The sequence below is a fragment of the Heteronotia binoei genome, chromosome 7 (assembly GCF_032191835.1).
Source record: "Heteronotia binoei isolate CCM8104 ecotype False Entrance Well chromosome 7, APGP_CSIRO_Hbin_v1, whole genome shotgun sequence".
Taxonomy (NCBI): Eukaryota; Metazoa; Chordata; class Lepidosauria; order Squamata; family Gekkonidae; genus Heteronotia; species Heteronotia binoei.
The window spans coordinates 114080801-114152889 of NC_083229.1; positions in this window are offsets into that span (position 1 = coordinate 114080801).

Consider the following 72089-nt stretch of genomic DNA (forward strand, 5'->3'; position numbering starts at 1 on the left):
AGTTCTGGCTGGCATGGTGTCAGGGGGTGTGGCCTAATATGCAAATGAGTATCTGCCTTGCTTTTTCTACAAAAAACCTTGCGCAGAACAATGGTGATGTCAGGGGTGTGTGGCCTAATATGCAAATGAGTTCCTGCTGGGCTTTTTGCACCCAAAGCCCTATATATATGTGTGTGTGCGTGTGGGGGTGTGTGTGTGAACTTCTCTCTCCAGTTTCACTCTTCCTATCCCATTCCATCTTATACCTTTCAGTCTGTCTTCCCCTCCCCCAGTATTGGCACTAACCAAGCCTGAGAATTCTCAGCAATGTTGGAAAATAACACTTTCGTTGCTTAAACTTTAAGCTAGGTCTTTTCTCTACTTGTGTACTAAATTGAGATGTTCAGGATCTTAAATGTTTATGTATAATTTTAGTTGGCTTTTTCTTTTATAATATAATTGTATTGCCTCTTACTTATTATTATGTAGATTCCTATGAACTGGTCTGTGATTGTTAAATAATAATATGTATGTAGGTAATTGGGCTCACCCAAGTCGTTCTATTACCTTCTGTAGATCATTTGAATTGAATTGGTGGTTTAAAGTACAGTCGTAAACTGAGTTACACCCTACTAATCCCATGAGATATTAACAACCAAATAGATCTTTTTTTTGTTGGTGCTGCTGCTATCTATGTTAAGCACACTTGAAAACTTAACAGCTGTGGCCTTTAGTTGACTGTGCAGGAGCATTTGTAGCACTTATTTGCTGTCTTTTGTAAAATGTAGTTACCTGATATTGTGGTGAATGTTTACAATATTTTTGTGTAGTAGTTTTTACTGAAACTAGTACTGCAGGTTTGTGTGGTAAATTATTATTTTTTTGCCTCTTCATGGAAGATATTAGTGCCCCCTGCTGTCTATTTGAGAGCAATATCTGTCTTCCTTAGGAACAGTTATATCTTTTACTTTGCATATATAAATGACCTGAAGGAGAAGTGTGAAAACAAATTTGAGAGAATTTTATTGAACTTGAGGAACCAAGAGAATGAATTCATTTGTCTTCAGTGTAATTAGCTAGTAATTAGAAAACACATTAGATTTCTGTAAATTGCATGTATAGGATTGAAGTAGAAGAGTAAATTTAATCATCTTGGAAATGAGGAACTGACAGACCTAACTGGTAGATCACTGATATTGTAATGCTGTATTAAAAAAAATAATGAACTCCTAAAATCATGATTTGTTTAACTAACATGATATTTTGAAAGGGTTATCTTAATTTTATGAGTTCTCATCTTGTAGACTACCTTTGGTTTGTGTATGGGCCCCCCTATCCAATAATTCTGGAAAGTGAAATTAATCTACTTAGAAAAGTAAGTTTAGATTTTCAAACAATTATATTTTTATCTGCACTTGAATTTTTTTTATTTAAATCATTACTGATTCCTAAAATATCACTGACATTCTGCCTTTTCAGCGCTTTGGTTAAAATAGAACCAGAAGTGACGACATTCTTCTCTAGGAATTGTCATACAATTGATGGAGATTCCTAGAATGCCATGATGTCACTTGTGGGTTTCATGGAAGTGACATCACACTGCCACTGACAATAATTTTTAAAAAAATCCTTTCTGCTGCTGGCCAGTGGAGTGCCAGGTGGGAACATGGCAACCCGACCCTAAATTAAATGACTGTGTATGTGCTATAAACGTACACATGCAAATTGAATAGCGGTTTTGAAGTCATTTAATGAGAAGTAGAATCCTAATTGTGTTGGAAATCAATCATGGTATTATCATTAAGGGGCTGGATTCAACTCAAAACATTTTTGGAACATGGACACATCTTAGTTGCAAGTTGTTAGAGGTTCAGCCCAACGATAGTAAACTGCTTTGAAATACTAGTGATTTCAGTGGCATATTTCCTTGAGATTTAATTGTTTACTTTTGAGTAGATTGTGTGCGGTATGGACTTATAGCTCATTCCAGGAATCAAACAAAGGTTCCAGAAAGTGGTTGTAATGTTTTTCATTCTTTCATTGGGTGACATTTTTCATTCTTTCCTGAGTAACCTCTGTAGTGTTCTGAACTGATGTCTGTAATGCTGTCTCCTTGCCTTCCATATTTTTTCACTGTCGCTCTTGTCTTAGCCTTCTTAGTTGGACCCAAAGAACAGAGTGGCGTAGCTGCATTTGGTCAGTGTGTAAGGGTGGCTCTGAATTAAATGGGGATTGTTTACTCTAAAATCAACAGTTGTTGTGGAACAACAAACTTGCTTAATGTAAGAGCCACATAGATGTTTGAGAGCTGCACAGCAGGCAGGCAAGCGAATAGATGGGGAGGGAGGGAGAGATGAAAAGAAAGCAACTTTAATTTTAAAAGCCTTCTCCAAGCTGTCTGATGGGGCAGTGGGGGTTTCAGGAGCCACACAATATGTATGAAAGAGCCACATGTGTTTACATGGCAAAACACCTCACTGGTGTTTGCTCAGTAGTGCTTCTTCTCAGAGGCGTCACTAGGGTGGGTTGCACCCTGGGGTGTAACTGATTCAAGTCACCCCCCCCATTGGGCATCACCCCTTTTGGAGGGCTGCGTCACCCCCTCCGCACACAACCCCGCCCACTTCACATGGCCCCTCCCTCATCCACCCTCTGGTCACATAACCAGCCCCCGTAATCCAAGATACCAGTTTTGCAGCATTTAAGTTTCCCCCACTCACCCACACGCTTTTAGCTGAGCCGGCGGCAGCGCGGCCCGGGTTTCAGAATCCTGGCCAGCCTACACACAGCAGCAGCGTTCTAGTCCCAGGCCAGCCCCTTCCTGTTGGGGGGGGGGGTCATGGGTCAGTGCCTGGGGCCAATGAGAATGCTCTGGGGGAGGGCCGATGGCCCCCTTGGCCCCGCCCTAGTGACGCCGCTGCTTCTTCTGTCTCTTCTCTTGTAAATAGTCCTCAGTAGTGTAATTCCAATGTTTTGCTGTAGGCAGTTCCACAAGTAGTCCTTTAGAGAAAGAAGGAGCAAATTCCTTACATTTTTCTTGTGCTCCAAATTCTGGTGATAAAAGGCCTGTTTGCCCCGCAGTTATAGGGTAAATTTTCCTTATGTTCAAACATTGTGTTGCCATTGCCTGCCACAGTGATATATCAGTGTATGTCGGGCCCTGTTGCGATGTCACTGTTCTAGCCCTAATTAATCCCACCTTTCTGACTCCCATATTGAACTGCTCTCTGTTGACTCTAGGTATGTGTTTGGGTTATGGGTAGGGTTGGTGGCCTCCAGGTGGGGCATGGAGACCTCCCGCAGTGACAGCTGATCTCCAGTTGACAGAGATCAGTTCCCCTGGAGAAAATGGCTTCTTTGGAGGGAGAACTCTGTGGCATTATACCTTGCTGAGCTCCCATTCCTATCCAAAGCCTTCTCAGACTTCATCCCCAAATCTCCAGGAATTTCTCAACCCAGAGTCACCAACCCCTAGTTGTGGATTATTTCTGTGTAATCTAAATCCGTTGTGACATAACTCCGTTCTGCAGAGTTTTAATCCATGAGAGAAATAGTAGCACAAACTGAAAACAACACTACTGGTTTCCCCAGGCATATCTGGTGTTAGTCTTTTGTTGTATATGTAGTTGGATTTGTATCTATTATATGGAGTTCTTGCCTGGCTCACTGGAGCCTATAGAACTGAGCTTGGGGACTCATGAACAATAGACAGTAGGATCCAAATTCCTGCTGCCCTGCTCCAATCATGAGCCCCCTGCTGGTTTGAATGGTCCAATAGCATGTTAGCACGGGAACTTTGTGTGTATATATAGTTGGCCCAGTTTTCAGTCTTATGAGCAGGGGTCATTTTGTAGAAAAATAGTTGGTGGAGCTCATCCAGGGGTTGTTATGCAGCTTCACCTACTATTCAGTGGACAAGGAGGTGGAACTCTCAGGAGGAGGAGGAGGAGGAACTCTCAGAAAGGTTCAGGAGCTATGATCCTGAGAGCTCCCACTGAATCTGGGGCCTGCTTATGAGGCAGCCATATATACTATGCTCTATTCAGTAAAAGAGCTATGATGACTACCACCTCGCCTCATCATTGCATAGAATCCACTATATTATATCTTTGATCCCAGATCACTGAGGGCCATTCATGCCACTAGATAGGTCCTTAATGTCTCCAGTGAATTATGGATCCTGATCTGATTGACATCCTGGAATGTGGGTGATTGTGTGAAATGGAGGTTGTATGGCTGGTTCCTTATATTTGGATTTGAAGGTTTCTACAGTCAAAAGAGGCCTGAAACTCGTGTGTTATAAGCACAGTTCCCACTGTATGACTGCGATCACACACACTAAAAAATGCACTTTCAGCCCACTTTTGAACTGGATTTTACTGTGCGATTTACTGTGTGTGTGATCACAGCCTATGTTTTACTTTTTACTGTGTTATATTCATGAATGAAACTTTCAGCAGGAAAGAAATGCAGCCCAATTTTTTTTTTGGGGGGGGGGGGTCGGGGAGAAAATATAGAAAGGAACGGTGAGGAGTGTTGTATTATTTATAAAACTTAATTTTAGGATTACTGTCAGTGTGCCACTTGTAGTTCAAATGTTACTGATATAATCATATGCAACATTTTATTTACAGAGTGTAAATCTCTAGTTCTGACATATGTCTAAGAGGGAGCCCCTCCTTGTAGCTGTTTTATGTCATCTGCTTCAGACAAATAATTACTTGGCAATTCCTATTTGATAATTTCTTCTTCATTTGCTGATGAGTTAATTTAACAGTGATGGAGTTGTTGAGCAGACTTCACTTCATCTGAGCTTCAGAAGCTACTGTGTGGGACTACAGATATTGTAATATGGGTTTCTTTTAATGCTCTTTCCAACACAGAACTGTTGGGGGGGGGGGGGAAGTGAACAGTTGACGACCAGGAATAGCAACTTTAAATTAGTAATATCTTTCTCAAATCAAACTGAGATATTTTTTTTAAAATGCGCTATTCAGCATGCATATTAAATATATCACATAAAGTATAAATAACTGCCCGGCAGGATGTAAAAAGAAATCATGCTTTTCCAGGCTGATAGGTAAATTTAAAAATAACATTCCATGGACTACTAGTGTATGAATAAGTATAGTATTCTTTTTCTTTGAAGAATAACTGCCACCCTGGAAAAATTTGCAGTACAGTCTTGTCATATTTTGGAAGTTAGGCAGGACCGGGCCTAGTTAGTATTTGGATGGGAGACCACCAAGGAAGAAGAAGAAGATATTGGATTTATATCCCACCCTCCACTCTGAATCTCGGAGTCTCAGAGCAATCTCCTTTATCTCCCTCCCCCATAACAGACACCCTGTGAGGTGTGTGGGGCTGAGAGGACTCTCACAGCAGCTGCCCTTTCAAGGACAACTCCTATGAGAGCTATGGCTAACCCAAGGCCGTTCCAGTAGGTGCAAGTGGAGGAGTGGGGAATCAAACCCGGTTCTCCCAGATAAGAGTCCGCACACTTAACCACTACGCCAAACTGGCTCAGTGTAGGGTTGGGTTGCAGAGGCAGACAATGGCAAACCATCTCTGAACTTCACCTGTCATGGAAAGCCCACAGGTTCTTACAATAAGTTGAGCTGTGACTTAACTTCAAAAGAAAAAGGTCAGAGTTGATCTTGTTATATCATTATAAAAGATTGTTTCTGTTTGACCATTAGCATTTTTGTGTTGTTCCTTGACACTTTTATTCTGTGCCATCCTTTGCCCCGTTATTTAGCTGTAATGGTTATTCAGGTTCCTTTTTATTTATTTATTTATTACTTTCCATTTTTGAGAAGTGTGTGTCTTGGTTCTCAGGGTATCTCATTCTAGAGAGCTCAAATTCAGTGTTGTTGGGGTTTTTTACACATTCTACAGTGACTATTTTGATGGGGGGGATACTTGATTATTTTTGCATTGCATTTTGGTGACAAGAATTATGAGTAGTGATAGGAGATATTAACTGATCCCCCTCCTCTGCCCCAATTTCAGAAATGGATGGACTACTACTATTTGATTAGTACAGAATTAAATGTTTCATTTTATTTCATTTTCGTTTTATTTAGTTTATATCCCGCCCTTCCCACCAAAGCGGCTCAGGGCAGCTCACAACACGAAAGTTCTAACATAGTTTTAAAATACATCAATTTACAACATTTAAACAATAAACCAGTAAAAACAGTAAAACAAAGCCATTTACCAAAATACCATACTACAGCCTTCTATTCGAAATATTGTATTCTTTGGGCCAAAATAGGCCTGGAAATGGTCCTGCCACTTCTCCTGACAGAATACTGTGGTTGCCTAGCTACAGCCACTGAGATAATCTGTTGCATAAAGTTACAAGTGATCCTTTTTATCAATTAAAAAAAAAACTCCCCCCCCCCCTGTATAGTTTTAATTTAATATTTTTCTGCAAACCAAGGGCATTTTTCACATTTGTAGAAAGATTGGTTTTGCATGTTTACTTTATTTATGTATCCTTAAATTTAGCCAGTTTGGCTGTTAGTATATAAAGATAAGGACTGTGATACTTGCGGGGGTGGGGGAATTCTCCCCCCCCCCCCCGCATTGCTGCTAATTTTGGCTCAGTGGAGTGTGGAGGGGGAGACTCATGGGGGGGAAGTACATAAACAGTTATAGAATGATATCTGAAAACCTGAACCGATTAATCCACTTTTGATCTAAGAAGTGCCCTTTCCACCCCAACGTGAGAGAATTATGCTGATCTACAGAATGATAAAGTGATAACCATGGTACATTCCACTTCACTCTAGGAAGAACACTGCTGAAGCGGAAGTAATTTTTGTGTGGTGCTTTTTGCTTGGGTAAATACTTGAGGATTTTCGAATTACGTGGTGTGTACTGCAGTCCTAAACCCAGGTTTAAAATGGTGTAACTCTGTTTAGGGTTTCAGGGTTGTGCTCTTTTAAGCTTCCAGCTGTTGAAATTTTAAAAAAGCTTTGGTACTTAAGGGAGGTTTGATGGTAGAGCCTTATATGTCTGGGTCATAACCCAGCAACTTTTGCTAGCTGTAGGAATGTAAATCAGTACAAAAACAGTATGTTCTTCTAACTTGTTCAGGTTTGGAAAATGGATTGCGGGGAATGAATTGTGGCGTTTTGGTTCTTATTTTTTTTCAAATTCCAGCGTCTTTTCTGAAAGCAAAAATAAAAATTTTGACAAGACACAGGTCAGCACATACAATCTGGAGAGTCAAGTTAGTTAAGTTGTTTGAAGGCCATTGATGATGTCATGAGTTGAAGAGGGGCTTGGTTGGAAGGCCCCTTGGCTGGAATGGATAACTGCTGTTGTTTCAGTACATTTGCTGTTTTTATCACTTGCACATCACTCCAAAGTATTTGTATGTATTATCTCTAGCTCCTTAAAACCATCTCTGCTAAGCTGGATCAGTAGCCCTATGATGCAGATGAAGAGCAGAGCCTAGTAATTAGTTCTTTGCCTAAGGCCCCCTAGGAGTTCATGATAGAGGTGAGATTTGAATCCTTGAATCTAGCAGAGCCCAGAGCCTCCTTCTAGAGCCCTTTGTATTTTTCTTCACAATGGGCCTTGCTTCTAGTAAAATATAATCCCATAGTACTATATCAGGGGGATTTTGTTGATCCCCCCCACCTCCTTGCTGTTTGTGAGAATTGTAAATTTACATGTGGCCGTTTTTGCTACCAAATATTTGAAAATGATTTATTGCTGAAAGTGATTTATCTGACTTTTATGGTTCTATTATTGTTTGGAATGCACATTTGCTTACATTCTGCTTGCTTTATTCTTTGGGAGTTCCCATGAACCCCTTGTTATGGACTGACGGCATCATCTTCGATCCATCCATGGTACCTCTATCTCAATTGTTAGGGAGTACATGAAATGGTTTGGGTAAAGGAATTGAGGTATTGGGGCCAAACCAGAAGTGATGGGGACAGCCACATAAGTTTGTGTGTCTGCTCCATTTATGTATAAAGCAGAGAGTAAGTATTTTTATTTGTGAAGTTGAGTGCTAATGAGGTGAGTTACAGTGTCCCCTTCCCTTCTGTTGCTTTGCTCTTTGCTTTGTACATTTTCCTTTCTAGCCTGGCTTAATATTTGAGATAATGTTGGGACAAAGGTTCTTAAAGTGCACAGGATAGTAAGGAGAGAGTTCCTCTAACATGCACTTTCCTTACATGTAACAAGTAGACCATCTCCATTTTATGGAGCGAACATGGGAGTTAGTACACATGGCTGTCCTTGTCACATCTAGTTTGACCTTTGTTGATAGACAATCAAGTTGTTTAATTAGCTATTCAGTTAATTGGAACAAATATTTTGTAATCTGTATTTGGCTTTATGATAAAAAGAACAGTTGGAATTGTGATTGCCTATTAACCTGTACTTTTTGTTTGTGCTTTTTTGTAATAAAGATTTGTGTTACTAATTTTACTGTTCTTATTGCAACTTCCATACATGGCATGTGTATTCCTGCTCCTTGATTTAAAGTGGCATTAGAATCGAAGATGAAATGCTTTATCTGTTTTGAACATTGTATTGCATATGTATGCAAGTGCGTGAAATAATTTTGTGCATGAAGTCTGTCTGACAACAGAAGACAGAGAGCAAAATGAAGCATGTGGGGGTGGAGGGTTCAGAAAATGTTATTAGATCATGGAGGGCTTGAAGCTCAGCTAGGTCATGGATTCTGGATGCATTTGACCAACGGTAGATTTGCTTTCTGATGTTTGTGTCAGTTGTGTGCTGACGTGTAACTCAGCCAAGGATCTGTGCCACTGCCCAGTGTGGTTACTGTGCCTAAAATAGCTGATTTGAGGTTCATTCCAAATTGGTTCAGGTACTTGCGCTATGCACAACTTGCAAAACAAATGGGCTCGTTTTGGGGGTCGTTTGTGTCATTATTGGCAGGGGATCCTCCCCACATGCTGTGACATGCCTGGCGTGATGATGTCACCCAGAAGTGATGCTGTTGTGGCAGGCATGTTGCCCCAGCAAACATACCCGGTGCGATAGTATCACTTGCAGGTGATGTCATCATGTCAGACACGTTTGCTGCACGCTGGTAGTTTCTAGCCCTCCCAAACCAAATGAACCAACGAACCACGATTCGTTCAGAAAATTTAAAAAAAACAAGCAAGGCAAACCAGCGAACCACAAAACAAAACGAACCACCATTTTTGTGTTTCATGCCCATTCCTAGTCAGTAGTAGCGTTAGTGCAGGGCTGTCCATGATGTTTAGAGATACTGTATACCAGGGGTCCCCACCATGGTGTCCGTGAGGGAACATTTCCTGGTACCTGCCAAGTGTTTATAGAAAGTGGTAAGCCCTTTGCCTAGCTAGGCTTCAGTTGACTGTTCAGATTTTCTTATAAATCTTGCTTTGGCAGCATCTGCCGCAACAACACAGGAGTATTCACCGTGTGATTGAAGGTAAACTATGAGAACCATTTTGTGGCTGCACCCGCCATGCTGTGTCAAAATTCCAGAAGTACCCACAGGGTCAAAAAGGTTTTGGACTCCTGCCACACACATACACATATTGGCAGAATTTTTCTTCAAGGTACCTCTAATATGTAGTTGTGGTAAATGAAGTCACTTTGGTGGCTCTCGATCAACTGGTATCAGTCTCAGTTCTATGCCTGTATGAATCAGAATACTAAAGGATTGTTTCATAGGATTGTTGCGACATTGTAAATGATTTTGTATAAAAGAAGGTGTTATATTGATGAATACTAGATTAATATACTATAGTAATTTGGTGGCGGCTACAAGCATAGACAGCTTCAAGAGGGGATTGGATAAGCATATGGAGTGGAGGTCCATCAGTGGCTATTAGCAACAGCGTATTGTTGGAACTCTCTATCTGGGGCAGTGATGCTCTGTATTCTTGACTCTTGGGGGGGCATAGTGGGAGGGTTTCTAGCTCCACTGGTGAACCTCCTGATGGCACTTGGGTTTTTTGGCCACTGTATGACACAGTGTTGTACTGGATGGACCATTGGCCTGATCCAACATGGCTCCTCTCATGTTCTTAATATTTCCCTTTCTGCTTTAAAATATTCTGTTGTAACCCAAATGGAAATTATTATATTTTCTGCAAGTCCTTTAAAAGAATCTAAACTACTGCCCAGAAACACAGTTATTTTAGCAAACTAAACTGAAACCCAATTATCAGTGTCCCCATGAACAATTTCTGTTCATTGAGCAACTAGATGATATGCCCAGAAGCCTAGATGCATAAGCATACCAGGTATTCATGTTCATTTCTTCATTGTTGCAGCCATGCCTTATGAAGAATCCATGGTCCAATGGGCATAAGCAGTTATAAGTAGTGGTTAGGGAACAGCACCTGTGGTATTTTGTTTTTCATTAACTGAATGCATGATATTCGTGGAACAAATTAGGAGAGAGAATTCTGGGTGCTGTAGTGTGTAAGAACAGTTTGGGACTGTGTTGTTTATAAATCATGTAGTAGCTTTAGAAATAAAAATAATGAATATGAGACATGTGTTGCAAAATGCTTAACCAGAAGCGGTTGCTAAAACAAGGAAGTGTGTGTGTGTGGGGGTTGTTTGTTTGTTTGTTTGACTTAACAGATATAGTTGATATTGAAATGAGTTGTGTGGCTTTCTGTCAGTCAGAATTCTTTGTTCTGGGGACCAAAAGTGGACCAAACACGTTTATGGGAGCTTGGTATGTCAGTGGTTTATAGCCAGTCATCTGTTTCCATCAGAGCCACGTATGAAATTCTGAAATACATTGCTGAATGTTGATTGAAAAATAATTGGGAAGTTCCTTATTGGAAAGGATATCTACACTGAAGAACAACTTTGAATTGGAACTCTACACACCGCAGTCCACAGGAGCGGTGAGACAACATTTTGATTTTGGGAACCATAGAAGGTCTTTCTGGGACAGACTTTGAATGAATTTATTTCGAATATAGGATGAGAATGTTGATGTAATTAACATTGTAATATCTTTTGTGTAACTTAATTTATATACTTAGGAAAACTATAGTATTTTTGCAGTGTTTAAAATGTATTTGTCAGTGTGAATATTATTCGTTATTATTTCGTGGTTTGATGTTTTTACTATATTACTAGTTTCTGTGAAACTCTTGGGTTGCTTATCGTGGCTGGAGTGGCAAGGCAACATCAGAAGTAGTATGTGGCCTTCATGCTCTGATTGTGGGATCCCTTTGGGCTTTTGATTACCACTGTGAGAAACAGGATGCTGGTTTCAAGGGTGTTCTTTAATTCTTACAGGCTTCTAGATTAGGCCAAGCAACTAAATTATGGCATAAGGTTATAAAGATTTGATGTAGAAAAAATGCAATGTAAGTCAATTAAGATGGATAGCTGGTGTGACTTTTTTTTGGTCTGATAATACAGTACATACTACCTTGAATCAGTAATAGACCCAGACTTAGGAGAAACCTCCCACATTTTTTTCTTGTGTTAAAACAGAATCAAGCAGTATACTCCCATGTTGGAGTTTTCAGTTTGAGTGGACTGTTATTTAGGAGAAAATGAATGTAAATCAAGTGACACTTCACCGACATTTATAACAGCCAGGAACACTGGAAAGTTCTTGATACTGTCTCTCTCTCTCTCTGTCTCTTTAACAGAAAGCTTTTACTTTGAGAAAAGTATCCTAAGAAAAAGTTGAGTGCTGAATACATTATACTTAATCAGAGCCTTATGTTCCTTATTTTGCTTAACGTGGGCTGCTGTGTTTTGTATATTTTTTAAGATAATAAACTCAGAGATAGTAGTTAAAGTGCAGGAAGTGATTTCATTACTGTAGGCTTTATTGTGATGGTTTATATGGACCTATGCTAGAGAACAGGGGCTTGCCGAAACTCTGTGCTTGTTTTGTAGGAAGTAAAATCAACTGCAGTTCTACTTGGGGAGAATGAAAAGAATAATTCTGTGGTCACAGCCATATTTCCCTTTTCTTGTTCTGTAACTGGCATGGATGATGTTTCTGTTTAATTTGATTAAACACGGTGGTTTTTTTTTTTAGAGACTATTCCCCCCCCCCCCCCAATGATTTTTTTCCAAACTTGGTGTCTCAATCCTAACATTTATTCACTTTCCTTTTCTCAGTTTTCTTTCTGCAGAGGTCCGTTGCTATGTATCGTGATTAATTTTTTTTTTTCAAAAGGTCATTTCTTGTGTGATGCACCCTTTTTTTCTTCCTTCTGGACTGGTGTTTGTTAAAGGATTTGCAAAGCTCTCAGCATTTCTGCAGAATTGTACGCAATCTTCTTTTTTTTTGTAACCGCCTTCCTTCCTTATTAGTCATAAATGAGTCTTAAGTCTCTGCAGTTCATATGATTTGTGTGAAGCAGCTTTTCATTCCAGGAACCCTCCCTCCCCCCCCCCCCCACTCGCTCATGGGAAAATCTTTATATATACACACACATTCCTCTGAAACTTGCTGGGATTTTTTAAACGCTACATGTTCTGGCCAGCCTGTTTTTGGTTCCAGTTGCAGCGTTTCTGTGGCAATCTTTTTTTCCACTTATGCTAGTTTTTAATACCAGTCCATAAAATGCAACCTTTTTTTGGCACTGTATTTGTTTATTTCTTGCAATACACCCTATTCTTTGCTTAAACAGTTAACATTAATTTAACTGTTTTTTCCATATTTATGCTGCATCTGGAAGCCATGCATTTGGTTTATAATCTTAAGAATGTGTTAAATGTTCAAAGACTGGCTTGGCTGAAACGGTCTTTTAAACCATGATTTAGATAATCACGAATGAGCTATGGAATCGCATGGTCTTTCTGCCCTCTAATGCAGGGATATGTAGTTTATTTACTGTTCAGTGCAAACCAGGGCTTTTTCTGGAAAAAGAGGTGCCAAAGCTCTCAAGAGGGAAATGATGGAGAAATCCACAGGTGCCCCTCGTGAACGTTTACATGTTTTTGAGAATTTTGTTTCCACAAAGATGTTCTGGAACTTCATTCTACTGTGTTTCCTCTAGGAAAAAAGCCTTGGTGTAAACTGAAATTCGTTCATTTGATGGGGTTAACAGATGGGGGGGGTCTTCTTAAAGAAACTGATGCAATGTCCTCTTTTTTGGTTTGGGAAGCTGAGCCTGTTTTGCCCTACAGTCTCCCAGTGGAGGCAAGCTTCAGTTTTACCACCAGCATGTCTTCCTAATATACATTTTGGATAGGGCTTCCTATTTCATTGTTGTATATCAGAATTTTCTTAGGTTTTTGCACTGCAGTGCTCCATGTCATTGACTCCTCCCCTCCCAGTTTGGTGTAGTGGTTAAGTGTGCAGACTCTTATCTGGGAGAACTGGGTTTGATTCCCCACTCTTCCTCCACTTGCACCTGCTGGAATAGCCTTAGGTCAGCCATAGCTTTTCTAGGAAATCTCCTTGAAAGGGCAGCTTCTGTGAGAGCTCTCTTAGCCCCACCCACCTCACAGGGTGTCTGTTGTGGGGCGGGGGGAGGTAAATGAGATTGTGACTTCTCTGAGATTCAGAGTATAAGGAGGGATATAAATCCAATATCTTCTTCTTCAATATCTTCCCCATAGCAATGGCAAGCATCTCCCTCCCCACTGCCTGGAAGTGCAAGGGTCCTGGACATTCTTGGTTTTGCTTTTGTTAGGCTGTGCAATTGCAGTGGATTGTGGTTGGAAATAGTTAACATGTTTTTATGGTTTGTCAAACTTCTGATTTGTACCCAGCAGAAATTAAAAGTAAAGCCATAGTCCTTCGAACTGTGATCCTAAGCACTGAACACAACCGGAGGTTTCATAGCCCTTTGACAAAGGAAAAAGTCCTTGGGTAGGTTTCATGTTTTCTAGTAGAGAGGTGGATCTGATGTCCCGTCATGTCTCTTCCTGCTCTGTAATATGTAACAAGAAACCTACATTATTATTTATAAAAGCCATCTATAACTTGCCTTTCCGTCTTGAACGGGAAAAGCAGATACAGCAATATAGAATAACATCCATCTAACAAGCAGCTTCTACCCAAAATACATTAAAAACAACCATCACAATTTTAGCAAGAAAATGTTTCCCCCCAAAAGCAACATCTCTGCCCTGCATCTGCATAGGAACATGAAATAGTGGTAGTAGTGGTAGTAATATTGCAAAAGTATCTTAATTACAAAAAATCTGAGGGATCTTATGGTTATTCTCCTTTCAGTGGCTAAAACCACTGTTGCGTCTTATTGGAAGTCCTCCACTGTTCAGGATTGGTAAAGTAAGATCTGGGATCGTTTGTTAATAGATAAGATATTCGATCTGATATCCAATAATGAGCCTATCTTAAATCATTCTGTTTACTATGAGCATTGGTTTCTGATCTTAGAAAAATTAGATGACATATTTAACAATACAAGTTGTCATAGGAATCACAAATTCTGTATCTTTCTAAGAACGAGTTGGTTGCTTTAACCACTGTAATAATTTGTACACTTCTTATAATATATGCTGTACTGTTATAATGTCTGGTGTATATATGCCTTTTGAATTGTAACTTTGTTCAGTATATAATAAAATTTAATTAATTTGGGGAAAAAAACCCTTGAATATTTAAGGCTCTGTAATTGGCTACTTAAGGAGCCCCGTGGCGCAGAGTGGTAAAGCTGCTGTACTTCTGTCCAAGCTCTCTGCTCACGACCTGAGTTCAATCCCAGCGGAAGCTGGGTTCAGGTAGCCAGCTCAAGGTTGACTCAGCCTTCCATCCTTCTAAGGTTGGTAAAATGAGTACCCATCTTGCTGGGGGGAAATTGTAGATGATTGGGGAAAGAAATGGCAAACCACCTCGTTAAAAAGTTGTCCGTGAAAACGTCATGATGTGACATCACCCCAGAGTCGGAAATGACTGGTGCTTGCACAGGGGACTACCTTTACCTTTAATTAGCTACTTGCATACAGAACAGCCCTGTGACTCAGAAGCAGTGCATCTAAGTTTTCGTCCAGGTTCTATCCTCAGCACCTTCTGTGAAAAGGTAGTGAGTGGTGTGAAAGACCTCTGCTTGAATCCTTGGAGAGCCACTTGCCAGTCAAGAGTAGACAAGACTAACCTTGATAGGCCAATGGTCTACTTCAGGGTAAAGCAGTTTTCACTGTGTTCATGCGTTCATGAGGAGGGCATTCAATAATTGTGCTGCTGCTACCGAAGAGTCCTTTCCTCTCATAGTTTCTTTTAGCATGGAACAGGTCGCTGGAATAACTTGTCAGATCTCATGAAACCCTTTACTTAACCACATGTAGATGGAAATAGAGAAGTTTATGCCAGTAACTTCCTTTGCTCTGTTTTTAAAAATTAATTTTAGAACATTCAAAGGACTTTTTTGCTAATTAACACAACATTGGATTTATGAGAGACTCCATTATCATGGTATCTAATGGTTCCAGAATGACACTGATTTTCAGGTTTCTGAAAACTTAGTGTTTTCTGGCTGAAAAAGAAAGTATTTTCCTTTCTTCCTCCTCTTACTAGGCTGATGATGCAGAAGGTCAGTGAAACTGACTGTAAAACTGTACTGTCAAGTGAGATATGCAGATAAACTGGGAAGGGTTCTCTTTTTTCTGCAGTGATTTATATTGTTAATAGTAATTTATATGGTTTATGTGGCGTGTCCTGTGATAACCAATTCTTTAGAACTACTTTTTTAGAAGTCTAGTCTATCCTTACCAATGGAATATGTTCAGTTACCAAGTACTCTACACTTTTATCTTATCTAGCCTCATGTTGCTTCAATAATGTAATGCTCAAAAAAGCTTCTGATAGCTTTTTTTATTTTTTTGTGCAAAGCAGTGTCAGGAAAAGCAGATTTGCTACAGAAAAATGAAGGTGTTTAACCCTTCCCTGCCCATGTTTTCCCTTTTCAATTCCCAGAATTCCATATAGATATGTCTCTGAAACTCTATGCTAGGAAGAATAGTTGAGGGAGGATATAGAAAGGGAACGTTACCACCAGTGTTCCCTCTAAGCTGAGTTAGCATGAGCTAGCTCACAGATTTTTAGCCTCCAGCTCACAGTTTTTTGTCTGAGCTCAGGAAGGATGGCCCTAGAGCACACTCATTTATGCGGTAGCTCACGACTGTAATGCCAGTAACTCTCAGCATTTTTGCTTGCAAGACTCTGCAGCTTAGAGGGAACATTGGTGACCATCTCCCTCCCCCATTTCGAATAACTCCTATTATTACATTAAAAAGAAATTAGTTTTCTTTAGATATGTAATGAGTGATTAGACTAAGTGCAATGCTAAGCAGAATTACACCCTCTTAAATTAATTGAAGTAATTGTGTTTAGAGGTATGTGCCTCCTTCAAACGACACTGTCTGTTTCCCAGGGTCAGCACTCATCAGGGCTAGGTCCAGTAGCAACCATCAGGAAACTTGCTATTGAGCAATCTGTACAATTCACCCAGGTGCAGTAGTGGCTATGATCTGATTTCACCCATTTGCCTGGACTAGTGGCAGCTCGCACACAACTTGGCTACTTTAGAGCTCATCGGAGTGACTTTTTCTAGGGAGAGGCTGCCATGGGAAGGGAAAGCTGAGAGCAGTGAGTTATAGTGGTTAGAGCAGGGGTGTTGAACTCATTTGTTACGAGGGATGGAGCTGACATAAATGGGACTTTGTGGGGCCAGGCCATGCATATTTTAAAATGTAATGCCAGGTAGTGGAGATATAAACTTTATAAGGATACAGAGAAACACAATTAAAGATACTATTTTTTACTTAAAATACAAACATGCTTAAAACTGTAGCAGTGTTTTTTTTTAAACTGGAAATGTGGGGGAATAGTGGGATTCGGCAGTGCAGTTTTAAAAATAAAACATCAAGAAAAAACACAAGGATCACAGCCAGAAACTATAAATACAAACCAAAAATATATAATGCTTTGGGCTCAGGAAAATATGAAATGACTGGACATTGCAAGCTTCTGCCCCTGCCCCCAGGTCTGCTCAGACTGGCGATGATTCTTCAGTGTAATATCCCCTTTGACTAGGCACCAGTTCTAAGGTCCATTCAGCAGAGACATGCTGGCTAAAAGCATCAACATTTTATTTGCAAGGTCACAGAACGCTTGAAAGGAACAGCTGTATTAATGCTGTGAAAAGTGAAACTGAGCTCCTCTCCATTAGAATACATTGCAGCACAGACAAAACTATAAGGAAAACACAGAATGGATTTTCCATTAAGGTCTCTGTGCCCATCTAGGCACAGAGTCCTTAATGGAAAGTCCATTCCACATTTTATTTGCAACTTTGCAATTCCAGAATTGCTTCCTGCTTCAACCTGCCCAGACAAGGAAGAAGAAGCCGGAAACTTCAGCAGCTTTGGACCTTTGGAACTTTGGATCAAACAAAAGTTTAACGGATTCTTCAAGCTATCTAGCATCTTCAGGAGCTGGGGCCATAGAATTGGTCCCTTCAAAGTAACGTGGGTTAGGTCTGTACACAGGTTTTTTTTTCATTGTTCCAAAGAGGATTGGGAAATGGCACTCCATTCGGGATCTCCAGTTGCTAAACTGCTCTCTGAAGCTCTGTCTGTTCCGGATGGAGACTCTCAAATCCACCATAGAAGTCCTGAACATGGAGGATTTCTTCAGTAGACCTCAGTGAGACATATCTGCACATTCCTGTTGTTATTCTCACTGGAAGTTCTTGGGATTTGCTGTTTTTGACCAACACTTCCAATGAGCTATGCTGTTTGGCCTGGTGTCAGCTCCTAGGACCTTCATGAAATTGATGGTATCATTAGTGACAACTGTGATGGACTGAAAGCAGTCTACTTGAGTGAGAATTGAGAAGTCACTCTGATTGGCTGAGCCAGTTCTGTGGTAACAAATGTATCAAGTGGAAGGAGGCAGCCAGAGAAAAAATCTCCTCCGTGTTCAGTTTAGTTTGGAAGTGGAGATTGGAGCTGAGAGCAATTTTTTTTTAACTTGCTGACCCTGACTACTCTCACAGCAGCTCTTTGGAAGAACACCCTACACATTTTACCCCTATCTAGATGATCTTCTGCTGAGCAGCCTCCAAGGAGAAGGGAGCAGAGGACCTTCAAAAGACAATAAGCTTTCTTCAGAGACATGAGTTTGTCATAAAATTCAAGAAAAGCCACTTGTCACACACACAGGTATTAATCCACTTGGAGGGCAGTGATAGATACGTCAGGAGTTTTTCTTTCCACAGGAGAAGGCACACGCAATAGCCACCATGGCACATCGAGTTCTGTCTCAGTGTTCCTCAGACATAATGTTTTTTTTGAGGGGGGGCCCTCCTGGACCACATGGTCTCAACCATTGAGATGGTCCCATGGGCAAGAGCACACTCAGGGTATTTGTAATGGTTACTTCTGCTCTGGCAGGCTGCAATTACAGTAAAGACTCATTGGAGGATTCTCGTTCTGGACAAAGTGAGATCACCTACAACTTGGTGCACCAATCCTTCCAACCTTTTGAAAGGCAAATCCTTCCTTCCCACACCATAGCAAGTGGTGATGATGGATGCTAGCCTGAAGGGATGTTGTGGGGGGACTCACATGGAGTCAGCTCATGGGCAAGGGAATTGGTCCCTTCAGGAGTGGTCCAAACCTATAAATTGGCTTGAGTTGAGAGCCATTTCCTTGGCCCTCCCATCATTTTCTTCTGACCATTGAATCCTCATCAGTGTTTTGTCAGGACAGACAACATTATAGCAAAGGTCCATGTGAACAGACAGGTGGAAACCAGGTTGAGAATCCTTCAGCACAAAGCAGCAAGGCTAATGGGGTAGTTGGAATGTCACCTGCACAGTTTTAAGAGCTGAACACATTCAGGGCCTGGACAACAGGGAAGCGGATTGGCTGTCCAGATTGACCCTGGATCCGAATGAATGGTCTTCAGCCAACTAGTAGACAGATTCAGCTTGTCAATCCTGAATCTTTTTGCCTCCAAGAGAAATGTGAAGGATCAAAGCTTTTCTCCAGGTATCTTTGTCTCCAAGTCAAAAGGATTGGATGCCTTCCAACAAACCTGGCCTTACTCTACACATTTCTTTCCTTTCCAGTTCTAACTTTATTCCTTCACAAGGTGTAGGAAATGGAAGCTCAGGTAATTTGTGTTGTTCTGGTTTGGCTGAGGTGGCCATGGTTCTCAGATCTGGTGAGTCTGGTCACAGGGGAACCTTGGACTCTTCCAGTTTCAGTGGACTTCCTGCAATAAGGACCAATTGTTCATCAGGACTCAGGGAACCTGGCTCATGAATGCAGGTCACTAGAGAAGTTTCAGCTCTTGGACAAGGTAATTCAGACTCGTCTGCATCTAAAATCTATGATGTTATATGGAAGGCCTTCTAATGCTGGTGTGCTGAAAATCACATGGAGAGTTTGAACCCCACTCTAAAATATGTATTTCTCTTCTTACAGAACAGACTGGACAAAGGCCTGTGGCTCAGTATGTTAAAGCAACAGTTGGCAGTGCTAGCCACCATCCTTTCAGAGTATGAGGGTCACCCAGTCTCTTCACATCCGCTGACTAAGATTCTTGAGAGGAGTGTCTCTCTCATCCTCCTGCAATACACAAGTTTCTGACTTTGGAGGCTTAACTTGGTCGTGAAGGCAGTTACTAGAGATCTATTTGAACCACTTTATGAGGTTTCTTTGCAGGCGATGACGTTAAAGACCCTTTTCCTGGTCTTGGTGACTTCAACTGGTAGGGTCCATCAGAAAGGACCATTATGTGTTCAATCGAGACAATGTGTTTTTGCTATTAGACCTGACCTTCTTGACCAAGGTTAACTGCAGTTTCCACAGATCTGAGGAGAGCCTCCTCCCTACATTGTGTCTTAATCCGTCACACCAAAAAGAAAAAGAATGACATAGTCTTGATGTCCGTAGGGCTCTTTGCATACATATTTTTAGAACTAGACAGTGGCATAGATCAGACTCACTGTGGCCTTTGGCCACGCTAATGTGGGTAAAAGGGTAACCAATTCTACCATGCAGCCAATATACCTCCCCTTGAGGGTATTACAGCCTGCTCTGTTAGAAGTGCTGCCACTTCCACAGCTCTGGAAGTCAGAGCTTCCATAGAAGAGATATGTAGGGCAACTGTTTGGTCTAACCCTTCTACCTTTATCTGCCACTGCAAGACAGACAAGTGAACCTCATCAGATGCAGCCGTTGGCCACAGAGTCCTACAACAGTTAGTGCAAGAGGATTAAAGGTATTCAAGTTTTTTGCCCATCCTGGGAACAGTAGGCTTTGTTACATCCCTGCATATCTGGGTCTTCTCATCCTTCCAAAGGAGAATGGCACATTGTTCACCATGAACATCTATTTTTCTTGGAATTGATGAGGAGACCTGGGCCTCTCCCTCCACAAAAGTAAAAGACAGAGGTAGAGGGCAGCATAACCAGGGCTTTTTTTGTAATAGGAACTCCTTTGCATATTAGGCCACACATCCCTGATGTAGCCAATCCTCCAAGAGCTTACAGGGCCTACTGTAAGCTGCAGGAGGATTGGCTACATCAGTGTGTGTGTGGTTTAATATGCGACAAAAAAGCCCTGAGCAGAACAATTGTACTTGGAGAAATTCCCTATTTGAGTGTTCGTCCCAGTTGTTAGTCTGGGTTATGCTGTGTTTATTTCTAAGTTTTCAGATTATTGCATGAGCCATGGAACCTGTGGTAGTTTACGGACTGAAAGGGGAATAGGGCAACTCTTCCTCTCCAGAATAACAATGCTGGACTTCCTGCCACCAAAATTGGAGGGAAGGGAGTTCCCTTATCATTTCTGAGGAGAATGGATCTCTTCATGGTGAGTATCAATGTGCCATTATAGCAGGAATCTAGAATAACTATTTCAACGGAATACAAGAGCACAGTTATAAAAGCACACACAAAACAGACTGAAAGGGAAAAAAATTATATAGGTGTTTTAAGTGCTGCTTTCTCCCAGTCAGGGTTGTTGAAATTGCAAGTTGGTAGCAATATTAATGCTTCACTTAAAATTGCTCCAAATACTTTAGATAGCACAGGAAATGTGTTTTCACATACTTGACATTTAAATATTAATACTGATACTAAAACTTTTTGACCACAAAGAAATGCTGGAGCTGCTTTTGGAAAGGTTTGTTTGGTTTTTTGTTTTTGATTAGGTAAAGTATAAATCTACCACAGCTCTAAAATTTAAATTGTGTGTTTCGTCTCCTTGTCACTCCCGTTTCTTTATTTAAGGTATTTATAAATCTGCCTTTCTTCCAGAAACCTGCAACCCAAGGTGTTACAACATACAATTTAAAATAACAAAAACAATTAAAAGCTTCAGAATTACAGTTCACAACCAGTGACTTGTATCCTACCACAGGCCTGTAGTCTTCCTCCAGGCCGAGAAGCCTTGCTGAGGTGGAAAGGGCTCTTCCTCCCAATGGTTTTCCATTCAGATTACCACATTGTTGCTCCTCGGCCTGCCAGCACTCCCAAACTCTTAACTGAATTTTCTAGAGAAAACTGTGCTCCACCTCAAGATGGAAGCGCAGTTTCCTCAGCAAGCATTACCAACCAACAACTTTCTTTCTGCACAGCTAGAAATACCATTTGTTTGTTCTTAAGTGCCCTCCACAGGCCATGTAAAGTTGGATAGTTTTGTCTGTACATCTCAAAACATTGTTTGTTAAACTTCATAAATGCAGTGTTTACATCTTATGACAAAAGGTCCTCTGTCCAATTTCATTTAAATTGCACTGAAGATCCCTGAAGTTTCCGTAGATGTTTTACCCCTTGCTAGACCAGAATATTGTCCCCACATTATGGAATCCTTTCAAAACATTGACCTGATTTGAGCATGGGATATTTTAAAGGCAGTACATGTTACAGTCATGGTGAATGATGAACCAGCCATGACATATTTACTGTATGAGTCTCTAGTCTTATGTGTTGGGCCATTTGAGCTCATTCTGAACTCTTAACAGAAGCGGTGCATAGAGGAACTATGCTGTTGGTAGAGATCCATGGGTTTACTTCCCCAGTGAACCAGTTTTGGGTAGCATCCCTGTAATATGGGCTTTATCAGTCCATTTTCTTTACTCATCTAGTTCAGCTTTTTCTGCTCTTTACAAAAACGTTGGGTTAGCACCCTTTTACAGCTGGGTAACTAAAAATATTCTTGGAGATGCCCTCAAATCTGTAAGTCAGGCGTTTACTGGAAAGGATTCTACCTTCTTTTCCAGAGCTCATAAAATGTGTGTTGGAAATTAGGGACTTGTTTGAACTAAACACAGTAAGATTTCACAACCATGCTGGAGTTGTTAGAGTTTGTCAAGGCTGTGTTCGAATGCTGTGATATCCAGAGCTATTCTGGCTAGCTTACATTGGAGGAGACTTGCTTACATTGAAGGGGTTTTTTTTAAAGTAGAAAAAGTGGGTAGTAGGGTTCTGCCTCTAGTAGCACTTCTTGTACTTTCGGGACCTCTCCCCTCTAACCCAGTTCCAGACATGATTAATGTTCACTTTTATCTTTAGAATGCAAGGATAACAAAGATAATTCTAGCTCATGCTAAATTTCTCCTTGCAAAAATTTGCTTACTGTGCATTTCAGCTTAGTAGTAGGGGATACGCATCTAACTAGCATTCTCTTCCTAAGGTGACTGAGTAAGTAGATGTTGCAATACATTGTTGTTGTTTTTAAAAAATATGTTTTACAAACCCACAACTGTTCACCATTTGTGTAGTTGATTAATTTGAACTAGGTGTAATTCAAGATGTGTACATATAGACAAAAAAACCGAATCCCTGTATTTAATTGTAATCTTTTTTGGACTGTTGCAACTTCGGGAAAATAAATATTTATTGTTTAAATTACCATCCTACATACCGTTGGACATTTACAACAGCAAAAAATAACACCCAAAGTCCACCAAATTTTACATAAACCCTTCTGGAATTATATGATTTACATTAGCCATATCCTTTCTCATAGTTGCAAATACATTTACATACAATTCTTCCTTTATTAAACAACACCTGAGATGTTTTCTTTTACAGCAGGCTGTTTTGTTTCATGGTTAATTGTGCCTTGCATTGCAACATTCGGCTATCATTGCAGTCTTCCCAGCTTTCATTTGTACAGCTTTCTTTTCCTATACACAGACCAATTCCTTTGCCCCAACAAGTCATAAATAGGTTGGGAGCTACTGATGTTTGACTTGGCATTCTTTTTTAATGATTAAGACAAAGCGTGGCGATATAGGCTGAGGCAAGTGGCTGCTGTTTCTGTGCTCACGGAGTCAAATGTGCTTGATTTATTCAGTCATATGATGTGTGTTAATTAATCTGATTAAAATCTTTGGTTTTTAACGTCACGTTCCCATGCTTGGTTAAGAGTATATGTGTAGTTTCTTCTTTTGCAGTACTTAGCCAAATGATGAGCGGTTGTAATTTAAAAGGAGAGGGTTTTTCCCCACTCAGAATGCAACATGATGCTCAGTGTTGCCATAAAATAAATGTTCTGGAGGGGGTAACTGTTTTAATCTGTTGGAGCAAAGATAAATAGGGGTTTCGTGGCACCTTAAAGACTTGCCTTATGCTTTGTTAAAAATAGCTGCAAATTGCTTGTACAGATGTGAATGGGAGGGAAGCCATCATGGTATAGTCTGATCTTGTCAGATCTGGGAAGCTAAGCAGGGTTAATACCAGTGTTCCCTCTAAGCTGAGTTAGTGTGAGCTAGCTCACAGATTTTTAGCCTCCAGCTCACACAAGGCAAGTAGTTTATTCACAGCCTAAGCCAGCATTTAAAACGGTAAAGTCATACAAAATTAAAACTGAATGACCATAAAATCGTACAAAAAAAGGCATAAAATACTGTTGTAAAACTACAAATATAACAGAACATGGCAGTTACAGCAAACAGATTGGCAAAGGTGTTTAGCCATTTAGGTGTTTAGCCACTGAATTATTACAGTTTTCCTTATTCTTGTGGCAAGCCAGCCAAATTTTGTTAATTTGTATTTAACCTCAGGGTTCTTATCGCCAAGAAGATTCTTAAGGAGTTGCAGTTTTTGACTACTGGTAAAAGGTATGTCCGTGGAAAATGGAAGTACTTTGCAATGATCATTATAAGCTTCACAGTCAGATATGACATGGACTAAAGATTCGATACCATCATCGCAGTAGGCACATAATAGTTCTTGGAACGGCACTTTTTTGTATCTCCCCTCCACCACTGCTGAAGGGAGAACGTCCCACCTCATAAAAGTAAACGTTCTCCTATATTCGTTATTTGTTAATCCATATAGGTAGGGCATCGGGGTCACCCGGTTGATTGGTTCTGTCAGAGCTCGCCATTTGGTTGTGCTATTAAGGTCATTTTGTCTGACAACATCTGATATTCTCTGTTTCACTATCTCCCTAGCATTATCATAAGTAAGAAAACAGATATTGTTTTGAAAGGCTGTAATAATGAATTCTGTCCTCTGTGACCCTAATCCATCTTGGGACCAAGTCTGATCTCATCAGATCTGGGAAGCTAAGCAGAGTTAGTACCAATGTTCCCTCTAAGCTGAGTTAGTGTGAGCTAGCTCACAGATTTTTAGCCTCCAGCTCACACGTTTTTGGCTTAGCTCAAGAAGGCACATTGATTTATGCAGTAGCTCACAACTTTAATGCCAGTAGCTCACAAAGTAGAATTTTTGCTCACAAGACTCTGCTTCTTAGAGGGAACATTGGTTAGTACTTGGATGGGAGACCTCCAATGAAGGCTCTGCAGAGGAAGGCAATGGCGCAAACCACTTCTGCTTCTCCTTTGTCTTAAAAGATCCTTGCTGGGTTTGCCATGAGGTGGTTGCAACTTGACACCGCTGATGTATGTGTAGATGTGATCTAATTAGTAAGCATGTTTGCAGTTGCATAATGGTTAACGACTGGACCGCCATATGCTAGCAGTCTTTTGGTTATGAATCAGTTAACTAGTTGCTTGTATTAGATCATGTGTAGATATAAAAATTTTGAAACAAACAATGTGACTGTTAGAATTTGTAGAGTCTTTCGGGATCAAGTGCCGTGTTCTACTGGAGAAAGTTTTCCTTCCAGACGTTTCGTTCTCAGCTGCGGAGAACATCCTCAGTGGCGTTGCAGCCGGAGCAGGCGCTCAGACCTTCTTGAATGCACAGCAGCCAAGAAGGTCTGAGTGCCTGCTCCGGCTGCAACACCACTGAGGATGTTCTCCGCAGCTGAGAACGAAACGTCTGGAAGGAAAACTTTCTCCAGTAGAACACGGCACTTGATCCCGAAAGACTCTACAAACCCTAATGATGTTACCAGCCGTGAAAACCTGAAATCTTTGATAATGTGACTGTTATTATTGAGTCTAGTCAGGATGTAGAATTTGCTAGGAATTTGTAATCATTATTGAGCTTAGTCATGATATAGAATTTTCTAGCAATTATATTTTGCTGGCTTAGGGTCTTCTGAGGGAAGCAAGATTGCTACTATGGCTGATTATTGCGGATACAGAGTAGTTCATGTCCCATCGTGTCAAAAGCCCAGCTTGTCTTGGGCATTTTGGACTGTAGCAACTGCCAGTGGTTAAGGATGGCACATGAGATTCATTCAGAAGTTTACAAAGTTTCGGTACCACTTCGTGTGAAACATAAAATCAACATGCTTTTCTTATGCAAAAGATGATCAAATTAAGAAAGTGAATGAGGCCTGTGATGCTTATGTAACTCACAGATGGTAGCTGTAATGAATGAAAATGACTCTAGTGGAGTCATCGGACTGTTTAGTTAGTAGGTCATTGACAGAGGTTGTCATGATCATTCCAGGGCATGCCACAAACAAAATGCTTTAAACTTTGCTACAGTACAACGTGGTAGTAGACATTGGCTTGGATCCCATGAGTTTACTGATGGAAGGATTTCTGTCAGCAGCGCATGACTTTCTCGCTTTCCCCTCCTGCTGCAGCTCAAAATGTTCCTTGAAATGTTCCTGAAGTACAATGCTAGGAACTGCATGGAGGAGTATTTTGGGCAACAGCAATAGGAGGAAGGTGAGAAAACTGTGCTCTGCTGATCAGGCCTCATTTTGGGCAGGAGCTCACAGGAGCGGAGCTCCGGAACCTCCGAATACTTGCTTCTGGGCTCCGTTGTTTAAACCCCCTGTGAGAATTTTGTGGAACTCTTAAGATTTGGCAAACTTTCTAATATTGCTCCCCACAAAAAAAAATGGGAAAATAACCAAAACATATAAAGCAGATGGAGATCTTCATCATGCCACTGTGGCCGCCACATAGGGGAAAATAATGTTAAAAGTATGATGGGAGTAAGGTTTTATTATGACAATTATAATTCACAAAGCATTTAAGGTAGATGCTGAGATGATATAATTTAGTACACCTTCCGGTGATGTCAGGTGTCACGTTCTCAGGGTGCAGGCAGGCAGGATTCCAAAGCCAGTCCAAGGTCAAAGTCCAGGAAGTCAAGCAGGAGCCAAGTCACCAATGCAGAATCACAAACTGGAACCAGAAGTCAGTGTCCAAAAGCCAAAGGGTCAGGGTGCCAAGGAATTCGAGCAGGTCAGGATCAGGAATCAGGAAGGAGCGTGGATGCAAGCCAGAGAATAAGCTTGTTGCTTCCACAAGGTTACCAGGTCCTGGGTGGGAGCTATATGAGAGTCTCAGTCAGCCTGCTCCCTGGGTGGCAGTGACTCCGCTAGAACTCAGGGCTGAGAGATCTGAAGCATTGACGTGCCTCATGTCATTGCTTTGAAAGTTCTTTCCGGAGCCTGCTTCGAACTCTTGAGATGGGAGAAGGAGGGCTTGGAGGAGATTGATCGTCAACAGCTGACACTGGTGCCTGGAGAGTGATTGATGGCCCAGCTGCTGTTAGTTCAGCTGAAGAACTGGCTGGCAACTCTTCAGGTCTGTTAACCCTTCCAGCTCCTCCTCGTCAGGGCTCATGACACTAGGTATGTGGCATATGCAAATGAGTTGTGCTAATGAGCTCTGACACCTCTTTTTCTACGAAATGACCCCTGTTGCTGCTGAAGATCCTTATGGAAATGTTCAAGGGCAGGGGTCTCAAATGTGGTGCTTGCCAAGTGTTTTTTTGGAAGAAGGTGGAGCCAGGTAAGGTTTTTCCTCAGCAAGGTTTCTTGTTTACTACTGGAGATTTGATTTGCTGTGTAGATTTATAAAATGTTGCTTTGGCAGCTGTTGCCTTCATAACGCAGGGATCCACACTGTGTTACTGAAATGAATGGGTGACAATCATTTTACGGCTGGCTCCACCTTCTGCAGCAGCCATTTTGTTGCTGTGCCCACCATGCTGTGTCAGAATTCCAGATGTACCCACCAGCTGAAAAATGTTGGAGACCCCCTGCTCCAGGGAATCCAAGCCACTAATACACTTACAATATGCAGAAACTTTTAAAAAAATAATACTTTCCTATATGTTTCTATATAAATATTTAATGATGTAAATTTTCCTTACATGAATATTTGTGTGTGTGCATGCATATGCACATACACACATTATTTATTACATAAATTATATATGTGTATAATAATATGTATAATATTAAAGGTAAAAGAATGTAATCATTATATGCACAAACACAAATAATTCGTTATATAAATTACATATAATATATATTATATATGTATAATGTATAATATATAAAAGATAAGAGTGTAATTATATACCCTACCTTATTCTTTGTTGCAAATCCAAGGTATTTTACTAGCATTTGTTTTCTCTATCTGCATCTATTTTTAAAACCTGCAATTCAAGATTGCAGTATAGAATGCTTTCGTCTCCCCAGTTACTCTCTTTCTTTGAAAGGATGTGGTACCAAAGCTCTCTTTTCTTTTCGCTACAGTTGACTTACGCTTTGGGTTAAGAACAGATAATATATTTTGTTCTTGGGAACATTTGAAAAAGGTTTATTGGTGTGGCCTGAGCATTACTACTGCAAGCAAAGCTGTCTTGTTCTGCATGTTTGATCTTTGCAAAATAGAAATTAAGGCCTTTTTGTTGATTATGTCTATTTTGTCATACAAAGTTACGTTTCTAAAAACTGAATTATTCGGATTACAATGATTGGACAATTTGCAAGGATTTCTTATGTGGTGAGATTTTTTCTGTAAAAAATATTTGTGCACTCCCTGAGGTAAGTTAAGCTAGTTTTGCTGGTAAACATTATTAGAGAATTGTAGTTTTTCTAGTCAGTTAAGACTCTGCTTTTATAAACATAGCATGCCTTGCACTCATTCATTGCAAGAGAGTTCTCAGCTATTGCAAAGTAGTATTGTTTTTCTCGACACCAAGCTGGTCTTTTAAAGCAAAATGGTGCAAAACAACACTGATTATAAGGCGGCAGAGCTGACAAGACTGAAGTTGGTTCCCAGTTCCTTATTTTTATGTCTTAGTCACAAGTATTAAGGATAACTTAAACTCTGAGTCCCAAAATAAGGTGTATACCACAACATATAAATCCCCACATGCAGGGGACTCTGTCCTTTGAGGGGACCTATGCTGTTTCCTTGTCCAAAGTTGAGTTCTTTTGCTGACTGCTCCAAAGTGGGGTGCCTACAGGACAAATGAACATGCAGAAACTGCATCACCCTAATCTTTGGACCACCCCAAATCACATATTGCCAGAGAATTCCATCAATACCCTGTGGCTAATAGCCACAGATGAACCTCTGCTCCATATGTTTATCCAATCCCCCCTTGAAGCTGTCTATGCTTGTAGCTGCCACCACATCTTGTGGCAATGAATTCCATGTGTTAATCACCCTTTGGGTGAAGAAGTACTTCCTTTTATCTGTTCTAACCCAACTGCTGAGCAATTTCATTGAGTGTCCACGAGTTCTTGTATTGTGAGAAAGGGAGAAAAGTACAGGTGCCTGAGGCATCAACACCTTGAGCTTCTATTTCAGGGGTAAGGAACCTTTTTTTCTGCCAAGGGCCATTTGAATATTTATAACATCATTCTTGGGCCATACAAAATTATCAACTTAAAAAACAAAGCTCTGCCGAAGGTGAATGATTCAGGTCAGCAAAAATACTAATAATTGTTTTTCTATTTGAAGTCATGTGGGGAGAGCCTAATTTGGCACACGTACACACACACAGCCCCCCCCCCCGCCCTATGCAAATGCCTAGGTCCAGGGCTTTTTTTGTAGAGGCCACCATGTGGCTCGGCTCGACCCAGCAATCCCCAAGGGCCAGACCAAGTGATCTCGAGGGCCATAAATGGCCCTTTGGCTGGACGTTCCCCATCCCTGTTTGATTTGGATTGTCATCCGGAAACTTATATTGTGAAAGTGCTTTGAATAAGGAACTGCATGCCTCCTGCACCCCAAAATAAGGTTTGGACCACACACATAATACACCACGGCATTCAGGGGACTCTGTATGATATGTGGCAGTCCAGGCCTTCTTTTGGGGGTGCAGAGCTTTTTAATTCTTCTCCATATCTGCAGCTGGATTCATGATTTTTGAACCAGAAAATGCAAATACAGAACTTGAAACCAACTTCAGGCTCCTGAGGAGCTGCATGAATGTAATGGAAACTGAATTAATAGTGAAACTTTGGTAGGAGTAGAATTGGATGGGGAGAGATTGCATAAGAATATGGTTTACTGGACTACAAATGCAATGTGTTTTTTCTCCTTGATTGTTCTGCGAGCAGTAAAGCATGGCATGCTGCTTGAATAAATTTTTAGTTTCTTCTTTCCATGTGCATCTTGAACAAAATTTCTTGTTCAACATGTCAAGTAGGAAATTGTGTATTCTACTGACACAGCTCTGTGCAGCTTTGAAAATTTTCTACTACTGTACGGTAACTGAATTTTGCGTTTATCATGCTATCATTTTCTCATCAAATAAAGTCACTGAAGCATTGTACTAGCAATACTCATTCTGGTTATTTTAAAGCCCTTCTTGTTTTTCTGAAACTTCCACCCATTTGAACTGAAAATTCCACTGGCTTTCCAGTTCATTCTATATTCCCTCTAGTTAATTAGTACTATACACAGGGCTTTTTTGTAGCAGGAACTCCTTTGCATATTATTAGGCCACACACCCCTGATGTAGCCAATCCTACTGGAGCTTACAGTAGGCCCTGTACTAAGAGCCCTGTAAGCTCTTGGAGGATTGCCTACATCAGGGGTGTGTGGCCTAAAATGCAAAGGAGTTCCTGTTACAAAAGAAGCCCTGACTATACAACTTCTGTAAAAAGAAGGGAATAAATGCAAACCTTCAGCCTTGAGAAAGAGATGAGCTCCAAATGCTAACAATCAAGAAGAAGAAGAAGATATTGGATTTATATCCCGCCCTCCACTCCGAAGAGTCTCAGAGCGACTCACAATCTCCTTTACCTTCCTCCCCCACAACAGACACCCTGTGAGGTGGGTGGGGCTGGAGAGGGCTCTCACAGCTGCTGCCCTTTCAAGGACAACCTCTGCCAGAGCTATGGCTGACCCAAGGCCATTCCAGCAGGTGCAAGTGGAGGAGTGGGGAATCAAACCCGGTTCTCAAGCAATGTTTAAGGAAATTCACATCAGTATTTTAGCATTTGCATCCTCCATAGGAAGTTCTCCATATTATACTGGATTGAAAGTATGTCTTTAAAAGAAATAATTTAGTGCTGAAGCTATAGAATGTATCAATATATGGCCAGGTCACAACTTGTCATATTGTGAAGAATGTTCAAAACACAGAATAAGATGTGCATTGTGGACATAGATCCACAATACAGATAACACGTTCTTTAGATACTAGTAAACTCCCGTGACTTCAATGGTTATCTAAGCAAGGAGGTTCAAGGGAGAGTTTCATGATATGGAATGTTTTATAATACTTAGAAGCAAGTGTCAGTCAGATCTGTGAGATTTTGGTGCCTTCAGTAAACTCATGGAACCTTAACTCTACCTACAAGCAAATTGGACCCCCCCCCCTTAATTTCTGCAGTTTACTCACAGTCTGGAGGACAAGTGGGTTATCTCATGGTCTCCCTTTCATCCAGAGAGATTACATTAGTTTAAAAATCACATCCCAGCTGGTGTTTTCGGCTGTGGTGCTTCTCTGCTCAATTGGAGATTGAGCCAGCCTTGATTCCTCACTGGAAGCCCACCGGAAGCAAATCAGTGAAAAAAGTGGAAATTTTGAGACACGATAGAGAGTTGGAAAGATAACATGATAATTTGGCTTTACTGGAGCTGGGAAAGATGGGTGACAAGATAGATGAAAGGCTTGTAAATCAGGGGTCCTCAAACTACGGCCCGCGGGCCAGATGCGGCCCGCTGAGGACGTTTATGCGGCCCGCCGGGTTATGGCAAAATCAGACCAGAAGTGACGTTCGACCTAAACTCGCGTTAGCAATGCACACTTCCAGCACTGGGCTGAGGCGGCGGAGACATAGTGTGAGGTGATACTGAGGTGAGGTGAGTTCCCAGGCCGGGGTGTGTGGTGTGGGGAAGACGGAGAACTGACGGTCCGCGGCCTTGTACGGTAACAACAGTCCAGCCCTCCAACAGTCTGAGGGACAGTGAACTGGCCCCCTATTTAAAAAGTTTGAGGACCCCTGCTTGTAAATGAAGGAGGAGATGAAGGAAGAGATTAATATACTGGAAATTTCTGTAAAGCAAACATCTAGAGAGCCACAGCAATTCTTCTGGATATCTGTGCCATAATTCCGCTATAGGGCTTTAGATCTAAGACTGGACTTGCCGTAAGCGTTCTGCGGTAACTTCGAAATGGGGCTCCCTTCATGCACGGCATCATTTACGGAGCCTTTTTGTTTTGCTTCATCCTGCCTACTTTCCCCTGCTTCTTGGGAAGCCATGGAGATCCCTCCCTTTCTTAAAAATATGATTTTGGTTGCATTACAACAATGTCACGTTAAACTCTACAGATTAACAGTGATTTTCAGTGGAAAAGTCTGCTCTGCCTCTCCTCCTGGCAGCTGGCACTATGGTTTAGTGGCTTAAAGCACCTGTCTGATTAACAGAAGATCCTGGAATTGAATCCCAGCTGGGGCGGGGGAAGAGTTCACATAGTTCCGCATCATTTTTTTCCCTCTGTTACATCGATGTGTTACTGTATGTTCTATATTAAAAACACAGGTCTGTTTTAAAGGAGGTTGTGAGTATGCCAGAATCCCAGAACCATCTTAGTAGTACTCACATTTCCAAGCGGGGGGAGGCAAACCTCTAAGTCAAACATATCAGACACTTCGATGTTGGTGCCTTGTTTACAGTGGAAAGTTTAGAGCAGGGGTGTCAGACTAATTTGTTAGGAGGGCCAGATCCGACATTAATAAGTCTTGGCCAGGCCATGTGTCATAAAATGTAATGCTAGGTAGCAGAGATATAAACTTTATAAAGGACACAAACACAATTAAAGATTTTTTTTTAAGAAGCTTAAAATGTTAGCACTCATTGGTCTTAAAGGCGCTTTCTTTGTATTGCTTCCCGTGTGATCCAGGCAACTGAGCAAAGGAAGCTCTGGCTCTTTCCTTCCTTCTCTCCCCAGGGGACCAGGAGGGGGTGAGGAGCCTCAGCCAATAGAAGGGAGACTTGGCTCAGAAGCTCTGTTGTGCAATAGAGAGAGCCTGGCAAAACAAGCTGTGATGCAGAAGGAAGCAAGAGAGAGGGAGAAGGAAGCAAATGACAGCCAGTTGCTCGAGGGCCTTATAGGAGTCCTCTGAGGGCCTGATTTGGCCTCTGGGCTGCATGTTTGACACCCCTGGTTTAGAGGCTTTCTGCACGGAAGGATCTGCGGTGGAATTGTCAGCATGTCAGCCTCATGACCCAGAGGTCCTGAGTTTGAACCTCAGATGGGACAATTTTTTTTTAAAAGGGCATTTTTTAAAAAAGCAACACATCTCCGTCTCCTAGTTAATGAACAGACACTTAGAAAGAACAATAACAATTCACCAAGCTAGAGCTGGCAAGCCTATCAGGAACGAAAGATCTAACCTAGACCTTCACTTTCTGCACCAGTTGCTGTAAAATGGAACAGTTAATGCAGAGAGAGTTTTATCTGTTCAGAGACGTTGCAAACAAGCAATTTTCTGTGGGTTATGAATTTCACCAATGGCAACATTGACGTTTAGAGAGAGGGGTGTTGATCTTTAAAAATACCCATTTCTTTTTAAATGGTTCCCATCTGAGGTTCAAACTTAGGACCTCTGGGTTGTGCGACTGGCACACTGTCCGCTGCGTCACAGATTCTTGCATTCAGGAATCTTCTAAACTTCCCACTGTAAGTTAGAGGTTTGCCTCTCCCCCCCACACTTTACTCTTTAAGTATCTGCTTCTGAAAAAAATATATCAAGGAACTCTATTTGTGAGACTTGATTTAGAGCCACATGACTACTACAGCCTGTACAGGTTTATAATTTCACTTTTAAATGAATTGCTGGATAAATTTGGATTGTTTTTCCCTTCTGCCCCCCCCATTCCATGGTGATTTAATCCCCCCCCCCCATGTGCTTCTCATTTCTCACAGCATTACAATGCATTTAATGTTATGTTAAAAGACACTGAAAAAATTGATAATGTCTCTGGGACAAAGGGGAGGGCAGGGCAGTAGGTGGGATTAAAAAGCAATAGTGACAGCCCAAAATGATGCCATACCAGGAAAGCATATCAGTAGGGCTTTTGTTGTAGAAAAAGCCCAGCAGGAACTCATTTGCATGTTAAACCACACTCCCTGACACCAAGCTAGCTGGAATTGCGTTCCTGTGCGTTCCTGCTCAACACCCCCACCCCACCCCACCCCACCCCCCGGCATATTAGTGTATGGGAGTTCCTTACTAGAAAATAGCAAGTTCAGACCTGGAGGGAAAAATATATAGTGAAAGCAGGGGATTCTGAAACCATGCAGTAAGGGAGTGTTCATTTTGAGTCTCCTGGAGAGACAAAAATTGGTGCAAAACCTTTCAGCAAATACTGAGGCATTAAGACCACTGATGTGTTTTGGACTCATGCAGAAATGGTCTTAGTGATGATGGGAACAGATTACAACTTCACTTCCTAGTGTCCACAGGAATGGTCCAAGGCTTTAATCTCTTAAGTCCTAAATAGCTTAATTCTTACATGTATCTGAGACCAGTCCCCATTTTTGTATCCTGCAACCTCAGATAGCACTCACACACTTGAGTGAGAAAGGTGTGTTCAGTGGTTGTTCTGTTACCTATCACTTTTATCCTCTTGTCAAAACCTGGGTCTTGGTATCTTATGGAGGTGTCATGAGAGCCTTTTCTTTCAGAAAGAGCAATTTCAGCAGTAATTTTAAACGGTTTAGTTTAACACTTCATGTTTAAAAAAAAATAAAAAATTCTGGTGTCTGTTTGTTACAAAGATGTTCTCTTCCCTTGTTGATAGAATGTGTTATACTTCTAAATGCATAAAATTAAGTCATGCTTAGTATTGCAGCTAAAGGTGTAAAAAGTGAAAACTGAATTAAAGCATTTTTTAAACAGGTGGGTGAGGGGCTTATGCAGACAAAATGAATGAAAAAGTGTGAGTGGTTTCCTCCCCCCCTCTGTGGAACAGAAAACATTCACAATTTTGTTGAAATGCAAATGGAAACATATGACAATACCTATATATAAATAATGTATGGTAAAAGCTACAAAAGCTGTTCTTTCATAATAGACCGTAACTTGTTTACTAGTTTTAGAAAATGTGTGTACATCAAATAAATCTGTGGTATTTGGGCCAGAGTGCAGCAGCATTATGCAAAGAAAAGATTTAGCAGCACTCACTATAGAGCTATGATCCACTTTACTCTTGATTCCCAGACACCATCAACCAAATCAACAGAGAACAAAACTAGTGAAGAGGTCATGTTCTTTAGTTCATTTGCATCGTTATAAAGGAAGAATTCCACTTCAGCTGGTGCATTCATGGAAATATTAAGGATGAAGACAAAGCTTAAGTTCAGGACTACTGAAACTGATCATCTTCAGGGCTTTTCTTGTAGCAGGAGCTCCTTTGCATATTAGGCTGCACGCCCTGATGTAGCCAATCCCCCCCGGAGCTTACAGTAGGCCCTGTACTAAGAGCCCTATAAGCTCTTGGAGGATTTGCTACATCAGGGGTGTGTGGCTTAATATGCAAAGGAGCTCCTGCTACAAAAGCCTTGGTCATCTTCATCTGGTGAAGATGCACATATGAATCTGGGTCTGAGTGCACATATGAATAAATATTCCTTATACTGCCTTATGCTAAATTTGGTTATTGGTCTGTGAAGGACTGGCAACAGCTCTCTCAGGTCTCACATCACCTACTACATGCTCCTTGTTCTTGGAGAAGGATTTAAAACTGGAACCTTCAGCATGCAAAGCGAATGCTTTGCCACAAAGCCACGTCCTGCTACTATTGTAGCTACGTCCCAAATCTCTTGACTTTCTTGTGCCGTGAAGGGGCAGCAGTCGTTTAAGGCATATGGATCAGACAGGTCCATGTATATGGCATGACATGACAGCAGTCTCAACCACTTTGCTTAGTCTTATGGGTACAAGGGCAATAGGTAGTTGGTTCCCATACTCATCTTCCCAGTGGTACTTGGAGGACAGGAGCCAAAATCAGTTGCTACCATTTCTTCACTGGAGTACTGAGGATCAAGTGAGATGGTGTTGTCACAGCATCCTACTAATGGCAGACGTCTCATTTTACTCCTTTCTCCCTCTTTTGTGTTCGAGACCAGAATGTAAATGGGGATGCATAGTAGTGATGGGAGGGGCAGAGTTCAAAGTAAGGAACAACAGAAAAAGGAATGAGTTGTTACTCGCTGGGCTGTAGAATTTTGAATCTTCTCTATTTTTATTGGAACGGCTGTTATTTCTCAGCAGAAAACCATAGCATGGTGGTTGGATACTGGAGACTCAGAGGATTCTTTTTGCATCAAAGAAAGCTGAGGAAAGCCTTTGTAATTAAGATCTTTTTATTCAGTAAGTAAGGCTTTCCGTTTTCTGTTTGTTGTTCTATATCAGGGGTGGCCAAACTTGCTTAATATAAGAGCTACATAGAATAAGCATCAGATGTTGGAGAGCCGGCCAGAAGGAAGGAAGGAAGGAAGGAAGATAGATGGGGATGGAGGGTGGAGAGAGAGGTGGAAAGAAAGCAACTTTAAATGCATTCTCCAAGCTGGCCAGTGTGACAGTGGGGGCTTCAAGAACCACACAATATGTGTGAAAGAGCCACATGTGGCTCCCGAGCCACAGTTTGGCCATCTGTCCAGTCTGATCACAAAGCCATAGTCAGTAACATTTTGTTTAACCATTTAGCCTGATAAAATAAAATGGTGTGGGAAAAATGAGAGATGGGCTCAGCCTGGTTACTTTTGCCAAAAGATAAGCACCATGTATCATTTTATTTGTGTAGCTGCTATTGGTACCTTGTTGCAGTAAACAAAAACTTCTCCTTCATGGAAGAGAGCTGTGTGTTCACAGAGGATGTTGACTTTCTGCCCCAGTGATGTACAGTGGTTAGAGTAACATACTAGGAATGGGGAAAGCCCTGTTTCCAATTCACTGAGAGCTCTTGGATCAGTCCCTCATCCATGGCTTAATTTGTCTCACAAATTGTTTGTGAGGATAAAATGGAAGAGGAGAGAACCATGTATTTTGCCAAGATTCTGCTTGGAAGAAGAGGGGCAAATATAAACATATAGATTGTTCTGTAGCATTTCAGAACTTTGAAAAATTGCTTGTATAGCAATGGCAAAAGTTCTATCCATTTAAGGACAAATGAACTCATTAGCTCTCCTGACAATGCAGGTGACTTGTGAGAAATAATGCCATTGTGCTTCAAGTTGCTAATGCAGTCACTTAATATGTGTTACTTTTCTCCTTGGAGATAATCTCCATATAGAAGAATTCCTTCAAGGAATGCAGTGCATTCATTCTGTGGCATATATTGGGAACCTTTAGGCTGAAATTCAGTAAACCCTGTTAGATACTTTAATACATAAGGCCTGTGCTCTTGTGCCTAAATTTAAGCATGTTAGTTTGTAGTATAATTAAGAGACCTAAGCAGAATCAGCATGTTGCTCGTGTTTAGGACTGAAATTGTTCTGTAGTGATAGTTTATGGTAAAAAAGTTAATATAACGTGTTACCAATTTTTTACCATGTAAAGAATTTGACTTTTCTTACCCAAACTCCTGAATTATTTTATTAACATTTAATTTTAATGCACCAATCAATAGAGGCTTCACATTTATTGACAGGAGTTTCTGGCCTACTGCTGTTAATCATGGTTGAAGAATATGGGGTTTTATTGACCCAGTAAAAATTAGGGCATAAATTACTGTCTGTGTACTTTTTGGCCATATGTAGATGTACTTCCCCTGTGGGGATTTTCCATTATGGAAATATTGATGAAGCAAAATGTATAGTAGAAATGTGGTAAATTTCATGGACCCCCTAATAATATACAACAACAGTCTGTATTGTCTAGAAAATGCAAAATCAGGGTGTCCTCTAAAGCTACAATATTTGGAGACTATCTTTTTTTGTTGTTCTGCAGTTTGAGAGGAGAGATCTGGAACAGAATGGCTAGGGAAGAGTGCTGCTGTTGATTATTTCTGGGCCCTTCTGTCATTTTTGCCTCTTTTCTTACTTGATGGATGAAACTTCAATTAAGTGAAGCTGGTGCATTAGTATGAATAGAGGCAAATTGGTGACGTCTTATTTTTATTTAAATTTGGGCAGACAGCTGTTTACTTTTGCAGCTGAGTGATCTCAAGTAGTCTTAAAATGCTGATTGGGGGCATAAAGGTGAAAAGATTTTGGCTGCAAGGTAAGCTAGTTTGGAATTAGTGGGGCTGTGGTTCAGTGATAGAGCATCTGTTTGGCATTCTGAAGATCCAAGGTTTGGTCCTTGGCGTCTCCAGCTGAAAGGACGAGGCAATAGGTGAGGTGAAGGACCTCTGCCTGCAACCCTGGAGATTTATTGCCAGTCTGAGTTGACAGTACTGATCTCAGTGGACCAATGGTCTGATTTAGTAGAAGGCAGCTTCATGTGACATACTCTTATTCCGTTCCCCAACCTTTTTTCAATCTTTTTTTCAGTTTCAGAGGGTAGCCCAGTCAGTTTGCAGTCAAACAGCTAGATTTCAGTCTAGTAGCATCTTAGAGACCAACAAGAATCTTGGGGTATCACAGCAGGGAGGGGGGGGGACCAGGAAGGGCCTTCTACTGGCTGCCACCACTCTAGTAAGGTCTTATGGGAGGGCCCAGAGCACTCATCCACCCATCTTCCTTATTAGCAAACTTCTTCCATCTGTGACCAAAGAGACCTGAGGACCCAAGCAGTTTAACAATACCAACAGGCTTATTATAAGTGCTCAAAACAGTAAGTGGTTTGTAAGCACTTTTTAGTGCAACAGTGAATATAGTAAAACAGTAAAGGTTGGTACAAAGAAATAAAAACTCTGATGCAACTACCTAAACATTCCCTTCCTCTAACTTCAAACCAACTCACCCTCCTTGGATGAAGGATCCCTCTCCAGCTGCAACCTGCCTCCAGCTCAGCCTTTTCCAGAGAGAACAACCCTGTCTGTAGTGTGGCCTTTTTATACTTTTCCCTCAGGTTCCACCCCTCTGGCAGGTTTTCTCTCCAAAACTGCTTTCACCCAATCAGAATGACAGAAGGTATCCTGAGAGATGTAGGCTCTGTAACTGCTCCTACACAGGCTTCTCTGGAGCTTGTAGGCCACACTAGGTCTAAGATCATGACATGGGATATGAGCTCTCAAGACTCAAAGCTTGATATCTTATGAAGGGAGTGTTGACTCGAAAGCTTCCTGCTCTGCTAGTCTTGCACAAGCCATGTATTCTGTCATTGAGGTTGCAGAGATACTTGCATGTCGTGACAGAAAACCAACTCTGCAATTAGAAGTGGAACAGAATGGGATATTTTTGGTAGCCCCTTGCAGATCCATGCAGAAGGAAACATAATTGGAGTAGCCGTTTTTCCTAAACAATGTTGAGAAAATTGTGGGGACAGCAGTGTGAGGAAATGTATTTCTCCTCAGCAAAGGTTTGCTGATGGGACCTTTCAATCCATCTGATTCGAAAAGGATGCTCCATTTGTCCTAAGAGTCTTTTGTTCCCTAGAACTTTGTTGACTAGCCCCAGCTTTGCCAGTGGAGAGCCTGTGGGTTCATTTTTTTGTGTGGTCTTTCAGCATTTGTAAGACTGCCTGGTGGCAGTTCTTCAGTCATTGTCACATGACAGTTGTTGGAAATAAATGTTGAGTCAAAATGAAAGTACCGAAAAGGTGATATCTTAAAGGCTGAGGTTTATCTGATGAGTGGAAAAACAGTATCTACCCGAGTTTATAAAGTGGACAGTAATATGATGAGGAGGGGAAGATAATGACAATAGAGGAAGAAAAACTTTACTTTCTTAAGCCTCTGTGGAATATGCTGGTCTAACCTTTAGATCTGTGTTGGTGCTGCTGCTTCTGTTTTTTATTTTGGAAATGTAATATTGCTTGTATTTAATTCTTCGATGTATTACAAAGCAGAATACAGCCACTAAATAAAGCAATTAATATGGTTAAAAAAAACCCTGAGCCATTGATTTAAAAACATCAATTTGGCGGGGTGGGGCGGGAGACATGCCTTCTCTTTTTCTGTTGCCATAACTCACTTTCTGTTCAATATAACTCACTTTCCGTGCTTTACAATATATATAAAATTATTTTTACTATCTCTTTCTAGCTTCATCTTGTGCAAATAAAAATTGTATTGATTTCCTAGACTGGTAGTTTCTCTTTCGAGAAAAGAGTGTTTGCTGAAGCTGGCTTTCAACATAGGCCTGAATTGACAGACTGTCATTCTGCTTATCCAGCTCAGAAGACAAATGTGGACTCAACTTTATCTGTCACATGTCGCTTGTTCTGTAATATCATTTGTTTTCCATTTTAATCCCACTTCCTCCAGGAAGATTCAGGTGGAATACATAGTGCTCCCTTTCTCCCTTTATTTATTTTATTTATATCCCGTCCTCCCCGCCAAAGGCAGACTCAGGGCGGCTCACAGATTAAGGGTCACGCAATCGGATTAGCGTGGCCAAACAAGATAAAACAACAGTAAAAGCAAAAACATAAGAACAATTATTAAAACATCCACAGGTGCTAGTACAGTAGTTTCAGACAACAATTAGAATTCTAATGGTGGTAAGTAGCTAGATGGTCGATATTAGATGTTCTAAGAGGTCCCCGGATCACCATAGTGTGATGAGATAGAACAATTGGTAGTGTTTTATGGGCCTGTCCCGTTGCTGCAGGTGTTGCCGTTATGAAAATCCATGGTGGAAGATTGCTGTTTTGCAGGCCCCATGGAACTGTGAGAGCTCTCTCAGGGCCCTGACCTCCTCCGGCAGCTCATTCCACCAGCTAGGGGCAGCAACGGAAAAGTCCCTAGTTCTAGTTGATTTAACTTCTCTGATGCTGGGTGCTGTCAGCAGGTTTTGAGCCCCGGACCGAAGTGCTCGCTGGGGCATATGCAGGGAAAGGCGGTCCCTAAGGTATGCAGGACCCTGGCCATATAGGGCTTTAAAGGTAATGACCAGCACCTTGAAGTGAATCCGGTACACTATCGGTAGCCAGTGCAGCGCTTTCAGCACAGGCTGAATGTGTTCCCGTAAAGGAATTCCCATTAACAGACTAGCTGCAGCATTCTGCACTAGCTGGAGTCGCCAGATTTGGGACAAGGGCAGCCCCATGTAGAGGGCATTACAGTAATCCAGTCTCGAGGTGACCGTAGCATGGATCACTGTTGCCAAGTCATTGCGTTTGAGAAAGGGAACCAACTGCCTTGCCATCCGCAGATGGTAAAATGCTGACTTGGCAGTGGCAGCTACTTGGGCCTCCATTGTTACAGAGGATTTCTTACAGCAGCCTTGTTAGTGAGGTGAGGCTGAGTGAAATGTCCCAAGGTCAACCAACAGTCGTCGTGGCTGAAATAGGATTTGAACCTGTCTTTCCCAGCTCTTCCTCTGACACTGTAATCTAGAGATCCAGAACCCTTTTGAGCATGCAGGCATCTTGGAATTCTGACACAGAGTGGTGGATGCAACCAGTGCTCCCTCTAAGCTACGGAGTCTTGTGAGCAAAAATTCTACTTCATGAGGTACAAGCGTTAAAGTTGTGAGCAGGAGATTTGGGTACTGCATAAATTACTTTGCTCTGGGGCCAACAATGTGTGAGTCAGAGGCTAAAAACCTATGAGCTAGCTTACACTAACTCAGCTTAGAGGGAACACTCATTGCAACTACAAAATGGGTGCTGTGGGAAACAGAGCCATTTGCAGAATGCCTGCCATGGGAGGCAGGGCCAGCTGTAAAATGTCAAGGATTGAGGTTAAGCTTAACTCTTAATAGTACCTCTTCAATATTCTAGGCAGAAGCCATGATGCCTGTTAAAATTAGTGCATTGTTTTAAAAAATATATTACAGCATACATACACTAACACAGGGAAGATCCTTGCAGTGGCAGCTGTTGCTGGAGCAACTTTAAAAATATCTGCACAACCAATCAGATCTCCAAAGGTTAAACTGCCCTAGAAGCAGGCCTCAGATTCAGCTGGAGCTCACAGAAGCACAGCTCCTGAACCTTTCTGAGGGTTCCACCTCTTCCTCTCCACCTACCTTGTCCATTGAATAGAAGAAGAAGAAGAAGAAGAAGAAGAAGATATTGGATTTATATCCCGCCCTCCACTCCGAAGAGTCTCAGAGCGGCTCACAATCTCCTTTACCTTCCTCCCCCACAACAAACACCCTGTGAGGTGGGTGGGGCTGGAGAGGGCTCTCACAACAGCTGCCCTTTCAAGGACAACCTCTGCCAGAGCTATGGCTGACCCAAGGCCATGCTAGCAGGTGCAAGTGGAGGAGTGGGGAATCAAACCTGGTTCTCCCAGATAAGAGTCCACGTACTTAACCACTACACCAAACTGGCTCTCCAGTAGGTGAATAGTAGGTGCAGCTGCATAACAATCCCTGGATTAGGAGAGCGGGCAGCCAGCCAGCCACCAGGAGCTTTGCCACGCCCCCATCATCCCTCATTAACCCCTGGAGAAGCCCATACCACCCTTTCTCTACTTCTTATGTGATTTTGGGTGGTGAGTGATTGCTGGCCTTTTGACTGGGGGTGCGGTCCAGGAGCGCCCCAGATGAGCGAGGCCTGCTTGGACTGGCTGGATCTCTAGCCAGCCCAATCAGGCCTCGTTCTTCCGGGGCTCTCTTTTCTTGCATTGGGTTGCTTTTGGTTGGTGGGGGGGCAGCATATGCTAATGAGCTCCACCACCTATTTTTCTACAAAATGACCCCTTCCTAGAAGACTAACCTTCCCCTGCTTGCTTTCTCAGAACAACTGGAGGGTGCCAGTAAAGATGTGGGCTGGTGCCATGGTTTCCACAGGATGACACTGGGGTTTTCTACCGTAACTACTATACTATTTCGGAGGAGAGTATCAACTGAAAGGAACTGAAAATACTGAGCCTCTCTGGATTACTAGTTCTTCCCATGCTAGCAATTTTCTCAAAAAGGCTCACGCTGATGTAATGCATGTGGTTATCTACAGATGCTTAAAGTCAGTTTTCCACAATAGTTGATGGCTGCTCTCAGTTCTGTTTTAAGCATCCTTTGAAGGGTGGAAGGAGAGGATGACGATTAGCTTTCAGACTGGTAAAAGTTTGCTAAAGAAGCTAGCTGTGAAGGAGAAACACCTCCCCCACCAGAGACAGAAAAGAAGTATCTGCCTGCAGTCAAGACTGAGAGAGGATGTGAGAAATAGCTTCATTGCTTTCATAAATATTGTCACATTCCTCTCTTAATATCCACAGGAAATCTCCCCCTTTTCTTGAGATTTGATTGTAGATTTTTGTGTGTTCCCTACAAGGCATGCCCCATGGCTTTCAATACCTATGTCTGGCAATCTCTCTTATTTTATGCTCTCCCTTGTTGTAACTATTTGCATAAAACTGCACTTTGATAAACAAGAACCATATGCAAGGAAGGAAAGTACAACTTCTTTTCTCAGCCTTTTCTGACTGTTAATCTGCTAGAACAAATCTGTTCCTTTTTCACAGTGTGTTAAAACCTTGTGCAGTTTCTCTTCTCAGACAAATCTGCCACATTTTAATCTATAAATAACGAGGTTTGGGGGAAGCAAAATAAGGCACACCTTCCAACTCCATTGAAATATTTAAAACACGGCACTTATTTTGGCGAAGGTTAGGAAGAAAACGGGAGGGGGGTGATGGAGCTAAAGTATATAAGCAATCCCTCCCAAACAGGAAAACTTGTCACAAGAGCATAGAGTAGATTTGCTTATATTTAAAGTCTCGTTGTGTGCTGGGATTTAGAAAGAAGAAAGATTATTCAAATAGACTTTCTTCTTGAATTGAATTTTTTTGCTGTTCTGGTGACTTGCAAAAGTTTGCTATAGCTTTGGATAACAATAGATCTAGCAACCTTTTTCTGTCCCATTTTCGTAAGCAATATGAAATGTACCTGTTTATTTTAAAACCATTTATTTCCTGTTAGCTACAGAGGCCCCTGTGCAGACAGAATTCTGCCAGGATCTTAACTTTTACGCTCCCTCTCCCTTCCTCTTCCCTTCTCCTGTGTGAATTCTCTCCTCTCTTCCCTAGTCAGTGTTAATCATAGTGTAATGTTATGTCTGCACTGGCTCCTGATTCAGTGTTAACAGAAGATTCTTATCTTCCCAAAACGACAGAACAAAATATTAGCTCTGTTGCAACCAATATCGATGTTTTAAGAATAGTTAAGAGATGTATATCTGTTCCAGCTGCAAAATTTAGAGCAAAATAGGGTAAGAAGCAAAATAGGGTAAGAAAAAGTAGAGAAGGCCTCATGACCTAAACCTTCGTTCCAAGCATAGGATTGGCCATGGCTTTTTTAGGAGTAAAAGCCCAGCAGGAACTCATTTGCATATTAGGCAACACTCCCTGATGCCAAGCCAGCCAGAACTGCATTCCTGTGCGTTCCTCTTAAAAAAAAAAAAAACCCACCCTGGGATTTGCATTGTAAAAACTGGAAGTTGCAAGCTCCATAGTGTCAGAAAATCTGCATCACAACCTGGTAAGGTGTTTTCGCACTGCAGGGATTTTCTCTGCTGTATTTGTTGCCATTGTGAATGCAAAGGCATATATGTTCATGACAGAGTTTCCACATCTGGAGTTTTCTGTGCACTTTTTCTGTCTTTTCCCCGGCTTTTCCTTTCCATCTGTGCTCTACAATGATTCTACATTAGCTCTGGAGATATGCTGTCTTGGCTGCCATGGTGAATGGAAAATACTATCTCTTCTCTGTTAGCCTTTATTTGAAGATAGTTTGAGTACAGGAAAGAGAAGCTAGCAAGTTGCCTTGGGGCCTATGTGAGGGCAGAAAAGTGGGATATAAATGTTGTAAACAAAATAACCTTTTAATGTGGAAGCTGTTCCAGTTGGAGTGGAGGAAGCTGATGCCGGATCAGCCATTTCTTCTTTTTGATCTTTTCCCCACTCACGGTTCATCTCCTCACTCCCAAGTTTGAGTTGTGATCCCCCCCGCCCCTGTTTTCGGCCTGGAGGTCCCCCCCCCCCCCCGTTTTTGGCCTGGAGTCCCAACCTGCAAAACATGTAACATTTTGTATAACTTTCTCCTTTTCCTATTCCCAATTTGAATTGTACCACCTCTTTGTAATGTTTATATCTTCTTTTCAGTGCAATTCCAGTTCTTTGAAAGCATTCTAAGGAATTGGAGGTATATTGGTGACAAAGAGAGCAAATTTCCATCGTCTATAGACAGGACTGTGGAAAAGTCTTACTGTTATATATTCAAGACAAGCTGTATCTGCCTCTGTTTGTATGCTGATATGTGCTTTTATGGGATTTGCATTGCCCTATGTAGTGGTCTCCTTGCACTTTGGATTATCTTTATAGTGATGCCCCATAGAAGCATTTTGCCTTGACATACCAAAACAAGTCTTTTTTGTGCCTCTTCTGTTAAGAAACATTGTCTAAATAACTGTTGAAGCCTGCAGCTGTGACCCCCCCCCCCCCAACCAAAGCATCTCTGCAGCTTAATCCAAGTTATCAGGATCTTTGAACTCACAATGAGGTTCAGGTTTTAAAATATGAGTGAGTTGGTATAGTGGTTAAGTGTGCAGACTCTTATCTGGGAGAACCGGGTTTGATTCCCCACTCCTCCACTTGCACCTACTGGAATGGCCTTGGGTCAATCATAGCTCTGGCAGAGGTTGTCCTTGAAAGGGCAGCTGCTGTGAGAGCCCTCTCAGCCCACCCACCTCACAGGGTGTCTGTTGTGGGGGAAGAAGATAAAGGAGATTGTGAGCCACTCTGAGACTGCGATTTGGAGTGAAGGGCGGGATATAAATCCAATATCATCATCATCATGATGTGTTTACTATATATTCAGGTTTATAAAAGGTATAGTACTAACACAACTCACAAAGCTGGAGTTGGAGGACTCCATTGTGAAGCATCATTTGATTTTTAAATAGAACAAAGCAGTAGACAAGTGCATCTTTAAGACCAACTACCGGTAAGTTTTATTCATAATGTAAGCTTTCATATGCAGACTTCATCAGACAAGTAATGTGGAATGAAACAAATAGCTTTCTGGCAGGGCTTTTTTTGTAGCAGGAACTCCTTTGCATATTAGGCCATATACCCCTGATGTAGCCAATCCCCCTGGAGCTTACAGTAGGTCCTGCACTAAGAGCCCTGTAAGCTCTTGGAGGATTGGCTACTTCAGGGGTGTGTGGCCTAATATGCAAAGGAGTTCCTGCTACAAAACCCTGCTGTCTGGGATGATTTGATGCTAAAACAAATAGGAATGTCAGAATCACAACAGTTATTTGACTATCCATTCCCTCCTCCCTCACACACACACACACAAAAAAAAATTGTGCTGATCATTGAATTTATTCTGAATAAGACACATTTATTTATAATTTGGATTTATATACTGCTCTTCTCTGAATTCACAGCTCTTAGGGTGGTTAACAACAACGTATACAATTTAAAACAATGTATACAAGTTAAATTAGTTAAAATAATACCAGAATGGTGTCTCCACAAAAAGCCTACTGGGTGACTTTGGATCAATCATGACTCTCTCAGAACTCTGCCAGCCCAACCTACCTCACAAGGGTGTCTGTTGTGGGAAGAGCAAGGGAAATACGATTGTAAAATGCTTTGAAACCCCTTAGGGTAGAGAAAAGTGGGGTATAAAACTCCCAGTTTTGAATTGAATTGAAAAGGGGAAAGAGGAACTGTGGCTCAGTGGTAGGCCATCGGCTTGGCATGCAGAAGGTCCCTGTTTTAATCCCCAGCATCTACAGTTAAAAAGGATCACACGGTAGGTGATTTTGAAATACCTCTCCTTGGAGAGCTACTACCACTCTGAGTAGACAAGACTAAATTTGATGGGCCAAGTATCTGATTCAATATAAGGTGACTTCATGTGTCTCTCTTCCCCCTCACTGTTTTCAAGAGACCAAACAAGGACCTTTCCTCCTCCCAATGCCACAGTCCCTGCAGGATCAGGCCTTGCAGTGTTTGTAAAGTCAGGGGACACTGTTATCATTTACTTTGGCCCTTTGCTTCTGCCAAGATCCCTTAGAGCAGGGGTGTCACACTCATTTGTTATGAGGGCTGGATCTGACATAAATGAGACCTTGTTGGACCAGGCCATGTGTGTACCTATTTAAGATTAGGTAGCAGAGATATCAACTTTATAAAGTACAAACACAATTAAATTTAAAAAAACTTAAAACATGCTTAAAGCATTAGCACTTGTTGGTCTTAAAGGTGCTTTTTTTTGTATTTCTCCCATGGTATCCAAGGAACTGGCTAAAGGAGGCTTTGGCTCTTTCCTTCCTTCCCCTGGGGACCAGGAGGAGGGTGAAGCCTCAGCTAATAGGCTTGGCTCAGTAGCTCTGCTGTGTGATTGAGAGAGCCTGGCAAAGCAAGCTCTGTCTCCCCCCCCCTTCCTCCCCAAGGGAAGAGCCTCAGCCAATGTAGAAAACAAAGGTTTTGCTCTGTAGCTCCTGTGCAATTGAGCAAGCCTGGCAAAGCAACCTGTGATGCAGAAGGAAGCAGATGACAGCCAGTTGCTTGGGGGTCTGATAGGAGCCCTCTGTGGGCCTGATTCAGCCCCCGGGCCGCACGTTTGACACCCCGGCCTTAAAGCCCGCACAAGGGTCTTGCTTTTCTTCATCTAGTTTTGCTTGAGAGCTCCCCAAGGGCACTAGATTGGCTGCTCCTGGAGACAGTGTCCTGGAATAGATGTGTCCTTAGTCTGATTCTACATAGTAGTTCTTACATTCTTGTGCATTTGTACAGTTCTGGGCATTGGTATATCAGAGAATAAGAAAAGAATGGGTACCATTTTCCAGACAAGGAGCTGACAATTCAACTCCCATCCTCAGATTTCACCTTTCTACGTATAACTAGAGAGCAGAGAGGCAGAATTCTTCAGATACCGAAAAGCAGATTGCTCCTACTATTAACTTTTAAAGGCATTTTTAATGCATATGTTTCTGATTTTTGGTTCTCAGTAAAAGTAATAGTTTGTGATAATTGACAGTAATCCTGATTGCTTGTTATGGACTCACAGTGGACTCAGATATTAGAACCAGCATTGAAATTGGAGCAGCTGGAGTGCACATTGGTTTTCAATTTGCTTGCTGCCAAATCTGAATCGATAGGTGTTAAGTTTCTTTAGATATTAAAATCCCTACTGGAATCCAGTACTTTTTCATTTTCCAGTTGGGTTGCTGTCTTGAAGTTTGAAAGCGCAGCATAATAGGCTGTAGGATTTTAAATCCTATATTTGAGGAAACAAACCAAAGAAACTACTATGGCAAACTTTAAGAAACCAAAGGAAGAAGGAAAAAAAAATACATTTAATGCAATTTTTGTTCAGCCCCTAACTTGACAATGTATATGTGGAACAAAGTCTGAGTCAGTGCACCTTTAAGACCAATAAAGTTTTACTTGTGCATGCACACGAAAGCTTAGACCCACAACAGAACTTTGTTGGTTTTAAAGGTGCCACTGGACAAAAACATAATTCTGCTGCTTCAGACCAGCATGGCTATCCACCTGAATCTATAGTTATGTGTGGTTAATCATACCATATGCTTTTACCAAGAAGAGACCGACAAGGTTTTACTATTGTAGAACTTAGTTTTAATCATGCAGCCAAAGGGGGAATTCTTCAACAAGGGCATCTTTGCCTCTTCCTTCCTTCACGAGTTTTTAAAAATAAATGAAAACTTACCACACCTTCCTACTTAATGCATTCCTGCCCTAATTTCTTTATCCTTAGTACCAAAAGGACATTGCTTACAAGTAAGAGCATAAGAACATAAGAGAGGCCATGTTGGATCAGGCCAAAGATCCATCCAGTCCAACACTCTGTGTCACACAGTGGCCAGAAAAAACCAAGTGTCATCAGGAGGTCCATCAGTGGGATCAGGACACTAGAAACCCTCCCACTGTGCCCCCCCCCCAGCACCAAGAATACAGAGCATCACTTTCCCCAGACAAAGTTCCAACAATACGCTGTGGCTAATAGCCACTAATAGGCCTCTGCTCCATATGCTTATCCAATCCCCTCTTGAAGCTGGCTACGCTTGTAGCTGCCACCACCTCCTGTGGCAGTGAATTACATGTGTTGATCACCGTTTGGGTGAAGAAGTACTTTTTATCAATTCTAACCCGACTGCTCAGCAATTTCACTGAATGTCCATGAGTTCTTGTATTGTGAGAAAGGGAGAAAAGTACTTCTTTCTCTACTTTCTCTATCCTGTGCATAATCTTGTAAACCTCTATCAGCTACCTGTATAAATTTCAGTATTTTTTTTTTTTCAGTCTTCCTTTTATCCTTTCCTCCATATATTTCCATGGTATGTTTTCTGGCCTGTTTGCATCTAACTTTCTGTTGCTTTTTTGTGTGTATGCTGTCCCTGTCTTACTTGACACCATGGATCATCATGGTTTCTTGCCGCTACTTACCTCCTGGAAAGGTCCATTCCAAGTATCATCTGCTTTTCTACTGTTGCCCTTTTCTCCTTGTTTCCACTGTGGTCCCAGGCAGGTCCTAGAACCAATTTACTATTCTATGCCCTAGTATAATTTTTCTTTGCTTCCTGTTATCTGTAATGACTACTTTTTTTTTAATGGACCACTTAGAAAATGCATTGATTGCTTCTTGACTGTGACTTCCATCTATTTTAAAAGAAACAACATCAATTGACAAAGCGTACATCTTTGTCAATTAACAGCGTATTTTGAATTCCTGAATAGCCTGGAGTAGCTTCAGCTTGTCAGAACTTGGAAGCTAAGCAGGATTGGCCATGGTTAATACTTAGATGGGAGACCACCAAGAAAGGCCAGGGTTGCAGCAGAAGACAATGACAAACCACCTCTATTCATTTCTTGCCTTGAAATACTGCATGTTCTTGAGAGTTGCCATTGAATCATTTGCGACTTGACACCCCACAATTATTGTTATGTATATTTACCCATATGCAGGATATAGTGGCAGAAGTTGCTTTTAGTCATTATGGGAGAACATGCCAACTTAGGTAATAACAGTGGAATTCTAAGCAGAATCATCCCCTTCTAAGTTCATGGACTGCAGTGGACTTAAAAGGATGTCTAGAATTTCACTGTAAGATTCTCTGGTTTAGTTATATCCTGGGTTGTGAGCAGACACAGTCTCTGGCACCCCAGAGTATTCTTAGTCTTCTTCTGAGCTCTTGAGACCAAAGAAGAGGCAAAGAATACTTGCGGATATCTAGAGCTGCCAGCTTGGATGATATTATTCCATCCTTTTGCCTTATTCCATAATTGAGTAGAAGGGACTGAGCCATTTAGTACTTTAGGGGATTCTTTATATGCTGACTCTTGATGTTTTTATTCTGCTGCTCTTATTCTTCCCTCATCTCCCACCTGACCCAGTTTATTTACACCCTACCACAGGGGTGGCCAAACTTGCTTTAACGTAAGAGTCGCATGGAATAAACATCAGATGTTTGAGAGCTGCTAGACATGAATGTCAGATTTTGGAAGGAAGGAAGGAAGGAAAACAGATGGGGAGGGAGAGGTGAAAAAAAAAGCAATTTTAACTTTAAATGCATTCTCCAAGCTGCCAGCTGGCTTGGGTAGGAGAAGTGATTTAAAGAGAGAAATGCCTTCTCCAAGTCAACTGATGGAGCGGTGGGGGCTTCAAGAGCTACACAGTATGTGATAATGATGATGATATTGGATTTATATCCCGCCCTCCACTCTGAATTTCAGAGTCTCAGAGCGACTCACAATCTCTTTTATCTCCCCCCCCCCACAACAGACACCCTGTGAGGTGGGTGGGGCTGAGAGGACTCTCACAGCAGCTGCCCTTTCCAGGACAACTTCTGTCAGAGCTATGGCTGACTCGAGGCCATTCCACAGGTGCAAGTGGAGGAGTGGAGAATCAAACCCAGTTCTTCCAGATAAGAGTCCACACACGTAATCACTACACCAAACTGGCGCTGTGTGAAAGAGCCAGATGTGACTCCTGAGCCACAGTTTGGCCAGCTCTGTCCTACAGCGTACATCTGTCTTATCTCAGAGTAGCTACCTAAGTAATTCCAGCTTTAGTGATTGGAGCAAAGAAATACACATTAAGGCTACAAGTTTTTGATGCTGTTGATTGGACCAAGGGCAAACAGACTTGTATATGATAAGAAGAACAACTGAGGAAGCAGCTTGTCTTGATGGAAACTTTCAGAAAAACGGGATGCCAGGGGGTTGTGAAATGCAGGGGCCACAATTGTATCTTCTAAAAGTATGCGAGGTTCAGATATGTAGCCAGCTTGAAGAATACAGATAGATGGTCTTTTAAAATGTATGTTCTAAAAGAGGTTTAGTTATTTTTTTTGTCTTTTAACTTTTTATTGAAGTTTTTATGCAAAAGAATAAAATTAAAAAAGATGATACAGAAAAATAACAGAAAAAAGTAAGAGAAAACAGAGGAACATATTTTTATAGTTTACAATTTTTTTCTCCATGGCAAAGCCAAATAAAGTCCTTTATTGCTAAATCTAAAATTGATACATAACTACATACTCTAATATCATAAGCAATGCACCAAACAATCATGTATTCTTTTCTTATTTAAAATTCTCCTTACCCATCAAATCCACAAATCAAATAGTTGTTTTTTTTTTAAGTTTGCATGCAGAAAGTGGGTAAAGGGCAATAGAAGTAGATAATGACCAATTTTGCACTAGACCTTTAATTCTGGTTTAGCCCTGCCCCCAAGCTGACATTCTACACTAAAATCATAGAGTCATAGAGTTGGTTTCTCTAAATCTCTGATTCTGGTGTAGAATGTCAGTTTGGGGACAGAGTTAAACCAGGATTAAAGGTCTAGTGCAAAACTGGTCAATGTCTTTTCCTTAATCAGAGAAGTATATCTGGCCATTTCTGCAAACTCCAACATCCTTAACCACCATTCTTGTACTTTTGTAGATTTCTGGTTCTGTAAAGACAGTAACCTCGCTGCTGTAGTTATATACAAAAATGGAGTTCCATGACTATTTTTAAGCTGACTGTCCATCAGTCATAAAAGAAAGGCTTCTAGCTTCATTTGCGTGTTAATTTTTTGAGATCTTTAAAAGAGGGCTAGTTCTGTCAGCAATGACACACTATTCTGCACAGATGAAATCAAGGACCGAGTGTACAGTTATCTGATGTGCTAATGGAAGAGAGGATCTTTTTCTTAAGCTTGGCGCAGTATTTCATTTTGGTTGTCTGGAACTAAGAGGCTTAGCAGAAACCTTGATAAGATCCAGTGCAAGAACCAGGGTTATACATACAGGCCAGTAAGTGGTAGTTTGCCATATATAATGCCCCAGGTTTATTGTTATTACAGAATGTGTTCTCTTCCCCTTGATTCAGAAGCAATCCTACGGTGTTCCATCCATCCACTACCCCCCATACTCATTGCTCGCATCCTAGGAGTCCAAGTCAAGTCAAATTTATGGTCAGGAAAGGAAAGGTCCCCTGTGCAAGCACCAGTCGTTTCCAACTCTGGGGTGACGTTGCTTTCACAACGTTTTCACGGCAGACTTTTTACGGGGTGGTTTGCCATTGCCTTCCCCAATCATCTACACTTTCCCCCCAGCAAGCTGGGTACTCATTTTACCGACCTTGGAAGGATGGAAGGCTGAGTCAACCTCGAGCCGGCTACCTGAAAACCCAGCTTTCACTGGGGATAGAACTCAGGTCATGAGCAGAGCTTAGGACTGCAGTACTGCAGCTTTAACACTCTGCGCCGCGAGGCTTTTTAATATGGTCAGAGACCCATGCAAAAAAACTAAGTAAAAAGTGGCATTAAAAAAACCCCAAGGTATATAATTCAGCTTGGGCACAGTATAAAATATTATGCATTTCAATTTCCATTTCTAATTATAAAACCAAGCAAATTGAAATATTTCATAGACTTTTCAATATTTTTATCAATTAGTGATGGGATGGGGTGGGAAGAGAGAAACGGGAGGGGAAGGCACTGATAAGGCAAGGGAAAGAAAAAATAAGGTAGAGAAGGAAAGGGTGTATCAGAGAGGTGGGGAATTGCATCTTAGGAACTTGGCCGCAGATTACTTGAGACACACCCTTTAGGAAGCATTTCGTTTAAAAACAGTTATCTGTCAAAAAGTTTTCATGCCACCCTGCCCATGTCATGTTTATCTGGGGAGATATTTCCTTTTGTCTTCTCATGCCTGTAAAAAAAGGAGGATGGATCCAGCAAAATGGTTATTGCAGGCAGCACTCACAGTTCTTGCCAGGCATTTTTCACAAAGCTGTGCCGTTTCCTTTACTAAATGTCATGTGTCTTATGTAAGCATTCTTCAGGAAGCGGCATTAATATGGGTGTGTGTGTGGGGGGGAACATTGTAAAAATGTTCAGTGCTGTGGACGAGCAGTTTGTTGTAGGGTTTTTTTTTTTTTTTTTTTAATCACACAGTGAAAATGTCTGTGCCCAAGCTGTGATGGAGAGAAAAGAGTACGCATTTAACTTCCTTTATTCCTTAGACCTTTTGCCACCTCCAAGGTAAGGATTTTCTCTTGAAGGCCAGGTTCCCTCCTCCCATCATAGTTTGGAGTGATGGGCCATAGACTGGGTACATGAAAGGCTTCAGCAAGAAAAGAGGTGTGCTGTGTGAAGAGAACGTGTCCAAAAATGTTTCTTGTGCAAATGGGATTAAACGGAGAAGAACGGTGATTGTTTTCCTTGTGATGAAAATCCAAAAGAGTTTAATTAAAAGTAAATCCCTCATCCCTCCGTATGCAAGCCCTAGCAGCTTGTAATCTCTTCATTTTCTAGTTCAAATTTATACATGCATCCAACTCTCTTTCATGTTCCAGAGGTACATGCCTGTACGTGAAAGAATGCAAAGATAGTGAGCAGTCTTGCTACCTCTCTGCTGGCCACTAGGCAAGGCTGTGTACACTAAAAAAAATATTTTCCAGGAAAAAGCTGAAACCTGTGACATGAGCAAACAGTGGTGAAAAGTTCCATATATTTCTTTAGCCTGTATAATGTGTTTTGTCCCCGCTAGTCATAGTGTGTGACAACGAGCTATGCAGGTTAGTGAAATTTAGTTCCTGATGTTTGGAAATCCAATACAGCCACCCTCCCACTTTCTTCAGGTAATTTCCATACAGGCTATGTTTGAGGGCATAAGAGTAATCAATTTACTTCAACACTGAGCTCCCCCACACCCACCCATTAGTTTAGGTTCTGAAAGTGTCAAGTTCTGCAGCCAGGGCTGTCACATCGGAAGCTTCTAAAAACTTCCAGAAGCCGGGAGACACAGTGATAGCAACTGGGCGGTTGTGATGCCAGGCTTGCCTATTTCCCTCACCACAGAGACAAGGGTGAGGGAGGGAGGGAGGACCCAACTCCGCGCCCCCCTCCCCAGCCATGTTCTGGGCAGCTGTCTAAGGCTGCCTAATGGACTCTCCAGCCCTGTCTGCAGTTAAGTTCAGCTGACTTTTCTGTCTTTCCACAAGATTAAAGTTTATACAAAGCCTTACCGTAGGTCTCCTCTAGATACTGCCTTTTTGTGTTTTGTGGAGGTTTCCAAGCCATTCTGTAGGTGCTCAGTGTGCAGGACTCTTTCACATTTGGTATCAGAAAGATGTCCTGCCCATCTAAAAGGAGAAGCCAGGATCTGAATATGGTGAGATTTTGTTTCCTTCTCAGCTGATCCAGGCTTCCTTTCCCACACAATCCTGATCTGAATCCATGGTCTCCATTGCATCTATTTTGGCCCTAACATATTTATAGCAGAAAATACTGGGAACTGAACCAGGCATCTTCTATATGCTGTGTGTGTGCCCTATGCTGAAACCATTCATACTCCTGTTAGTCTTCATTGTAGGGGAAAGGTTGAATATGGTCTTAATGATATCCTATACGGGATATGAATATGGTCTTATGATATCCTATACGGGATATCATAAATAGATCCCTGAGGGAAGGGCACTTTCCAACGCCACTTAAAGAGGCTGTGGTCCGTCCCCTCTTAAAGAAACCATCTTTAGATCCGGCCCAATTGGCAAACTATCGGCCGGTCTCAAATTTGCCCTTTTTGGGCAAACTCATCGAGAGGGCAGTGGCGATGCAGCTGCAGACTTTCCTGGAGGATGCTTCCATCCTTGACCCATTTCAGTCCGGCTTTCGCCCGGGACATGGGACGGAGACGGTGCTGGTCGCCCTAATGGATGACCTTCAACGGCATCTGGATCGGGGCGGCTCGGCGGTGCTGATGCTGATGCTGTTGGACCTGTCGGCGGCGTTCGACACGGTCGACCACCGGCTACTGAAGGGTCGCCTCGCCGACGCAGGGATTCAGGGGTTGGCTTTACAGTGGCTTTCCTCTTTCCTTGAAGGTCGGGGACAAAGGGTCGCAGTTGGGGGGGAGCTGTCCCGGAGGTGCACACTTGACTGCGGTGTGCCTCAAGGGGCGGTTCTCTCCCCGATGTTATTTAACATCTATATGCGACCTCTTGCCCAGATTGCCCGAAGGTACGGGCTAGGGTGTCATCAGTATGCTGATGACACCCAGCTCTATCTATTGATGGATGGCCAGCCGACCTGCGTCCCGGAAAATCTAGACCGGGCACTATATGCCGTGGCTGAATGGCTCAGACTGAGCGGGCTGAAGCTTAATCCTGCGAAGACAGAGGTCCTTTGCTTGGGTCGCCGTGGTCCGGAAGGGGGAATCCCCCTACCAGCCTTTGACGGTGCGCCGCTGATAGCGGCGGACAGGGTCAGGAGCTTGGGGGTGCTGTTGGAGCCTTCCCTAAAGATGGAGGCTCAGATAGCAGCCGCTGCCAAGTCCGCGTTTTTTCATCTTAGGCGGGCAAGGCAGTTGGCCCCCTTTTTGGAGCGCGACGACCTAGCAACAGTGATCCACGCCACGGTCACCTCGAGGTTAGACTACTGTAATGCCCTCTACATGGGGCTGCCCCTGTCCCGAACTCGGAAATTGCAGCTGGTGCAGAATGCCGCGGCCCGGCTGTTATTAGGTCTCCCAAAGCGGGAACACATTCAGCCGGGTCTTCGGACCCTGCACTGGCTTCCAGTAATATACCGAGTCCGGTACAAGGTGCTGGTTATCACCTTTAAAGCCCTATATGGCTTGGGACCTGTCTACCTGAAGGACCGTCTTTCCCCGCACGTTCCCCAGAGAGTACTGAGGTCGGGAACACAAAATCTCCTTACTATCCCTGGGCCGAAGGAAGCCCGGTTGAAGTCCACCAGAGAAAGGGCTTTCTCTGTTATGGCCCCTACATGGTGGAATCAGCTGCCGGAAGAGGTGAGGGCCCTGCGGGACCTTGTTCAGTTCCGCAGGGCCTGTAAGACGACCCTCTTCCGGCTAGCCTTTACTTAGCTTGAGAATTTTACTGTAACTTGCTGGATTCCTTTTATATATAGCTGAAATATTTATGTGTATTAATAACTAGGGTTTTATCTGTTTTATCTGTTTTATCTGTTTTAAATATGGATCCCTTTATATGTGTAATTTTGATGGATCTACTATTGGAAGCCGCCCTGAGCCACTTGTGGGAAGGGCGGGATATAAATCTTAAATAAATAAAATAAATAAATAAATAAATAATGACACCAGCAGAGGAAAATTACTGTGAGTAAACTTCAGAGCATATTCTGGCTGCCTGTAAACTAAACTGGCCCTTTAGTGTACCAGGAAGATTCTCAGTGGGCCACTGCCCTGGGTGACAACTGGGAAAGGGGCCAAGGACAATGCTCTCTCTAAGCTGTGGAGTCTTGTGAGCAAAAATTCTTTGTGAGCTACTGGCATCAAAGATGTGAGCTACTATATAAATTAGCTTGCTCCAGGACCATTTTTCCTGAGCTAAAACAAAAATGTGTGAGCTGGAGGCTAAAAAACTATGAGCTAGCTTACACTAACTCAGCTTAGAGGGAACATTGGTCAAGGATCAACCTGACACCCCCCCCCCTTGTGATTCCAGTAGCATCGCAGGGGCCACTTGACTATGACCTGTCCTGTAGCAATGACAGCAACAAAATTGTAGGTTTGCCCAGCAGATAAGCTTATATCCACTGTCATCATTGTCACACCCCGGGTCTGAGTTGAGAGGCACTGCCACCTTTATGGGGGTTGCTCAGCTCTCTTACTCGAGGGTTATCCCAATCCACTACTGAATGTGGCCATCTTTCTAAGGTGAAGAGGGATTGTTTGGGATTGGTTTGTGCCTGGGAATGCTGTGTAGTTCCACTTCGAGATCCGTAGCAGAATGAATTCAGCAGGAGTCATTTTGTAGAAAAATAGGTGGTGGAGCTCATCCAGGGATTGTTATGCAGCTGCACCTACTATTCAATGGACAAGGAGGTGGAACTTTCCGAAGGAGGAGGTAGAACTCTCAGAAAGGTTCAGGAGCTGTGCTCCTGTGAGCTCCCACTGAATCTGAGGCCTGGAATTCAGGATATGAATTCAGTAAGTAAACTGCTGTGTCATATCAGCAGGTGAGTCAAAGATATCTTGCTTTACGTTGAGCAGAAAAACCACACAGGCAGACTGCTGCCCCATAAGACACGCAAATGCTGTGCTGGAGCCCATGTTAGTTTCAAAGAGTTTTAGGGACCAGGGATGTCACCTGGACAAAATCTGAGACCTTCTCACTGCATCATGCTTATAATTTTTTTGGTAGCAGGAACTCCTTTGCATATTAGGCTACATCCCCCTGATTATAGCCAATCATCCAAGAGTTTGCAGGGCTGTTAGTACAGGGCGTACTGTAAGCTCCAGGAGGATTGGCTATCTCAGGGGTGTGTGGCCTAATATGCAAAGGAGTTCCTGCAACAAAAAAGGCCCTGGTTGTACCTGAAATTGTCATGAATACGACAAGGATGGGCTTCCCTTTTCTTATGATATAAGTGATCCCTTAATATTTATACTTGCCCTACTGCCTTTCTTTTGGGGGGGGGGATTGCTCCAGAAGCCTTTTTAGCAGATGCAGATTGCAATCCGGCTCATCTGGGCTTCCCTTTTCTTTTCCTATGATATAATCGATCCCTTAATATTTATACTTGCCCTACCACCTTTCTTTTTTGGGGGGGGGGGGCGGATTGCTCCAGAAGCCTTTTTAGCAGATGCAGATTGCAATCCGGCTCATCTGGGTGAGTTGGCTGACATTACAAATGACATTTCTATCCTTGGATTCTGCTGCAAAGTTTTCAAGCATAGCAACATTGTTTTCTCTGAATCAGACTAGTTACTGTTTATAGAGGAGCCATCAAGAGCAAAGTGTGGAACTTGAGTCATTACCATTTGTAAACATGAAATTGTCAAGCCAAAACAAAAAAGTGGGATGTGTGTAACTATTTGAAAGGGAAAGCTAGGTTCTCATATGACAGGTCGGCTGTTCCTTTGTCTCTTCTACAATTACTGAGAATCCTTAAGATCTTTTTAGCTTGTCCCAGTTGTGTGGCATGTCATATATTAATGCACTGAAGCACGTTTGGGGCCGAACGCCTTGTTTCTTACAATTGCCCTTGATCAGTCCAAGTGGCATTTCTACTACAGGCACACGAATAGTCAGCAATACAACCTGTACAGCAACCTGGCATTTTGTTTCTACAGCATTGGCAGCTTTTGGCTACTGGAAACGCTTTCTAATGTAATTTTTTAAGGTTCTGCAAGCAACTTGGCCCCGGCCTGCATGGCCCGAATTAGCCTGACTCTGTCAGACTTTGGAAGCTGGTCAGCCCTTGTTAGTACTCGGATGGGAGACAGCTGTGCTAGCTAGACTAGTTAGTACTTGGATGGGAGACGGCTGTGCTAGCTAGACTAATCAGAGTGGAATGATGTTAAAATACGGTGATAGCCTGGTGAGTGAAGTGTTGGAATGTTGTCATCTATCCAGTAGCATTAGTTGTAGGCAGGGCTTTTCTGTAGAAAAAGCCCATCCAGAACTCATTTGCCTATTAGGCCACACGCCCTGATGTCACCATTGTTTCACAGAGGAGAAGATATTGGATTTATATCCTGCCCTCCACTCCGAATCTCAGAGTGGCTCACAATCTCCTTTATCTTCCTCCCCCACAACAGACACCCTGTGAGGTGAGTGGGGCTGAGAGGGCTCTCACAGCAGCTGCCCTTTCAAGGACAACCTCTGCCAGAGCTATGGCTGACCCAAGGCCATTCCAGCAGCTGCAAGTGGAGGAGTGGGGAATCAAACCCGGTTCTCCCAGATAAGAGTCCGCACACTTAACCACCACACCAAAAACCCAGCAGGAACTCAATTGCATATTAGGCCACACCTTTAACACCGAGCCAGCAGGAACTGTGTTCCTGTGCATTCCTGCAAAAAAAGAAAAGAAAAAACCCTGGTTGTAGGCCAGAGATAGGCAAACTCTGGTACATGTACTGAACAGTGGTTCTCGGTCTAGTTCATGTTGTTCGGCACTCAGGACTGGTTTGCTGTCAAGCAAATAAAGTGTGTCCTTAGAGTCAGTAGAATGGGAAAAGTTTCCCTGTCTTGCAGTCCCAGTACCTTAGCCCTCACTAAAAGGTATGGTTCTGGTTTTTCTATAGTTAAAGTAAAGGTAAAGGTAATCCCCTGTGCAAACACCAGTGGTTTCTGACTCTGGAAGATGAGAGGTAGAGAGAAAGCAACTTTAACTTTAAATGCATTCTCAGGCGACTGGCTGGCTTGGCTTGGAGAAGTGATTCAAAGAGACAAATGCCTTCTCCAAACCAGCAAATGGGGCAGTGGGGGCTTGGAGAGCCACGTAATATGTGTGAAAGAGCCACATGTGGCTCCCGAGTTTCAGTTTGACCAACCCTGGCCCAGGGGAACTGTCCTCTGTTGTCTACTGATCAGTTATAATCCTTGGAGATCTCCCGGCCACACATGGAGGTTGTAGTTACCGTAGGTGCATCTCTACACATAGGTGTAGTTAGTGCATCTCTAATCTCTTGTAACCTTTCTCACCCTCACTATCTTGTAATTGATTCAAGAAATATCTTCTGAGCCATGGAGTGTTAGTTTGAAACAGTAGTATCTTGGGGATGTTTTCTCTCCTAAGGATCATAGCTTTTGTGAAAACTTGCTTAAAAAAATATCTGTTCCTGATAATTAGTGATTAAAAGTTGATACTGGATTTGAGATATGTGTTAGACTCCCTGTTGTCACAGTGGTAAAATAATTAATTCTTTAAAATCTTAAGACTTGTTTAGGTACCAAAATACAAAGTTAAAAAGCAATGGCAGTTTCCCCTTAAGGTCACTAGTAGTAATGTGTTGTGAATGAGTCATGCTACATTTTGCTGCATGATAACCCAGTGTATCATTTCCTGTTAGACTGCCATTAGTCACCCTAGGTTTAACCTGTATTTTTAACATTAGAAAAGAGCAAGAGTTCCATAGCACCTTAAAAACTAACAAAATTAAAAATTATTATTTAAAAACACACACACACACCCAAAAAAAACTAACACATTTTGTGGCGGGGTATAAGATTTTGTGATCAGAGTTCCCTCAAAGCTGAGTTAGTGTGAGCTAGCTCACAGATTTTTAGCCTCTGACTCACACATTTTTTCTTAGCTCAGGAAAAATGACCCCAGAGCAACGTAAGTTATCCAGTAGCTCACAACTTTAATGCCAGTAGCTCATGAGGTAGAATTTTTGCTCGCAAGACTCCGCAGTTTAGAGGGAGCATTGTTTGTGATGTCTGAAGATATGAGCAGCTCATACCCTGCCACAAATTTTGTTAGTTTTTAAGGTGCTGCTGGACTCTTGCTCTTTTCTGTTGCTACAGACAGACTAACATGGAGTCATGGAGTAAAAGGACAGGTCCTCTTGTGGATCAAAAACTGGCTGAGTAATAGGAAGCAGAGAGTGAGTATAAATGGGCAGTCTTCGCAGTGGAGGACGGTAAGCAGTGGGGTGCCGCAGGGCTCGGTACTGGGTCCCATGCTCTTTAACTTGTTCATAAATGATTTAGAGTTGGGAGTGAGCAGTGAAGTGGCCAAGTTTGTGGATGACACTAAATTGTTCAGGGTGGTGAGAACCAGAGAGGATTGTGAAGAACTCCAAAGGGATCTGTTGAGGCTGGGTGAGTGGGCATCAACGTGACAGATGCGGTTCAGTGTGGCCAAGTGCAAAGTAATGCACATTGGGGCCAAGAATCCCAGCTACAAATACAAGTTGATGGGGTGTGAACTGGCAGAGACTGACCAAGAGAGAGATCTTGGGGTCGTGGTAGATAACTCACTGAAAATGTCAAGACAGTGTGGGTTTGCAATAAAAAAGGCCAATGCCATGCTGGGAATTATTAGGAAGGGAATTGAAAACAAATCAGCCAGTATCATAATGCCCCTGTATAAATCGATGGTGCGGTCTCATTTGGAGTACTGTGGGCAGTTCTGGTCGCCGCACCTCAAAAAGGATATTATAGCATTGGAGAAAGTCCAGAGAAGGGCAACTAGAATGATTAAAGGGCTGGAGCACTTTCCCTATGAAGAAAGGTTGAAACGCTTGGGACTCTTTAGCTTGGAGAAACATCGACTGCGGGGTGACATGATAGAGGTTTACAAGATAATGCATGGGATGGAGAAAGTAGAGAAAGAGGTACTTTTCTCCCTTTCTCACAATACAAGAACTCGTGGGCATTCGATGAAATTGCTGAGCAGACAGGTTAAAACGGATAAAAGGAAGTACTTCTTCACCCAAAGGGTGATTAACATGTGGAATTCACTGCCACAGGAGGTGGTGGCGGCCACAAGTATAGCCACCTTCAAGAAGGGTTTAGATAAAAATATGGAGCACAGGTCCATCAGTGGCTATTAGCCACAGTGTATGTGTGTATATAAAATTTTTTGCCACTGTGTGACACAGTGTTGGACTTGATGGGCCGTTGGCCTGATCCAACATGGCTTCTCTTATGTTCTTATGGCTACTCATCTTGAGCTATATTTTTAAGTTGCTGTTAGGTTACCACGTACAGACTTAGACTGATGCCTAGATGTTAATTCCTGATTATGCAGCCCTCTCAAGATTACATACCTCAGCATACCTGTGCATGTTCCATCTGCGCAAAGAAATATTTTTGAAATGGCTCTCTCTCTCTCTGTTCCCTGAAACTGAAGAACTGGCTTCTTGCTCAGTTTGGTGCAGAGACTATTGTTGTAGTTTAGCTTGTGATTCCAAACAAAATCTTTAAATATGTCCCTTTAAATTTTCAGGTGAGAAATCTACTGAGCCTTCTGGTCTTTGTACCTTTGCTTTCATCTAGAAATTCCTGTCTGTGTTCTTATGCTCTGAGCTGTGTGAGGCTTATTTCCAGATAAGCTCACCTAGGACTGCAGCCCAAATACTTTGGTAACACTCCACTTCTGCATTTTCATCCTTATGCTCTACTTTCTTCTAGGTTTTATTATGGGATTAGACTCTATTCTTATTCTGCTTAACAATTATGCAGGGCAGAAACATTGACTTGTGGAAACTGCTTGGATCTTATATATACATCTTAGATTTTTTATTTTTGCATAAGTTTCAAAAGCTTTGCATTGCTAATAAGGTGAACTCCATGGCACACTTCAGAAAATGTGTTTCTAATACAATAATAGTCAAGGTTCAAGGTTTCCCCCCCCCCCTCTTGCTGTCTTAACTCTTCAGGGTTTGTTTGTTTTTAATTATGTGGTTATCTGTTTATTTTGTCCTAATCCATTAATGCTTCTGTAGTCCAGCTAGATCTTTTATGGCTATTACAACACTATTGTATGCATGATTTCTTTGAAGCTAAGCAAATTACTTCCTGGTAAATTAGGATCATAGCCTTAGTTTGTAAAGTGGATTTTAGGTAGGGTTGCTAGCTCTAGGTTTGAACATAATGAACATATGAAGCTGCCTTATACTGGATCAAACCCTTGGTCCATCAAAGTCAGTATTGTCTACTCAGACTGGCAGCGGCTCTCCAGGGTCTCAGGTTCAGGTTTTTCATGCCTACTTGCCTGGACCCTTTTCAGTTGGAGATGCCGGGGATTGAACCTAGGACCTTCTGCTCACCAATCAGATGCTCTACCACTGAGCCACTGTCCCTCCCTTCAGGTTTGGACATAGCTGAAGAACTTGAGGGTAGAGCCTGGGGAGGGAGGGATTTGGGGATGGGAGGAACTTCAATGGACAATAATGCCATAGTGCCTACCTTTGAAAGTGGCCATTTTCTCCTGGGGAATGGATCTCTGCTGCTTCGAGGTCAGTTGTAATTGCAGGAGATTTCCAGCCACCACTTGGAGACTGGCAACTCTAGTTTTAAGCATGGAATATTGATCTATAATCACACTGTAGAATTCTTCCATGCTTAAACAAGTGCCTTAGAGTGGTTTCATATTTAATATAGTAGCTGGATTTCAGCAGTGATTGTCATGATGAGAAAGGGAAGAGTGATGGGGCCATAACTAGGGCACCATGCTTACCATGACTTCCTGGTGTATGTCTCCTTGTTTAGGAGTGTGTGTGTGTTTGCTATTTAAAGCAACATTGTCTTTTGTTTTGCAAACTCTTTAACTTTGATGTTTTTTGGCCATCTCTATAACAATGGTCTCTCACTAGTTCTGAGATTATTTGTCATGTGGTGTTCATTAACCAATGGCTGAAGCATCACGACAATATTGATTATGGGACTCTATGACTTTTGCGTTTTAAAAGGTAGCTGCTATCCTCTTTCTAATTACTGTGAGTATACTTTAAAAGTGAGAAATACCTACTTTGAATTTTGCGCAGTAAATCAGCAATGAACTTAGTAGTTCATTATTGTCTCTCTGCAGTGTTATCCCCGTTCATAATAAGTCTGAAATTTCAACCGGGTGTTTGGTATCATCACAGACTGAAGATGGAATTACAACTTTAATTTAGGTAATTTAACTCAAGTGCCTTTCTGCTGCTAGAATTCCTGGAAGTGGTGGTGACAATTGTGGGTATGTTGTAGTGATATAATTTTGGAACACTGTATTCCTATAATCTGAAGCTGAACTACTCAATTTAATTTCCAAGTTAATATGCTGTACTATGAGAAAACTACTTCAGTGAACATCTGCTTAATTAACTGGAGCTGAAGAATACACTTCAAGAATATCCATACTTTTGCTGAGTGTAAGGACTTGAGTTCTAAAAGAACTACTATTTCTTTTTAGGCATTCACTAGCCATTGTGAATGTGCATGTGTGGAATTGTGGGTGTTACTGAAGAAGATTGAAAGTTAACCTGCCCTTCTTCCCAGCCCATTTCTAGTAGGCTAGAGATGAGATGAAGAAGATGATATTGGATTTATATCCCGCCCTCCACTCCAAAGAGTCTCAGAGCGGCTCACAATCTCCTTTACCTTCCTCCCCCACAACAGACACCCTGTGAGGTGGGTGGGGCTGGAGAGGGCTCTCACAGCAGCTGCCCTTTCAAGGACAACCTCTGCCAGAGCTATGGCTGACCCAAGGCCATGCCGGCAGGTGCAAGTGGAGGAGTGGGGAATCAAACCCGGTTCTCCCAGATAAGAGTCCGCACACTTAACCACTACACCAAACTGGATCTCCTATGAAGTAAGGGTATCCTGCATGTACTAAAAACGGCTCTTTTTTTGTAGCAGGAACTCCTTTGCATATTAGGCCACACACTCCTGATGTAGCCAATCCTCCAAGAGCTTACAGTAGACCCTGTAGTAAGAGCCCGGTAAGCTCTTGGAGGACCTAATATGCAAAGGTGTTCCTGCTACAAAAAAAGCCCTGACTTAAATACTTTATTTTCTTTTACTCCTCTCTCCGAACACTATCAAGGAATAGTATGATGCTGGTTTCCAGAGAATTTCTGGGCTGAAGCTACCAAAAATTCTCTCTGTCGTAGAAGTTCAATTCCCAGAAAATTGATGCTGATTATATCCTAATGGAGGTGGTTGACATGGTCACCCTGAGATACCCTTGGCATTTCCCATGAGCTCATGCTGCTCCTTGGTTTATCGGGGATCAGAGAGCAGTGAAGCAGCTTACAGACTACAGCACAAATGGAGAAAGTCTTAACCTTCAAAGAGGAGCACCCATTGTTTTCTGCTGGTGAGGATAGTGAAGTGTATGTACTCCTTTGCCATCATCATTTGCCATCACTCTGTGCAGGCACAAACTTGTTATGATAGCAGATCGGTCCTAGGATGTCATCACAGTACAGCCTTATCATAGTTCAGATGAATTTCAGTTATGGTAGCCTGAGGATATGGGCTAGTTGCTAGGGGAGGCCCTGCCTACAATCAACTCTTCTCTTCTTAGCTTATTGTATCTGAACAAAGGCAGTTTCCTGTCTGGATCCTTGGAGCAGTAAGTATGATCCTTTTAAAAGATCTTCTCTTTGGCTTTTCAAAACCCATGTTTCTGGGCATCGGTGTTCTGGTCAGTGTAAAAAGGTTTTGATCCTTTTTTTTGCTAAGAACAGTTCACAAAATATTTTTCAAAAATTAAAAAGCATTAGTTCTTTTGGGCTTCGGAGCTTGAGGTGTATTAACAGCAACCTTGTGTTGTCTTTATCTGCAAGAGCTGAGCTAGTTGTGGGATTCCCCCCCCCCCCGCCCCAGACTTATGATAGTCACACAGAAGGAGTAGACCACGTGAATTCCTTGGAGGTGGGGAAAGTCCCTCTGTTCCAATTTATATATTGGTGGTCAGACAGAAAAAGATGTTGGTTGCAGTAGTGTCAAAAGTTAGAGGAACACTACTGAAGTAGGAAAAAAACAAGAGTTCAGTAGAGCTTAAAGATTAACAAAATTTGTGGCAGGACAGGTGCTTTTGTGAGTCATGGCTCACTCTTTCAGATAGCTGAAGAAGAGAGCAGTGACTCTCAAAAGCATAATCCTGCTGCAAATTTTGTTAGTCTTTAAGGTGTTGCTGGGCTCTTGCTCTTTTCTGCTGCTGCAGACTGACATGGCTACCCTTCTTGAACTACTGGGCGAATTACTAAGTTCTGCTTCGAGAGTTCTGCTAAAAATAAAAAATCTGTTGAAGTTGTGGGTGCAATGTATTGGGGCTTAATTGGGACTTGAGTAATGTGATTTTTATTTTTCCGGCTAATTAAAATTGAAGTCTGTTCTCCTCCTCTGTGTGTGTGTGTGTGAAGGAATTATATAGTCGTCTTAACGGGAGGTTTTTCAGAATGGTTTTACGGATTTTGATGTTGCAGTTTCACAACTAGAAATCGGTAGAATTTTGTCAGGACAGCAGGAGAAGGGAGAGTAATATTTGTGGTTCTGGGGGGAGAGATTGTCAAGAGTGGCTCACCTTTGCTTATTGTTAACATTTCTAAGCTGTTTTCATAGTCAACAGGCATTAAAGGTAGTTTAAAGCAATATCAAAATATGAACGCAGAGAGCTATCTTTATGTGCAAATATACATAGATCTTAAGTAAGTCCTTGACTACATTTATTTGATCATGATAGTCGGGGGTAGAATTCTAGCAGGAGCTCCTTTGCATGTTAGGCCACACCCCCGTGATGTAGCCAATCCTCCAAGAGGTTACAAAAAAACAGAAGCCTTGGTTGCATCAGGGGTGTGTAGCCTAATATGCAAAGGAGCTCCTGATAGAATTCCATCCCTGATGATAGTTATGTATTCCACAGTGTTCCCTCCATTTTGAAGATGCCAGTACATGTCTAAGAGCAGGACTTCTTCAGTCCACCCATTTCACAAGGAGAGATATCATTAATTAATTAGTGAGCTACCATTGCCTCACTTTCATTCACTGAACCATTCTTGTCCCACCACAATGTTTTGGAAGACCGCATTGTTTCCTTCCCTGCATTGTAAGGGGTTGAAACACTTTCCCTATGAAGAAAGGTTAAAACGCTTGGGGCTCTTTAGCTTGGAGAAACGTCATCTGCGGGGTGGCATGACAGAGGTTTACAAGATTATGCATGGGATGGAGAAAGTAGAGAGAGAAGTACTTTTCTCCCTTTCTCACAATATGAGAACTTGTGGACATTCAATGAAATTGCTGAGCAGTCGGGCTAGAACTGATAAAAAGAAGTACTTCTTCACCCAAAGAGTGATTAACACATGGAATTCACTGCCACAGGAGGTGGCAGCTGCTGCAAGCATAGACAGCTTCAAGAGGGGATTGGATAAACATATGGAGCACAGGTCCATCAGTGGCTATTAGTCACAGTGTATTGTTGGAACTCTCTGGCCCTGTTCACACAGCGTGTTGAGTCCGTGTTAAACTGACCCGGTTCTGTTCCGAATATCTTTGTTCTGGATATTATCAGTCAGACTACCATACCGCAATTCAAATCACTCTGCAGTGAAACCGTCTTCTATCGTCCACGTGATGGCACTATGCAGTTCTTTTTTTCCTCCACTATTATGTGCATGCACGCATTATGTGCACATGCACATGGGCTAAAGCGTGGTTATGCGGTTATGTGCATATTGCTTAGTAAAAAAAAAAAAGGTGACCATAGACCAGATGTCTGAGGCTCCTTTTGCTCTGGGACAGCCCTTAGACATCCGGAAGTTGGTTAATATCGCAGCAGAACTATCTAGATGGAGAAAACTACGAGGTGAAACCTGAGGACTCAAGAAACACTGCAAAGGAGCAGGTAAACAAAATAATCCGGTTCCGAGAAGGATTGGGGGGGGGGCTACCACGAGTTAATACCGGGAGGCAGATGTTGCTGTTTGATAAGCTACTTTAAATCCAGAAGGAAACAGCAGCGACATCTGATTATACTGTGCGTCTGAACAGGGCCACAGTCTGAGGCAGTGATGCTCTGTATTCTTGGTTCTTGGGGGGGGGCACAGTGGGAGGGCTACTAGTGTCCTGGCCCCACTGATGGACTTCCTGATGACATCTGGGGTTTCTTTGGCCACTGTGTGACACAGAGTGTTGGACTGGATGGGCAATTGGCTTGATCCAACATGGCTTCTCTTACATTCTTATATCCTTATTCCATTCATTTTCTTCCAGTTTTTAACCATTTTATAATCCATGGAAAAATTTGCCTCATGACTTCTAAGTTGTCTTCTGGAGCTTTTAACAAGGGGCTTTATAAACCAATATCTGAACATGGAAGGGTAGAACATGTGTTGGATTGCCACATTTGTACTCTTGTTGACCCTGTTACTATAATATGAGATTTTAAATGCTTAAGTATCCAAATACAAAAGAAATACTTTTAATATCTTGAAGTGGAGAGGCTGCTGTGGCTCTTCTCGTTTGCATGCAGAAGGTCCAGGGCTTTTTTTTTTTTGTAGTAGGAACTCCTTTGCGTATTAGGCCCCACCCCCCTGATGTAGCCAATCCTCCCAAGAGCTTACAGTGCTCTTAGTACAGGGCCTACTGTAAGCTCTTGGAGGACTGGCTACATCAAGAGTGTGTGGCCTAATATGCAAAGGAGTTCCTGCTACAAAAAAAGCCCTGAGGTCTTAGGTTTAGTCTCTGTCAACATTGCCAGTCTGTAATGATCTTGATAGATAAGTGGTGAAAAATACAGATGCTTGTATCCCCTTCCTCTTTATTTCAGGGTTCTCCTCTCCCAATAAATTATTTGCTTGAATTCAGACCAGTGAGGAGAGGGCTCTGTAATCCAGTGAGGACTGAGATTTCTTTGGAATGAAGAAGAGCAAGCCCTGCATTTCTCCCAAGTCCAGACTTGGCAGCCGGAATACTGAATGTTTATTATCTTTGATCCCCCTCCTCTTTTTGCTACAGAAAGGCAATCTCCGGAGCTACTTTGAGGGGCTGAGAGGAAACAGATCCACTGAACGTTCCAACATGTTGTCAGTTACAACCTGAGACTATCTAAGACCCCTGTGAAATCTGTCAGTACTCTCACACAAATGTTCTTAATGTGAAAGGCAGATTTGGCCTTGTGTTGGCTTGAGCAAGCCTTGTGTTGCCTACCTGAAAAGCCACATCTCCACTCTGACCTGGTTGGCAGATGTGAGACCAATTTCTTAGCTACCAGTCCTCTTAAAGTTTCAGTTCATCAGTCTTTGATATTTAAATGGTAGTGGAAGGGGATTTCAGCTTGTGGTGAGTTTCACTTTGTGGTGGGGATTAGAATCTTGTTCAGTTATTTAAAAACACTGAAAAAAAAAGTGTGAAATCCTAAGTATGAGGCAAGGGATGGTACAGTCCTACCCACACACAGACTGCAAGACTGGTTGGCAAAATTTCTAAACAAACTTCTTCCAGAAATCATGGCTCATGCTGTCTCACGTGGAAGTCCTTCTTTTCTATCCATGGGAGTGTGGCAAATAGCTGATTTTTCTCAACAAGAAGGCTGTGGCTAAAGACCTAAGGACACTTTCTGGGAAGTAAGCTCAAGTGCATAACATGGGACTTACTTCTGAGTAAACCTTCATAGAGTTTCTCCTTATGGCATTTTGTATATATTTAAAGATGACTTTTTTTTTGCAGCATCATATAATTCCTCAGTGGGGGAACGGAAATGGCTTTAAAATTTCAGTCCCTTTCCCCCGAAAAAAAGACTCCAGTTACTTCAGGAAGAGCTAGTGGGTGAACAGCCCGTTTAGCCAGTGTGGTTTAGTGGTTAAGAATAGTGGATGCTAATCTGAAAAACTGTGTTTTATTCCCCACTCCTCTTCCACATGAAGCCTGTTGGGTGACCTTGAGTCAGTCACAGTTCTCTGAGAATTCTCTCAGCCCCACTTACTTCACAAGGTGACTGTTGTGAAGAAAGGAAGGGAATATGATTGTAAGCCGCTTTGAAACTCCTTAAGGTAGAAAAAAATGGGGTATAAAAACCAACTCTTCTTATTTTTCTTTTGCCTTTAAATAATGACCTTTTGATATTCTCTTTTGGCAATATTTGTAGCTTGGCCTTGTTTGCCTCAGGTATACTATGTGAGAAGTTGTGTCATTGCAATGTACAGTCACATAAAAATGACTAATGGCGTAATTTGTGTTTTCAAAATACATAAACAGCTCAGCGTGAGAGGGTGATATAGTAAGCTACTTCCACGAGACAGGGGTGAAGTGTTAGAGAAGAAGATGGAGATAGCTGATATTTCTCTTTAATGAGCTGGAGCTTACATATCTCTTTGAATAATGTATATTGTTTGCTTATATTCTTCCATATACATGAGTTATTTCACACCAAGAGCTAGCAGTAATTGGGAGCTACAGTACTCTTGTATAACAAGGTGTGTTAACATGTTATTTTAAACTGATGACATTGTTAAAAGAAGTGACTGTTGAACCTTTAGCGAGGCTTGGGAATTCAGCGCCAGTTCTGACAGAGTGGTTACCGCCTCAGGAATACTTTCAGAATATTTCCTATACGTGGGTATAATCTTTATGTAGTAACTAAATAGCCTTGTTGATTTTCCATGCTAGTGTATTTTCAATATGCATATTTCTGTGAGGAGGGCCCAGTTTTGCTTCCTTGTTTGTTGAAGGAAGGGGTCTTTGCTTAACACTAAACTTGCCAAAGCAAGAGTCAAATTACACTTTTAAGACCAACGAAGTTTTATTCAGAATGTGTATCATTGCATTAAGCTTTTGTGTGCTAGAAAATGTGTTCTTTTTGTGTGTCTGATGTAGTGTGCTTCTAGCACATGAAAGCTTACATTCTGAATAAAACTTGTTGGTCTTAAAGGTGCCACTTGACTCTTGCTTTGTTCTATTGCTTCAGACCAACACAGCTGCCCACCTGGATCTAACTAAACGTTTCAGACAATCATTAATAATGTTGTTTAGGCCAGTGGTTCTTAACCTTTCGTATCTAACATTCCACCCAATCTCGGCGTCAAAGAACCTGGATCCCACCATAGTAGAAAGAAAAAGCTCACTTTCCCCCCCAAAAAGTTTATATATTTACAGACCTTCTGTTGTTATTTGCAGAATGCTGAAAGGTCACAGATGGATAATCCATGGCAGTTGGATTGTCAAGAGAGTACCTGTCATGCTTGCAGGTGGACATAGAGGAGAACAAATTCTTAGTGATTGTTATCAAAACCTGCATCTCACCTAGGGTGTGTTCTTACAGCTCACCTCATGTGCATCATTGCTCCTCAAGCACGGATTTGAAATGTGTGTTCAGACGGCTACATCTTTCAAAGGTTCACAAGTCGTCCACCTCCTGTGGTCACCCCTCTTCTGGGATGATCTTTTCTGGAGTGGCAAAGAACTAGATGCCATTCTGTGTTGAGAACCACTCCTTTAGTGGTGCAGATGCAGATATGATTGTAATAGACATTAGCAATATGATTTTTGTCTATGAAATATAATCAAAATGTTTGGAAAATAAGGACTTTAAGCACAGATGCTTGACTCCGAAGGTGCTTTTGTGAAGAAATTTATTTTTCCCCTGGCAGGTTTGAAATGTGCAAAACCTTTACTTGGCATTTTGAAAGGGTTCCCCCCCCCCCGCCCTCTGGGCTGAGATCAGGCAGTAGGGGGAAGTAAGTACAGTTGCTTTCCCCATGTGCCTCAACTCACCTTGATATAAATGCTGATGATCTAGCAGGAGAGGTAATGGGTAGGTGAAGATCTCCCCCTTCCCTCTAGCGGGGAACAGAGGTATGGAGGAATGAGAAAGCAGGCTAAGGATTACTACACAGAGGTCTGCAAATGTAAGTTGCCAGAAATCTGTGAAGCTTCAGAAGCTTAGAGCTGTTGAAGGTATAATCATGTACATGGGTGGCAATAGTTCTTCTCTGATGAAAGATTTTGATTACAGAGGAGTTGATTGACTTCAAGTACTTCAAGTATCTTTTTCTTTGTTTACTCAGATTGGGTTGGCATTGTGTGGTACAGGTTCCTTTCATTCATGCAGAAATTTGTTGTTCATTCGCACAGTCGAGTCCAACTCTTTGCTACCCCATGGACTACATCACTCCAGACCCTTTTATCTTCTATTGTCTTTCTAAGTTTGCTAAAATTCATGTTCGTTGTATTGATAACACTGTCTAACCATCTCATCCTTTGCCATCTCCTCCCTCTTTTACCTTCAATCTTTCTCAGCATCAGGGTCTTCTTCAGTGAGTGCTCCCTTCGCATTTGGTGGCCAAAGTATTTGAGCTTCAGTTTCTGTATCTGACCCTCCAGGGGATGATCAGGGTTGATTTCCTTTAGGATTGACTGATTTGATCTCCTTGCTGTCCAAGGGACTTTCAAGAGTCTTCTCCAGCACTGCAGTTCGAAAGAATCTATTCTTTGGTTCTCTGCCTTCCTTACTTCTAAAGGCCCCCCAAATCTTCCAATCAAGTAAATGGTCTTGAACATAGTCAGTGATAAGGCAGTGCTATTGTTCTGTTGTACAACTTCCCCAAACTGATGTTGTCTTACAAAGAGGAGAATTCCAGGGTACAGGACTGTCTTTGTACCACCGTAATGCTGGAGAAGAATCTTGAGAGTGCCTTGGATGCAAGAAGATCAAATCAGTCAGTCCTAAGGGAAATCAACCCAGACTGTTCCCTGGAAAGTCAGATGCTGATGCTCAAATACTTTGGCCACCAAATGA